Source organism: Mauremys reevesii, linkage group 3, assembly GCF_016161935.1.
Source record: "Mauremys reevesii isolate NIE-2019 linkage group 3, ASM1616193v1, whole genome shotgun sequence".
Classification (NCBI taxonomy): Eukaryota; Metazoa; Chordata; order Testudines; family Geoemydidae; genus Mauremys; species Mauremys reevesii.
In genome coordinates, this window is record NC_052625.1 from 207,175,077 (window position 1) to 207,239,716 (window position 64,640).

Sequence of the window (64,640 nt, forward strand, 5' to 3'; positions counted from 1 at the left end):
GTTAGAGCAGATCTGGTCAAAGAGGAAGATTATTTACCAAATCAGAGTGTGAATGTTGTGATCCTCTGTGAGTTTACTGTCCTTGTGCCTTTAGCCAGAATCCACCTTGAGTGGAATGGGGCTCAGCATGAAGTGATAGCTGGCGTCAGAAAGTTATTGCCTAAAGATCTTTTAATTGGGGAAAATGTTAAAGATTTGTTCAGTCCAGGTAGCCAGTCACAGGAGAGGAATGATCTTAAACCTGTGTCTATTGTGGGCAATGATTTGCCTGAGGTGGGTTGCTCCAAAGGTTTGTCTGTGCCAAGAAGCAGTGTGTCTGTAAATGAAGTTTCTGAATGTCTGTCTAATGTCTCAGAAGTGAATCTGGAGTTAAATCAAGAGCAGAAAGATCTCATTGGGGAGGAAAATGTTTCTCAGGTTAAATCCCTAACTAAGGAAGGAGAGGGTAAATTTGTAATGGGTAATGGATTGGTGGCTAGTGCAGCTTGTAGAAGTAAACCTGAAATGGGTAACTGTGATTTGCTAAAAGTAGCTCAGTGTAGTGAAAAGAGCAGCAGCTTATCTGTTGGGAGAGGCAATGTGCCTGGTAGGGAAAGTTTGAAGGAGCCTAGGCAGCCTTGTGAGCTAATGGCTTTGTCTAATCAGCAGTTTGGGAAGGGAGGGATAGTGGAAGATGAGTGTCCCTGTCCCTTACCTGTTTCCTGTGTGGAGAAATGTGACAGTGAAGGGAATGTGCCTGTCTCTGTCAGGGGTATTGACTTGCCTATGAAGGGAGCTACCTCGGTCTCCAAGCAGTTGTCTGTGAACAGCCCTGTGTGCTGGGACAAGGGAAATGAGGTCCCAAGCTGTGTGTCTGGTGAAGGAGAATGTGTCTCCGGCTCTTCTGTGTCTGTGGAGCAGACAGAAGGGGCCTGTCAGCCTGTAATGGTTGAGGGTGATTCAGTTGTCTCGAAGTTGGTTATAAATACAGCTAAAGCCCAGGAAGGGAATGGTCCTGAGTTTGTGTCTGCTGGGGGGAATGGCACTGTGACTAGGTTGCATCCAGTTAGTGTCATAGCAAAATCCCAGAGAACAGACAATTCTGGTGCTTGTAGTTTGCCAGTTGCTAATGTGTGGTTGGAAAAGGGTGCAGCAACTCTGTCTAATCAGGGTGATACCCCAGCCAGGGCACAAGGAGAGCATAAAGGTGATTTAATTGTGTTACCGACTGACAGTTTGACAACTTGTAGCAAGAAGGAAAAGATTCCTGAACTTGTTCATGGCCAAGGGAAGGAGAGTGCTTCTGACCTGTTATCTAGAAAGTCTGTAGCATCTGTGGTTGCTCAGGGAAGTGTTCCTTTAGAGCAAGCCCTAGGTGAAGAGGGGAAGGGCAGAATTCCTGAGAGGGGTGAATTGCTGCTTAGAGAAGCTCCTAGGGAAAGGAATCCTCATGGTAGCCTGTGCAAGCAGTTTACTGCAACTGAAGGGTGTAAAAGTGATTTAATCAAGAAAGTTTCAGTTCCTAACAGCCAGAAATTTTCTGTTGTGAATGGATCCACTGACTTTCCTTTTGAGAGATCCAGTGTGGGCAGCTTTGAAAAGGTCTCAGGTGGAGTAGAAGCTGTTAAGGAAGTTGAGCAGCCCTATAACCACCTGGCTGTGTGTGGCCAGCTTGTTGGTGGGGAGACAATGCTGTTGGGACAGGAATGTCTCCATGCTGAATCTGTAAGTGAGCAGTCTGTGCTTCAGGATCTGAGGACAGATTCAGTTACTGGTGTTTCAGGGCAGAACAGTTGTATGGCTAAATGCTTGAGGAGGCAGGGGAGAGCAAGCCAGCTCTCACCCTCAGACTCTTTGGATTTGTGTGGTATCTCTGTAAGACAAAGTCCAGCCGTGGAATCCATAGCAGCTAAGAAGTTAAAAGCGAGTGTCTGTGTTGATGCGAATTACTTGGCTGGCAGGGAGAAGAAAGACTTGCTAATAGCTGTTAGCACAGAGGGCCCACCCCATCAGCCAGTGATCTCTGTTAAGCAAGAGAAATCAGGGTTTAGTCCCGAAGAACAAGAAGGAAAGAGAAGACTGAATTTTGCAAAGGGAACCCACAGGTTAACCCTAAAATGCCCAAATTCCAATGGTATTGAGCCAAGGGTGTGGCATGACAAACATGATTGTAAATGGACACTTGCAATGAATTTGTTGTTATTGCTAATGCTAATTTTTGTAACTAATGTGTTGCTATGGCCAAGAACTGTAACAATGTACAATGTGCCTAATCTTTTGGAAAATCCCTTAAACATGTTGAAAGGAATACATGAAAACACACTTTATGTTAAAGGGCCTTGCTATACTGATGTTTCACAGTTAATGCATGTAAACAGTGTTGGAACTTTTCACAGGGGAAAATACATTCCAGACCTGATGTGCTGTATGAGAGGGGAAACTGAGGCACACTACCATATTGCTTTCATGGCTAAATGCCAAGATTCCGGTACTATGAACAACCTCAATATCTACATTGGTTTAATGTTATTTGGGTTCAAAACATTGGCCAGAACTGGTATGGATAAAGTAGCTATTTTCTTTAGCTCTTGGCAAGATCACATGAAACATACAGGAACCATGCTGCAAAAGCTAACCAAGTTATACCTTGAGTTTGTAAAGAGATCCATTCATGTTATTGAACATGACTTTGATAAACCATTTCGGTTATACCCTGGTACGGCCTCTAGCCCAACACTAGCTGTAGTGAGACAGACCCAAGGAAAGGGGGCTCTTGGGATGCAGTCAGCGATGTTTTGTCATCCCTTCCTGCATCAATTTTGCGTTGGGGGTGTGACGTTATTGATATAAATGGGGACCATATAGAACATGGGTTGCAACCAAGGTCCTGTAGTGGCACCAAATCCTAAGTAAAGGGGGTCATATAAGGTGTCTAAGACCAGGTTATGGGTTGCTGGTTATAATTATGCTGTCTGTATGTCTGTATCATTTTTAGTTGAAGTTATGAATGTTGGCTCCATGCTGTCAGTATTTCAAGTTTGTGCTGTGCTTCTGGGGGAAGCCTCCCAGACAAGCTGGTGTTAGCTCTGCCTAGCCTGTTTGATGGCCCATTAAGGACCATTAAGGACACAATGGACCCATGGAGAGAAGGCAGACACGCCTTGTGACTCAGCAAAGTATGCAGGGACTGGCCCATGTGACTCCAGACTCCATATTTTGCTGTAAAATTCCACAGTGAAGACAAAGGGATTCTTACACCTGGAAAAGTCTATATAAGCCTAATGCCTCATTTCCATCTGGTCTTCAATCCTGCTTCTGACCTCTGGAGGGACTTTGCTACAAACTGAAGCTCTGCACAAAGGACTGAAGGACCCATCCCAGTGGGGGATGTTTTCCAGAGACTCAATTTGAACCTGCAGTTTATGCCATCACTGCTGCAAGCCTGAACTAAGAACTTTGCCATTACTGTATGTAGTTGATTGCATTTAACCAATTCTACCTCTCATCTCTACCTTTTTCCCTTTGTAAATAAACCTTTAGATTTTAGATTCTAAAGGATTGGCAACAGCGTGATTTGTGGGTAAGATCTGATGTGTATATTGACCTGGGTCTGGGGCTTGGTCCTTTGGGATCGAGGGAACCTTTTTCTTTTATTGGGGTGTTGGTTTTCATAACCATTTATCCCCAGGACGAGTGCACTGGTGGTGATGCTGGGAGACTGGAGTGTCTAAGGAAATTGCTTGTGTGACTTGTGGTTAGCCAGTGGGGTGAGACCAAAGTCCTTTTTGTCTGGCTGGTTTGGTTTGCCTTAGAGGCGGAAAAACCCCAGCCTAGGGCTGTAACTGCCCTGTTTGAGCAATTGGTCCTGATTTGGCACTCTCAGTTGGGTCCCGCCAGAATCGCTCCGTCACAGCTACTGACCGGTAGCTGTCTGGCGTGGCAAGTTTCCAGAGGGCTATGGCCACTCGCTTCTGCACACTCAGGGCTGCTCGCATCCGTGTGTCCTGGCGCTTCAGGGCAGGGGACAGCAAGTCACACAGTTCAAGGAAAGTGCCCTTACGCATCCTGAAGTTTCGCAGCCACTCTGTGTCATCCCAGACCTGCAGCACTATGCGGTCCCACCAGTCTGTGCTTGTTTCCCGGGCCCAGAATCGCCGTTCCACACCATGAACTTGACCCATTGCCACCATGATCTCCACTGCCCGGCGTACCCTGCTTTCTGAGAGGTCTGCGCCACTCTCCTCACCGTGCTGCCGGAGCCTCCTCGCCCGGTTTCTCAGCATCTGACTGTGGAAGAGGTGGACGATAACGTGCAAGGAGTTGACAACGGCCATAAGTGCAGCGATGATCGCAGCGGGCTCCATGCTCGCAGTGCTGTGGCGTCCGCGCTGTAACCGACCAGAGAAGGGCGCGAACAGATTTCCCGCCGGCGCTTTCAAGGAAGAGAGGGAGGGCGGGATTGACGGTTCAATGACGACACATTTTTCCCCAGCATGCATTGGGAAATCCACAATTCCAATGGGCAGCGGGGAGTGCGGGAACTGTGGGATAGCTTCCCACAGTGCACCGCTTCCAAAGTCGAAGCTGGCCCCGTGAATGTGGACTCAGAAGTTCGAATTTGTGTATTTAGTATGGATACACAAATTCGACTTATTAAGGTCGAATCCACAAATTCGACTTAAGTAGATTCGAAATAGTCCTGTAGTGTAGACAAGCCCCCAGAACCTGGTCTTAGATACCTTATATGACCCCCTTTACTTAGGATTTGGTGCCACTACAGGACCTTGGTTGCAACCCATGTTCTATATGGTCCCCATTTATATCAATAACGTCACACCCCCAACGCAAAATTGATGCAGGAAGGGATGACAAAACATCGCTGACTGCATCCCAAGAGCCCCCTTTCCTTGGGTCTGTCTCACTACAGCTAGTGTTGGGCTAGAGGCCGTACCAGTGTATAACCGAAATGGTTTATCAAAGTCATGTTCAATAACATGAATGGATCTCTTTACAAACTTAAGGTATAACTTGGTTAGCTTTTGCAGCATGGTTCCTGTATGTTTCATGTGATCTTGCCAAGAGCTAAAGAAAATAGCTACTTTATCCATACCAGCTTTGGCCAATGTTTTGAACCCAATTAACATTAAACCAATGTCAATATTGATGTTGTTCATAGTACAGGACTTTTGGCATTTAGCCATGAAAGCAATATGGTAGTGTGCCTCAGTTTCCCCTTTCATACAGCACATCAGGTCTGGAATGTATTTTCCCCTGTGAAAAGTTCCAACACTGTTTACAGGCATTAACTGTGAAACATCAGTATAGCAAGGCCCTTTCACATAAAGTGTGTTTTCATGTATTCCTTTCAACATGTTCCAGGGATTTTCCAAAAGATTAGGCACATTGTACATTGTTACAGTTCTTGGCCATAGCAACACATTAGTTACAAAATTTAGCATTAGCAATAACAACAAATTGATTGCAAGTGTCCATCTACAAACATGTTTGTCATGCCACACCCTTGGCTCAATACCATTGGAGTTTGGGCCTTTTAGGGTTAACCTGTGGGTTCCCTTTGCAAAATTCAGTCTTCTCTTTCCTTCTTGTTCTTCAGGATTAAACCCTGATTTCTCTTGCTTAACAGAGATCACCGGCTGATGGGGTGGGCCCTCTGTGCTAACAGCTATTAGCAATTCTTTCTTCTCCCTGCCAGCCAAGTAATTCGCATCAACACAGACACTAGCTTTTAACTTCTTAGCTGCTATGGATTCCACGGCTGGACTTTGTCTTACAGAGATACCACACAAATCCAAAGAGTCTGAGGGTGAGAGCTGGCTTGCTCTCCCCTGCCTCCTCAAGCATTCAGCCATAAAACTGTTCTGCTTTGAAACACCAGTAACTGAATCTGTCCTTAGATCCTGAAGCACAGACTGCTCACTTACCGATTCAGCATGGAGACATTCCTGTCCCAACAGCATTGTCTCCCCAGCAAGCTGGCCACACACAGCCAGGTGGTTATAGGGCTGCTCCACTTCCTTAACAGCTTCTACTCCACCTGAGACCTTTTCAAAGCTGCCCACACTGGATCTCTCAAAAGGAAAGTCAGTGGATCCATTCACAACAGAAAATTTCTGGCTGTTAGGAACTGAAACTTTCTTGATTAAATCACTTTTACACCCTTCAGTTGCAGTAAACTGCTTGCACAGGCTACCATGAGGATTCCTTTCCCTAGGAGCTTCTCTAAGCAGCAATTCACCCCTCACAGAAATTCTGCCCTTCCCCTCTCCACCTAGGGCTTGCTCTACAGGAACACTTCCCTGAGCAACCACAAACGCTTTCTGGGTCTCACTTACATTTAGAATCACCTCAGGCCCAACAGGCGGATTTCTACACAATCCCCTTTTAGGCACACCTACAGACTTTCTAGATAACAGGTCAGAAGCAGTCTCCTTCCCTTGGCCATGAACAAGTTCAGGAATCTTTTCCTTCTTGCTACAAGTTGTCAAACTGTCAGTAGGTAACACCATTAAATCACCTTCATGCTCTCCTTGTGCCCTGGCTAGGGTATCACCCTGATCAGACAGAGTTGCTGCACCCTTTTCCAACCACACATTAGCAACTGGCAAACTACAAGCACCAGAACTCTCTGGTCTCTGGGATTTTGCTAAGACACTAACTGGATGCAACCTAGTCACAGAGCCATTCCCCCCAGCAGACACAAACTCAGGACTATTCCCTTCCTGGGCTTTAGCTGTATTTACAACCAACTTCGAGACAACTGAATCACCCTCAACCATCACAGGCTGAAAGGCCCCTTCTGTCTGCTCCACAGACACAGAAGAGCCGGAGACACATTCTCCTTCACCAGACACACAGCTTGGGATTTCACTTCCCTTGTCCCAGCACACAGGGCTGTTCACAGACAACTGCTTGGAGACCGAGATAGCTTCCTTCATAGGCAAGTCAATACCCCTGACCGACACAGGCACATTCCCTTCACTGTCACATTTCTCCACACAGGAAACAGGTAAGGGATATGGACACTCATCTTCCACTATCCCTCCCTTCCCAAACTGCTGATTAGACAAAGCCATCAGCTCACAAGGCTGCCTAGGCTCCTCCAAACTTTCCCTACCAGGCACATTGCCTCTCCCAACAGATAAGCTGCTGCTCTTTTCACTACACTGAGCTACTTTTAGCAAATCACAGTTACCCATTTCAGGTTTACTTCTACAAGCTGCACTAGCCAACAATCCATTACCCATTACAAATTTACCCTCTCCTTCCTTAGTTAGGGATTTAACCTGAGAAACATTTTCCTCCCCAATGAGATCTTTCTGCTCTTGATTTAACTCCAGATTCACTTCTGAGACATTAGACAGACATTCAGAAACTTCATTCCCAGACACACTGCTTCTTGGCACAGACAAACCTTTGGAGCAACCCACCTCAGGCAAATCATTGCCCACACTAGACACAGGTTTAAGATCATTCCTCTCCTGTGACTGGCTACCTGGACTGAACAAAGCTTTAACATTTTCCCCAATTAAAAGATCTTTAGGCAATAATTTCCTGACGCCAGCTATCACTTCATGCTGAGCCCCATTCCACTCAAGGTGGATTCTGGCTAAAGGCACACGGACAGTAAACTCACAGAGGATCACAACATTCACACTTTGATCTGGTAAATAATCTTCCTCTTTGACCAGATCTGCTTTAACAAGAGTGATGTTAGAAGCCATAATTTGCCCTAAACAGCTTTTACCATTGACTTTTACACACTCTATGAATTTTCCATTACCATTCCCATCCATAGCACTGGCACAATTTATGGGGCCACCCCCTACTGAACACACAGTAACAGCATTGACATAAAAGGTGGCATTGTTGGGGTACATTTGGTTACCCCCAGACAACTGCTCAGAGTTATACAACATACCAACATTGTTACAAACTGGACTTTCAAGAGGATACAGTCTCTGCTTTTCTTCCATTGCTTTTTTGACTTGGAGTTGGAGTCTAGCTGTCTCCTGTTGCATCTGTCGAGTTTTCTCCTCAGCAGCCAGCAGCTCCAGACGCCTCTTACGAGCTTTTTCTTCTCTCTTAGCAACTTCTTTCTTTCTCTCATCAGCCTCTTTCTCCATTCGAATTTCTGCCAGTTCTTGCTCATAATCAAACTGCAGGCTGTCTCTCAAGGCTTGCAGTTTCCTTGCTGTTCCTGATGCTCTCTGTCTCATGGTCACTGATCTTTAACCAACCAAACTCTCAATCCCAAAGTTAAAATTTGGATAGCGTGGGGTTCTGACCCAAAGCTTAATTGACCTGGTTCTGTGGATCCTAGCACGACTACGCCACTGTGACGGAGCGATTCTGGCGGGACCCAACTGAGAGTGCCAAATCAGGACCAATTGCTCAAACAGGGCAGTTACAGCCCTAGGCTGGGGTTTTTCCACCTCTAAGGCAAACCAAACCAGCCAGACAAAAGGGACTTTGGTCTCACCCCACTGGCTAACCATGAGTCACACAAGCAATTTCCTTAGACACTCCAGTCTCCCAGTATCACCACCAGTGCACTCGTCCTGGGGATAAATGGTTATGAAAACCAACACCCCAATAAAAGAAAAAGGTTCTCTCAATCCCAAAGGACCAAGCCCCAGACCCAGGTCAATATACACATCAGATCTTACCCACAAATCACGCTGTTGCCAATCCTTTAGAATCTAAAATCTAAAGGTTTATTTACAAAGGGAAAAAGGTAGAGATGAGAGGTAGAATTGGTTAAATGGAATCAATTACATACAGTAATGGCAAAGTTCTTAGTTCAGGCTTGCAGCAGTGCTGGAGTAAACTGCAGGTTTAGATTAAGTCTCTGGAACATCCCCCGCTGGGATGGGTCCTCAGTCCCTGGTGTAGAGCTTCAGTTTGTGGCAAAGTCCCTCCAGAGGTCAGAAGCAGGATTGAAGACCAGATGGAGATGAGGCTGTGACGTTATTGATATAAATTGGGACCATATAGAACATGGGTTGCAACCAAGGTCCTGCAGTGGCACCAAATCTTAGATAAAGGGGGTCATCTAAGGTGTCTAAGACCAGATTATGGGTTGCTGGTTATGATTATGCTGTCTGTATGTCTGTGTATCATTTTGTAGTTGAAGTTATAAGTATTGGCTCTGTAATGTCTATAGTTTGTATTCTGCTCTGCCTCTGGGAAGTGTCCCAGACAAGCTGATGTTAGCCCGGCATAGCTGGCTTGATGGCCCATTTAAAGAGCCATCAGCTACACAATTGACCCATGGAGAGAAGGCAGACACGCCTTGTGACTCAGCAGAGTATGCAGGGACTGGCTCATGTGACTCAAGGCACCATTTTGCTGTAAATTTCCACAGTGAAGACAAAGGGATTCTTACACATGGAAAAGTCTATATAAGCCTAATGCCTCATCTCCATCTTGTCTTCAATCCTGCTTCTGACCTCTGGAGGGACTTTGCTACAAACTGAAGCTTTACACAGGGGACTGAACGACCCATCCCGGTGGGGGATGTATTCCAGAGACTTAATCTAAAACCTGCAGTTTACTCCAGCACTGCTGCAAGCCTGAACTAAGAACTTTGCCATTACTGTATGTAATTGATTGCATTTAACCAATTCTACCTCTCTTCTCTACCTTTTTCCCTTTGTAAATAAACCTTTAGATTTTAGATTCTAAAGGATTGGCAACAGCGTGATTTGTGGGTAAGATCTGATGTGTATATTGACCTGGGTCTGGGGCTTGGTCCTTTGGGATCGAGGGAACCTTTTTCTTTTATTGGGGTGTTGGTTTTCATAACCATTCATCCCCAGGACGAGTGCACTGGTGGTGATACTGGGAGACTGGAGTGTCTAAGGAAATTGCTTGTGTGACTTGTGGTTAGCCAGTGGGGTGAGACCAAAGTCCTTTTTGTCTGGCTGGTTTGGTTTGCCTTAGAGGTGGAAAAACCCCAGCCTAGGGCTGTGACTGCCCTGTTTAAGCAATTGGTCCTGATTTGGCACTCTCAGTTGGGTCCCGCCAGAATCGCTCCGTCACAGAGGCATTAGCCTTATATAGACTTTTCCAGGTGTAAGAATCCCTTTGTCTCCACTGTGGAAATTTACAGCAAAATGGAGCCTGGAGTCACATGGGCCAGTCCCTGCACTTTGCTGAGTCACAAGGCGTGTCTGCCTTCGCTCCATGGGTCAATTGTGTAGCCGATGGCCCTTTAATGGGCCATCAAGCCAGCTAGGCAGGGCTAACATCAGCTTTGTCTGGGACACTTCCCAGAGGCAGAGCATAATACAGAATACAGACATTACAGAGCCAATACTTATAACTTCAACTACAAAATGATACACAGACATACAGACAGCATAATCATAACCAGCAACCCAGAACCTGGTCTTAGACACCTTAGATGACCCCCTTTACCCAAGGTTTGGTGCCACTACAGGACCTTGGTTGCAACCCATGTTCTATATGGTCCCCATTTATATCAATAACGTCACAGGATCGAGAGAACCTTTTTCTTTTATTGGGGTGTTGGTTTTCATAACCATTCATCCCCAGGACGAGTGGGACTGGTGGGGATACTGGGAGACTGGAGTGTCTAAGGAAATTACTTGTGTGACTTGTGGTTAGCCAGTGGGGTGAGACCAAAGTCCCTTTTGTCTGGCTGGTTTGGTTTGCCTTAGAGGTGGAAAAACCCCAGCCTAGGGCTGTAACTGCCCTGTTTGAGCAATTGGTCCTGATTTGGCACTCTCAGTTGGGTCCCGCCAGAATCGCTCCGTCACACCCCCCCAGGACCCTCTCCTCACAGGACATCTCCTAGGGCCCCCCCCCCGTCGCAGGACACCCCTTGGGGCCCCCCACCATCCCCCGAAGGCCTTTCCCCCGCAGCGACGTGCACCAGCAGGAGCCCAGTGTCGCCGCAGAGGACTCTTGCCCTGGCCCTGGCTTTGCCCGGACAGGCCTGTGCAGACCTGGCACGCGCTGCCCCCGGTCCCAGCCCAGCCCTAGGAGCCCCAGGAGCCGCCCGGCTGCAGGGCAGGCGCCTTCGATCCAGCGCCACCTCTGCCCCCCGACCCCCGTCACTGCCATTGTCAGCAGCTCTGCCCCCCTGGGGCCCTGCTCACAGCCCCGGCTGGGCTCTCCCCAGCCCAGCCAAGGGTCCAGGACACTGCCCCCCCCCGTACCCTGGATTCATTTGTTGGTGCCCAGCGGAGCCGCTCAGCCACTGGCCCCCTCCTCCAGCTGCTCCCTCCTCCAGCTCCAGGCGCCCTGGACCACACGGAGCTCTGGGGTGCTTGGCTCCATCACGGCCTCGCCCCCTTGGCCACCCAGCTCCGCCGGCAGCCCCTGTCTCCATCTGCCTCAAGGCCTGGGGGCTCCAGACCCCTCCGCTGGGCTGTGCTGGGGTGGGAGTTTGCCCGTCTCCTGCTCCCAGGGATGGTTTTCCCCAGCTCTGTGCTGGAGGGAAGCATCTCGAGCAGAGCCGGGGACGCCAGGCCCCCCAGGAGGAGCGAGCCCCACGCTGAGCTCCGGGGAGCACAGGAGGCAAGGAAGGGGCACGGTGGGGAGTCCCCGGGGGGAGGACGTTGCACCTCGAGATGGGGCTGCTCTCAGCTGGTTCCTGTCTCGTCGCCCAGCAGGCGGGTCAGTGGCGAACAGACGTGGCTGCGGGTGACCCTGGAGCACACAGCCCGGCTCCATCATCCTCACTGCTGAGCTCCAGGCAGGCACCGAGAGGGAGAGGGGCTGAGCCGGGCGCGTGCAGCGTGGGAGCGGGAGGCCAGGCTCCCACATGGCAGTGCCAAGCACTAGACCCTGAGCCCACCTGCCGCCCCCATGCAGCAGGGCACTGGCATGGGCCCTGCTTCTCCCCGGCACGCCCAGGCACAGGCAGGGCGCGTGGCACTGGGCGGTGCCCCTGCCCTGGGGAGAGCCGAGCTGCCCAGCCCAGGCCCTGGGAGAACTGGAGGGAGGCTCCGGCTGGGACCGCTCGGTCTCCTCCCATGCACAGTGCCAAGGAGGGGGCGGCCGGGGAGCGTGGGATGCTCGCCCGGATACTGCTCCGAGCAGGAGCGAGCCGCGGCGTCTCTCCTTACACGTCCCGGGAGGCAGATAAGGAGCGAGCGCTGTGGGGTACTCCCAGCAGCTCCCCGCAGGCAGGGCACCCGGCACGCAGCACCTCCCAGTTAGCCCCAGGACCCTCCCGCCTTGGCCGAGGGAGACGCCCGGGCAGCGCAGCCTCCCAGACCTGCCGATGGGAGCAGACTGCCCGGGCTGGCCCGGGACTAGCAGCACCGCTGTGCTGGGCATGGCCGAAAGCACCTTTGCAGGGGCGGAAGGGAAGCGAATGGAGACGTGCAGCCCCAGGCCAGCCTCTGCCCCGGCTGGCGGGAAGATGAGAGGCAGCCCAGGCACCCCAAGGCTCCCCCCGGGCGGGAGGAGAGCAAGCCAGCGAGAGGTGGGCAGCAGCCAGGGAGCCAGCAACGCGCCCAGCCACAGCCACAGCGCGACGGGGCCCCTCCCAGCTGCAGGCAGGGTAAGGACCAGAGGGAGCGTGCGAGCTGGGAGAAGCACCCGGCACGCCCAGCAGGGGGCGCTGTGGGGAGCGGGGCAGGGCGCTGGTTGTGGGGGGCTCCCGGCTCCTGCAGCCCCAGCCCCGCCCAGCAGGGGGCGCTGCGGGGAGCGGGGCAGGGCGCTGGTTGTGGGGGGGCTCCCGGCTCCTGCAGCTCCAGCCCCGCCCAGCAGGGGGCGCTGTGGGGAGCGGGGCAGGGCGCTGGTTGTGGGGGGCTCCCGGCTCCTGCAGCTCCAGCCCCGCCCAGCAGGGGGCGCTGTGGGGAGCGGGGCAGGGCGCGGGTTGTGGGGGGGGCGCCCGGCTGCGGCAGCACCAGCCCCGCCCAGCAGCCGGCGCGGGGGGGAGCGGGGCAGGCGGCTGGTTGTGGGGGCTCGGCTCCTGCAGCCCCAGCCCCGCCCAGCAGGGGGCGCTGTGGGGAGCGGGGCAGGGCGCTGGTTGTGGGGGGGCTCCCGGCTGCTGCAGCCCCAGCCCCTCCCAGCAGGGGGCGCTGTGGGGAGCGGGGCAGGGCGCTGGTTGTGGGGGGGCTCCCGGCTCCTGCAGCTCCAGGCCCGCCCAGCAGGGGGCGCTGTGGGGAGCAGGGCAGGGCGCTGGTTGTGGGGGGGCTCCCGGCTCCTGCAGCCCCAGCCCCGCCCAGCAGGGGGCGCTGTGGGGAGCGGGGCAGGGCGCTGGTTGTGGGGGGGCTCCCGGCTCCTCTCACCAGCAGTGGCGGGGGGGAAACGGGGTCATTATAGGTTTAGACGTTCTAAAGCCTGGGGCACGGCCCTTGCTGGAGGCTGCTGGTGGAAGGCAGCCGGCCTGGCTGGGGCAAAGGGCTGGAACCCGAGTGCAGGGAGGACCCGTTCCCGGCGGGGTGGGGGCTCTGTGTGCAGGCTGGGGCCGTTACTCAAGATGTTAACGACCTGGCGGGGGGAACTGGGCAGAGAGGGGGGCAGCGTTTGCAGGTCCCACGATCACAGACTGGAGGAGCCTGGGGCTGCCAGTGTGGTGGGACTGGACACTGACAAGCAGAGTACAGATGTGCCCGCGGTGCACCCCTGGCTGGGCACCACATGCGCGCCAGTCGCTGGGGCTTGGCACGCTGCGGCACAACCAGCCAGCCTGGCTGCACAGCGGGGAGTGGAACAGGCTGGGAGCTGGTCTGAGAACCGAGGGGCCCCTCGCTGGGGCACGGTGCCAGGGCTGGGCACTCACTTCACTGGAGCAAGCAGATGTCTCTGGGCCCCAGGAGGGACCATGGGGTTTTGGGAGGGGTCTCCAGGCCCCAGGAGTGACTGTGGGGCATCCAGAGGGGTATCTGGGCCCCAGGAGGGACCATGGGGCATCAGGCAGGATATCCAGACCCAAAAGAGGGACTGTGGGGTGTCCAGAGGGGTCTCCGGGCCCCAGGAGTGACTGTGGGGCATCAGGCAGGATATCCGGGCCCCAGGAGGGACCGGTGGGTGTCCAGAGGGGTAACCAGGCCCCAGGAGTGACAGTGGGGTGTCCAGAGGGGTATCCGGGCCCCAGGAGGGACTGTGGGGTGTCCAGAGGGGTAACCAGGCCCCAGGAGGGACTGTGGGGTGTCCAGAGGGGTAACCAGGCCCCAGGAGTGACAGTGGGGTGTCCAGAGGGGTATCCGGGCCCCAGGAGTGACTGTGGGGCATCAGGCAGGATATCCGGGCCCCAGGAGAGACCGTGGGGTGTCCAGAGGGGTGTCCGGGCCCCAGGAGGGACCGTGGGGCATCAGGCAGGATATCCGGGCCCCAGGAGGGACCGTGGGGCATCAGGCAGGATATCCAGGCCCCAGGAGGGACCGGTGGGTGTCCAGAGGGGTATCCGGGCCCCAGGAGGGACCGTGGGGTGTCCAGAGGGGTGTCCAGGCCCCAGGAGGGACCGGTGGGTGTCCAGAGGGGTATCCGGGCCCCAGGAGGGACCGTGGGGTGTCCGGAGGGGTATCCGGGCCCCAGGAGGGACCGGTGGGTGTCCAGAGGGGTAACCAGGCCCCAGGAGGGACCAGTGGGTGTCCAGAGGGGTCTCCAGGCCCCAGGAGGGACCGTGGGGTGTCCAGAGGGGTGTCCGGACCCCAGGAGGGACCGGTGGGTGTCCAGAGGGGTATCCGGGCCCCAGGAGGGACCGTGGGGTGTCCGGAGGGGTATCCGGGCCCCAGGAGGGACCGTGGGGTGTCCGGAGGGGTATCCGGGCCCCAGGAGGGACCCTGGGGCGTCCAGAGGGGTATCCGGGCCCCAGGAGGGACCGTGGGGTGTCTGGAGGGGTATCCGGGCCCCAGGAGGGACCCTGGGGCGTCCAGAGGGGTATCCGGGCCCCAGGAGGGACCGTGGGGTGTCCAGAGGGGTCTCCGGGCCCCAGGAGTGACTGTGGGGCATCAGGCAGGATATCCGGGCCCCAGGAGGGACCGGTGGGTGTCCAGAGGGGTAACCAGGCCCCAGGAGTGACAGTGGGGTGTCCAGAGGGGTATCCGGGCCCCAGGAGGGACTGTGGGGTGTCCAGAGGGGTAACCAGGCCCCAGGAGTGACAGTGGGGTGTCCAGAGGGGTATCTGGGCCCCAGGAGGGACCGGTGGGTGTCCAGAGGGGTATCCGGGCCCCAGGAGTGACTGTGGGGCATCAGGCAGGATATCCGGGCCCCAGGAGAGACCGTGGGGTGTCCAGAGGGGTGTCCGGGCCCCAGGAGGGACCGTGGGGCATCAGGCAGGATATCCGGGCCCCAGGAGGGACCGTGGGGCATCAGGCAGGATATCCAGGCCCCAGGAGGGACCGGTGGGTGTCCAGAGGGGTAACCAGGCCCCAGGAGGGACCGTGGGATGTCCAGAGGGGTATCCGGGCCCCAGGAGGGACCGGTGGGTGTCCAGAGGGGTATCCGGGCCCCAGGAGGGACCGGTGGGTGTCCAGAGGGGTAACCAGGCCCCAGGAGGGACCAGTGGGTGTCCAGAGGGGTCTCCAGGCCCCAGGAGGGACCGTGGGATGTCCAGAGGGGTATCCGGGCCCCAGGAGGGACCGGTGGGTGTCCAGAGGGGTATTCGGACCCCAGGAGGGACCATGGGGTGTCCAGAGGGGTATCCGGGCCCCAGGAGGGACCGTGGGGTGTCGGAGGGTATCCGGGCCCCAGGAGGGACCCTGGGGCGTCCAGAGGGGTATCCGGGCCCCAGGAGGGACCGTGGGGTGTCCGGAGGGGTATCCGGGCCCCAGGGGCGTCCAGAGGGGTATCCGGGCCCCAGGAGGGACCGTGGGGTGTCCGGAGGGGTATCCGGGCCCCAGGAGGGACCGTGGGGTGTCCAGAGGGGTATCCGGGCCCCAGGAGGGACCGTGGGGTGTCCGGAGGGGTCTCCAGGCTCTGTGGGCAGACGTGGTCCCCGCACTCCTTGGGCTGGGGACTGGGCAGGTCACGCCGGGGCTGTTTCGGCCGCGTCCGGGCTCAGCGCTGTCTCTCCCCAGGGCCAGGCCAGCTGTGCTCTGCCCAGAGGGAGCGCGGGGAAGCTGTGTCCCGAGAACGCCGCCCGGGAGCGGAGCCGCGTGCGGACCCTGCGCCAGGCCTTCCTGGCGCTCCAGGCTGCGCTGCCCTCGGTCCCGCCGGACACCAAGCTCTCCAAGCTGGACGTGCTCGTCCTGGCCACCAGCTACATCGCCCACCTGACCCACACCTTGCACCAGGGCCAGCCGCCCCCCGAGGCAGCCCCACTGGCGAGGGCGCCCAGCTTCCTGCACCCCATGAAGGTAACAGGCTCCAGCATGCCCTGGGCTGCCCAGGGTCCCTGCTCGCCCCAGCACAGGGCCATGCCTGCTGTGCCCCTTGGCGGCGGGGGGCCCAGGGCACCGCCTCGGTTCGAGTGGTACCGTGAGGCCGAGGGGGGCAGGCAGCTCCGGCTCTGCTCACGGCAGATCTGTCCCACCCCCAGGCCCCGCGGGGACGTCCCCCACCCAGAGATGCACCAGGGAGCTGCAGGAAAAGCCCTTTCTGGGCGCGGCTCTGCAGGAGGCAGTGGGGTATTTGGGGCTGGAGGGGTGCTGGGAGCTGGTCTGAGGGAAGTGCCCGGGGTGGGGGCAGGGTCTGGCCAGGGCCTGTGAGGCAGTTGGGGGCATGAATGCCCCCCCCCCGGTATGCAGAGCCAGGAGGCCCCATGGATTTGGCCAGGAGTAGCTGCCCTCCCCCACCCCTGCTTGTCTGTCTCTCTCCTGGGGCCACCAGGCAGCTGCGGCCCCTGGCTCTGCCTCCAGCCGGGCGCGTGGCCCCAGTGCTGAGCCCCCCGCTCTCCCGTGTCTTGCAGAAATGGCCCATGCGGTCCCGTCTCTACGCTGGAGCCTGGGGCGCGGACGTTGCTGACATGCCGGCAGCTGCCCCCGCAGTCCCCAGCAGCAGGATGAGGAGGGCCTGTGAGGGGGGCAACCCGGGGGCCGGCGGGGCAGCCCTGTGACCCCTCCCAGCCTGCAGCCCCCTGCATGGAGCCGAGCCCTGGACTGGCCCAGCCGGCTGCCTGCGCCCCACGGGACTCGCCTCGCCCCTGGCACCAGCAGCCATGTGCACCGGGCCTGGCTGCCCCGGCTGGCACCGCCTCCTGCCACTGGCTCCAGCTCTCCTAGGGGTCTCTGCCGTCCCCGGGACAGCCCTGCCCGTGCCACGCCGCAGCGCCCCATTGCCCGGCCTGGCCAGCGAGGGACCGCAGGCGATGGACTCATCCCCGCCCTGCAGGGCCAAGCCAGGCTCCAGGCCGAGAGGAAGAGGAGGGAAGAGAGGGGGGAGGAGGAAGCCTGGCTGGGCACAGGCCAGAGGGCAGGTGGGAGCCACATCACAGCGTGCCCTGTCCAGCCCTTGCCGTGGTCCCTGACCCCACGCTGTGCGATCTGGGTTTGATGGGCAGCGCGGTCCAGTCCTGGCCATCAGGACTCCTGGGTTCTGTTCTTGCTGACGCAGTCGGTAGCCTTGGCCAGGTCGCCAGAGCATATGGACATGGGATCCGAGCCGGGAGCCACCTCGCCCGCAGTCCCGGCTCTCATGGTGGCCAGTGCCAGGCGCTGCAGGGGGGTCCCAGAACCCCGCAGTGGCAGCTGCAGCTAATCCGCCCCGTGAAGGCCTCCCCGGTCTCTGAGCAGGAGCCGCTGGAGGCCTGAAGCTGGGGTTTCATTCGCTGCCCCGAAGTGCCCTTAAGGCAGAGTTCAGGCTGAGCACTGACCCTGCCATGTGCCCACCCCAGCCTGGGACCCGTCTCGGTGCCCTTGGGAGCCCGACCTTCGCCTGCCGTGCAGACGGGCGTCCGGGACACTCCCTGTGCCCGTGGCTTGGAGAGCCCTGGGGGGGCCCAATGCTGCCCAGCGCCACGTGCCGGTCTCAAGCCAGTGCCCCGGGCACGGGGACCTTCGAGCCGTTTGGCTATTAAAGTGAGTGCTGTATGGGGGAGCCCCTTGGGCACCCCCCCCCCCGCGCCACTGACCCTGCTCCTGCCCGTGCTCAGTGATTGCGGGGGGCCAAGCAGGACTGACATCTGTCCCATGCGGCCTGGGCTGCCGCTGTTAATGCTGCCTAGTGTCTCTCAGCCCCTGCAGCGCCCCATGAGCACAGCAATTCTCCGGCCAAGCTGACTACACGGGGATTTCCCAGCACTCGGACGAATCGGCTCTTAAACCGTCACCATCGTGCAGCACCCCTGCCTTCCAGCCAGTGACTGTTACTGAGACCGGCGCTGGGAGCCACGGGCAGCCCCTCTCTGAACTCCCCAGATACTTGCCTCAACAACTTCCAGTGGCAGCGAGTTCCACAGGCTGATTACGCAGCATGGAACCAATCTTTCCTTGTATCAGCTCTGAATTTCCCCCTTTGAACGTCCTTGACGGTCCCTTAGGCTTGGCCTCTGGGGCCGGGGGAGCAGAATCTGCCTTCTCTGAGCGTCCTGGTTTTAGAGCCTTGTAGCACATCCCTGCTCTGTCCCCCTGGAAGGCAACCAGCCCAGTTGTCTGTGCACAGCAGAGGTTTTCCAGCCCGTGTTGCCTTCTGCTGACCCCCCCAGTCTGCGCTCTCCTTGGCAGGGGAGGGCCCCGCACTGCACACGGGGGCTCTGGATTATTCACCGCCTCCTTCCTTGTGTGACCCAGTGCTTGGGCTCTGTGCCCCGGGCACTCCCTGCCCCTGGGGGGCTGGGACAATGCTGGGGGGGGGGAGCTGGGCCAGGCAGCCGGCGCCTGGTGCCGCGGGTGGGAGGCTCTGGAGGGGCTGCCGGGGCCGTGAGAGGAACCAGCGACCCAGCTCCATGGGAAGGAGGCCAGGGCCAAGGCCAGGGCTGTAAATCCGTCCGGCACCTGGACAGCGTCCCGCTCACTAACGAGGCCTCCTTCTCCTCCGCTCAGCAGCTCTGCCGGGGAGGAGGGTCCTTCCCCGCACAGCTGGGCCTGGCAGCTGGCCCTGCGGGCCCCTGGCTCTCAGCAAGGAGCCACAGGGAGCAGGGCCCCTCACTGGGGATGTCTGGATGCAGCTGCCCCAGGCAGCCGGTCTCCCTGTCCCTGGGCTGGGCGAACGGATGGACGGACGGACGGAGAGACAGGGCCAAGGGGGGAGCTCGGTGCTGCAGGGTGTTGGGGGGCAGAGGTTGGAGCTTCAGCAGGGTTCTCAACGGGGCTCGTGCGCCCCCCCCCCGCCAGGCGCGGGGCAGCGAGGTTTGGGTATTTGATGTCTAGGGGGGTTAAGTGCACTCAGAGCCCTCCTGTGTCAATACAAAACAGCTGAAACCCACCGGGCTGCAGCGTGGTGTCTCCCCGTGCGCTGGGCTGGCCAGTGTGCAGCGGCTGGGGCCGGCGATGTCAGCGCCGAGTGTGGGACAGACAGCGCCTGGCTGCCTCCCCCCCCACGAGTCACACGTGTGAGGTGCCGTGTGACGTGCTCAGGCGTGTCGCACTGGGTCACCTCGCTAGGTGCCGGGCGTGGCTGCTGCGCGAGGGGCAGGGGTCCTGCTGGGGCTGGGGTTTTTGCAGCTCAAAGGTGGTAACCCTACCTGCCCCCCCCAGCTGTGCCCATGTGCTGCCCCAGGGCGGGGGGGTGTTCCCTGGCTCATCCCCAGGGCCCATCACCCCCAGCCACGGGCACCCCCAGCTCCTGCCCTGCAAGGGCTCTGCTCCCCACTGCACACGTGAGCCCCCGACTGGAACCCAGCAAGCCGGGTGTGTGGGGGGGAGAACAGCTGGAGTGGGGGGAGGGGCCCTCTTCCTGCCCAACAGATAAGAGCCCCCAGTGTCTTTGCAGCCTGGCTGTTCCGGGGCAGCGAGGGGGGGCTGGAGCACGGCTGCGGTCGCTGCTGCTGGGGGGAACAGAACAGCTCCAAGGCAAGGCAGAGAGAAAGGCTGGCGGGGGGGGGACGCCCAGCTGCCCCTCAGAGAGGGCCTGGCACCAGCTGGGGCAGCCGCCCCACAGGGAGAGCCTTAGGAGGGCTCAGCATGGGCCTGCTAGAAGGGGGGGGTCTTGCAGGCTGGGGAGTGGGGTTGGCTTGGCCCTGTTGTGCTGGCTCTGCACACATGGGGGGGGGGTGCTGACACCGACCCACAGGAGAGCTGGGGGGCAAATTCCCGTTGTGTGCCTTGCCCAGCAGGCGGGGCGGGGCAGAGCCTGGCACTCACTCACCCCACCCCGGGGCAGCACCAGCAGCAGGCGCGGCCCTTCCACGTCACAGACTCACCAGGCTGGAGGGACCTCGAGAGCCCCCGAGTCCCCTGCGCTCAGCGCTGGGCTCAGGATTAGCTCAGGGGGTCTCACTACAAATGTTTTGGTGGCCTCAGAGTGCGGCCACCAACCCTTGCTGCTGCCGCTCTGGCAATTGCTCCTAAAGGAAACAAACCAACGTGCAGCCACTTGTCCAAATCCCGGTCATTTCTTTAGCTGGGGCTTTTTCGCTGACTCGGTAATAAAAACAACGTCCACATGTCTCTGCTCTTCACTGGGGAACAGACACAAAGAAGGTGCTTCGCACACGCCCCAGCTAGCTCCTAAGCCTGCTGTGAAAAGTGATATTAACAAACATACAAATCTCCCTTTCCCCAGCAGATTTACCCAGCCCTGGTAAGCTGGGGACAAATGAAGCCCGCGATGGGGAGGCAGGTAGGGAGGCCAATGGGGAGGTAATGAGACTGGGGGATGGAGCCCGATGCCCCATGCCCAGGTGATGGAGCGCGATGCCCTGCGCTTGGGGGGGGAGGAGAGTCTGCCCCCCAACACCTCCAGGAAGGTGGGGGACTCAGTGGCAGCCTGCTCCCCCAGTGTTTGTCAGGGTCCAACCCCTACTGCAGGCTCTTGGGGAGGGGCCACTGCTCCCCCCCATCACCACCCAGGAGGCTGTGACCACAAGAAAAGCCCCTTACGTAGCCACGGTGGCCACATTTGAGAAACTAGCCCATCCCTGACAGGTGTTTCTCCAACTTGTTATTAAAAATCTTCAATGATGGAGATTTCACAACCTCCCTTGGCAATTTATCCCAGGGCTTAACCACCCTGACAGTTGGAATTTTTGTCCAACCTGAACCTCCCTTGCTGCAATTTAAGCCCATTGCTTCTTGTCCTGTCCTCAGAGGCGCAGAACAATTCTTCTCCCTCCTCCTTGTAACAACCTTTTATGTATTTGAAAACTGTTCTCATGTCCCCTCTCGGTCTTCTCTTCTCCAGACTGAACAAACCCCATTTTTTCAACCTTCCCTCACAGCTCATGTTTTCTAGACCTTTAATCATTTTTAAAAGCAGCAAAGAGTCCTGTGGCACCTTATAGACTAACAGACGTTTGGGAGCATGAGCTTTCGTGGGTGAATACCCACTTCTTCGGGTGCATAATCATTTCTGTTGCTCTTCTCTGGAGTGTCTTCAATTTCTCCACGTCTTTCCTGAAATGTGGCACCCAGCACTGGACACAATGCTCCAGCTGAGGCCGTATCAGCGTAGAGCAGAGCGGAAGAATCACTGCTTGTGTCTTGCTTACAGCACTCCTGCTAATACAGCCCAGACTGATGTTCGCTTTTTTTGCAACAGCATCACACTGTTGACTCATATTTAGCTTGTGATCCACTATGACCCCCAGATCCCTTTCCGCAGTATCCTTCCTAGGCAGCCATTGCCCAGTTTGCATGTGTGCAACTGACTGTTCCTTCCTGAGTGGAGCACTTTGCATTTGTCCTGATTTCATTTCATCCTAGTTACTTCAGACCATTTCTCCAGATCCCAGCTTGGTATCATCTGCAAACTTTGTAAGTGTACCCTCTATGCCATTCTCTAAATCATCGATGAAGATATTGAACAGAACCAGACTCAGAACTGATCCCTGCAGGACCCCACTCGTTATGTCCTTCCAGCCTGACGGTGACCCACTGATAACTACTCTCTGGGAACGATTTTCCAACCAGTTTTGCACCCACCTTATAGTAGCTCCATCTAGGTTGCTACTATAGTTCCCTAGTTTGTTTATGAGAAGGTCATGAGAGACAGTATCAAAAGCTTTACTAAAGTCAAGACCATGTCTACTGCTTCCTCCATCCACAAGGCTTGTTACTCTCTTCAGGAAGGGGGTGGAGTAGCTCAGTAGTTTGAGCATTGACCTGCTAAACCCAGGGTTGTGAGCTCAATCCTTGAGGGGGCAATTTGGGGCAAAAATCTGTCTGGGGATTGGTCCTGCTTTGAGCAGGGGGTTGGACTAGATACCTCCTGAGGTCCCTTCCAACCCTGATAATCTCTATTCTAAAGCTGGCAGGTTGGTTTGACAAATCCATGCTGACTGTCACTTATCACCTCATTATCTTCTAGGTGTTTGCAAACTGATTGCTTCATTATTTGCTCCATTATCTTTCCGGGTACAGAAGTTAAGCTGACTGGGCTGTAATTCCCTGGGTTGTCCTTATTTCCCTTTTCATAGATGGGCACTACATTTGCCCTTTTCCAGTCTTATGGAATCTCTCCTGTCTTCCAGGACTTCTCAGAGATAATCACTAATGGCTCAGACATCTCCTCAGTCAGCGCCTTGAGTATTCTAGGATGCATTTCATCAGGCCCTGGTGACTTGCAAGCATCGAAGAGCACTAGCAGCATTAAAGTCGCAGCAGAGCGGAGGGAGCGAGCTCTCCCAGCGCTGTAAAAACCCACCTCCACAAGGGGCGCGGCTCCCAGCGCTGGGGCACCGGCTACACTGGCACTGAAACTCGCCGTGCTCAGGGGGTGTTTTATCACCCCCGAGCGAGAAACTTGCAGCGCTGCAAAGTGCCAGTGTAGACAAGGCCAAACTTGTCTAAGTAATGTTTGACTTGTTCTTTCCCTATTTTAGCTTCTGATCCTACCTCATTTTCACAGGCGTTCGCTGCGTGAGACGTCCAGTCACCACCAACCTTCTGGGTGAAGCCGAAACAAAGACGTCACTAACACGGCACCATTTCCCCACGGTCGCTCATTGCTCTTCTCGCATTGTAACAGGCCTGCCCTGTCCTTGGGCTTCCTCTCGCTTCGAGCGGATGTGGAGAATGTTCCTTGTTCCCTTGTGGCTCGAGCTGCTTTAATCTCGCTTTCTGCCTGGGCGCTACCTGCTTGTGTTGCAACATTTTCTCCTGGCCATTTAGGTCCTGTCTTCCCCCCCAGCCCCGGGGCCTGGCTCATCCCCCTCGCAGCCCCACACCTGGGTGCTGCCCAGGCTCCCCCCACCCAGCCCCCCCGCTCCCTGCCAGGCAGGCTCTCGGAGCCAGCCCCCTGGGCTCTCTGCCATGCCTGGCGCTGCAGCCCTGGTCCAGGAACAGGGCAGGAACTGGAGCGAGCTGAGGCCCCCATCAGAGCCGCCACTGGCTCCTCCGGCCGCTTGGGGCATCCCGCTCAGCCCGGGCCAGCCGGAGGCTGGGGAGCAGCCTGCCCCTGCCCGAGAGGCAAAGCCACAGAGCCAGCCCCATCCCACAAGGCTGGGCTTGCCTGGCTCCGGGCACACGAGCCGAGTCTCTGCCCGTGCTGAGCAGCAGCAGTGGGCCCTGCTGCACAGGCCCCAGGGCGACCAGGCTGGCGCTGACTGCAGAGCCGGAGGGGTCAGCCAGGGTCCTGCCCTGGCAGCCCCGTGCCAGGAACACCCACTAGTGGCTGCAGCTGCCTTCCTGGCCCGCAGGCTGGTGCGTGGACAGCAATCCTGGCAGATGCCCGTGGCTCGGGGGTGCCCCAGGCCTGAGCTCCCACGCTGGGAGCCAGAACTGCCCCATCCTGCCCCTGCCAGCACAGCCCCGACGGGTCTCGGGCCGGGGTCCCTTTCCCTGCAGTCGGGTGGGGAGGGGGCTCCGCAGAACAGGGCCCAGACGCGACACGGCAGCGTAATCACAGAGAATCACTTTACTGAGACAACAGCCCCAGGTGCTGGGGGCAAGAGACAATTAACGAACAATTAGAACAACTCTTTGAACAGAATCAGGGAAGGGCCCCAGGGGGCAGGGATGGGGGGCACTGGGAGCAGGGGTCAGGGAGGGGGTGGGGGGTCTGAGAACAGGGCTGTGGGGCACTGGGAGCAGGGGTCAGGGATGGGGTGGGGGGTCTGAGAACAGGGGGACTGGCTGTGGGGCACTGAGCAGGAGGCTGCAAGTGGGGGACATTGGCTATGGGAGGGCTGGCAGCAGGGGGCATCATTGCAAATTGTAGCTGTGGCCTATGTCCCCCCACTAGCTCCCGCAGGAGCAGCCCGAGCCCCCCCGCTGGGAGAGCCATGCCCGGGGCCCCTGGGAGCAGGCAGCCGCCCATGCTGGCCCCGCCCCGTGGCTGCATGCGTCACCCCCAATCTACCCCACAGCACCGTCACGGTAACATGGGGGGCACAGGCTGGGCTCTGCGCCAGGGCAAAAGGGAGCCTAAGGTGGTGCAGTGCCAGGCGCCAGGGCACAGCAGGGGGTGGGCCCAGGTGCCAAGGGCAGAGCCGCAGCCCCCATAGCCCCCAGGAATGCAGCTGGTCCATCATCTCCACCTGCAACTGGAGCCGGGACCTGAGCAAACTCCAGCTCCCAGAACACCGTGCAGCTTGGGGCAAACGGGCTCGAGGGCTGCAGTGCAGAATCCCAGCGCCCCACAGCCAGAGCGGGAGGTGCTGCCCCGGGCTGGGCCCACTCAGCCTCCTGCCAGAGCCCCAAGGGGCCAGCTCCCAGCCTCGCCCCCCCCCCCCGTCATGAGCTGACCTGAGCCCAGGGGCTGGGGCCCGATGGCAGGGAAAGGCACGTGGCCCCCGCCGGGTGGGGCCAGGGCAGAGTCTGGTAGGAGGCACCAAAGACTTAGAGCAGGGCCCATCTCAGCGTCGGGGCACAGAGCAGGCCAGGGGGAGGCTGAGGGACAGGGCCCTTGGCTCCAGGGGCAGACAGCCCAGACCTCAGGAAATGGGGGGGGGGTCCAGGGGTCCTGCAGACACCCCCTCCGCCCCCCATGGGCAGGGGAGGCCTGTGCAGGGATGGACGGACAGACTGCAGGGATTAGCGCACGTAGAAACGAGGGCCTGGCCCCACGCAGCGGGAGGCCGGCTGGTCCCCTCACAGCATCGCCCGGTGCATCAGTGCACGGCCCAGCTCCAGGCCTGGGAACCAGTGCGGTCTCACCCGCCCCCCGGGCTTGGCACAGCACAGCAGTTAACCCCTGTGCCCCGCAGGGCATGTGGGCAAGTGGCCAGCAAGGCAGGGCTACGCCAGCCCCAGGCTGGGGCCTGACTCCAGCAGCCGGGCTCCGGCAGCGCAGGGTGGGCGCCAGCCACCCTGGGGCATTTGGTGCTTTGCGGCCTGAGTGTGCGTGGAGCCCTGAGCCGCACGCAGGGGCCAGGGAGCGCCTGGGGGGGCAGGAACCCGCCCCAGGAGGGGAGCGGCCCCTTCATGCTGTGCGCGCTCAGCGGGACCGTTCCTGGGGCCAGACCAGTGCTCCCAGCGGGGCCTTTGCGTTCCACCCGCTCTGCCGCCTGGGGCCGCCCGCTCAGAGCGACGTCTCCTGCAGGATGTAGGTGTGAGTGCCCTCCGGCCTGGCAAAGCCCTCGCCCTCCGCCTCCTCCGCACGGGCCAGGCCCCCCAGGGGGCCATTCAGCATCCCGTTGCTGGTCTTCTCCGGGGCATGGGGCGCCGGCTCCACGCAGCCCCCGTCCTGCACAGGGAAAGACGAGGGTCAGAGGGGGACTGGGGTCTTTCCCCCCTGGCAGGCGCTGGCTCCTAGCTGGACCAGGGGCAGTGGACCAGCGGGCTCAGGGGGCAGGAAATGGGCCATGGGGCTGGCCCCATGGACCTGCTCCCTCTCCCCCTGCCAGCCACCAGCTGCCTGTGTTCCCAGCACTCAGGACAGGCCCTGCTCGAGGTCTGAACTCGGGACGAGTCCTGGGGCCGCTCCTGCCTGGAACAGCCAGCGGCTCCCTTCCTCCTCCCACCCTGCAGGGCCGGCTCCAGTCCAGCGCTTAAAGCTCCCAGGCCCGAGCCAGCTCAGAGAACAGCAAGCCCCCGCCGGCTACCTGGAGCCAACGTCCCGGCCCCGGCCCGAGCTGCATTGGGGCCAGGCCCTGGGATGGACCCCGCCCTCGCGGTGCTGCCGGCTGGCTCCCGCCTGTCGGCGGGCAGAGGCCAGACCCCCATTCTCGTCCCGCGTCCCCTCGGCAGCGCTCGACCTGCTGCCCAGGGCATGCTTGGCTGGCCTGAGAGAGGTGGACGGGTCCAAGGGAACGTGGTGATGTGGGCTGAGTCCTTGCTGGAGGGACGCACCCAACGAGCAGCCCTGGGAACGGCCCCTCCCCCCAACCCCTCCTTGGCTGCGCCCCACAAGGACCAGGTCTCCCTCGGGCCCTTCTCAAAGCCACCTGCAGCTGCTAGGTGAGCCGGTCAGCCACCAGGGCTCCAGCGCCACCTCCCCGTCTGCCCTTCGCCACGTTCCAGCCCCCACGACCATCGAGCTGGCCCCAGGTCTGGAGAACAGCTGGCTCCAGCGCCCCCGAGCCAGGCTGAGGCCATCTGGCCCCAGGGCCATCTCCATGGGCAAGGGTCAGGTCAGTCCCCGGCCTGGGAGATGGCTGGATTCCTCGCTGAGCTCTCACAGAGCAGCACCCAGCAGCGCCACCACCGCCGCCCACCTCCGGCCGGCTCGGAGCCCGGCCCCGTCCCGGCAGCACCGCCGTCGCTGCCCACCTCCGGCCGGCTCGGAGCCCGGCCCCGTCCCGGCAGCGCCGCCACCGCCGCCCACCTCCGGCGGCTCGAGCCCGGCCCGTCCGGCAGCGCCGCCGCCGCCACCACCTCCGGCGGCTCGGAGCCCGGCCCCATCCGGCAGCGCCGCCGCCGCCGCGCCCACCTCCGGCCGGCTCGAGCCCGGCCCGTCCGGCAGCGCCGCCGCGCCACCACCTCCGGCGGCTCGGGCCCGGCCCGTCCGGCAGCGCCGCCGCCCACCTCCGGCCGGCTCAGAGCCCGGCCCGTCCGGCAGCGCCACGCCGCCGCCACCTCCGGCTCGAGCCCGCCGTCCCGTCGGCAGCGCCGCCGCCCACCTCCGGCCGGCTCAGAGCCCGGCCCGTCCCGCAGCGCCACCGCCCACCTCCGGCCGGCTCGAGCCCGTCCCGTCCCGGCAGCACCGCCGCCGCCCACCTCCGGCCGGCTCGGAGCCTGTCCCCGTCCCGGCAGCGCCGCCGCCCACCTCCGGCCGGCTCAGAGCCTGACCCTGTCCCAGCAGTAACACTGGGGCCCTAAGCAATCCCAGTGCCGGCGGCCAGGGGCTCCCCCAGCTCAGCTGAGGAGACCAGCTCCATGCACCCCAGCTCACCGTGGCGCTAACCTGTATCTACCAGGTGTCATGTCATATGTCACTGGGAAGCTAATGCCTCGCTGGTCATTCATGTTCTTGCATGATGTCCGTGCAGTGTGTAGTAAGAGTTATGGATACACACTGGAATTACACTAATGGGTGTTTAAACCAGGCATGTCAGGGGAGTTGGTAAACAGGTCTGCCCTAGACAAAGGAAGGCGTCTTTGCTTCTATGCCCAGCCCAGGGTCAAGCAGAGACAATGCAGGTCCACTTATGTGCCAGGCAAACGAAGCCCCATGCTACCAAGTGAGGCAGGAGAAAGCTTCCAGTAGGGAAGAGAAACTTTATCTGGGCTATAAAGACAGGGGGTCTGAACCTCACCTGCTAAGCAACTGGATCATCGGATTGTGTCCAGCATTTCTGGGTTATAACCGTGTAGGGAGTGAGGTGTTTCGTGAGGCCTGACACACGCTGGTGATTAACAGCACCACCAAATGTCTGCACGGCAGTGACACTCCATCAGGAACTATGGGACACTGCACGTCAGAGTGTCCTAGCAAAGGAGAAACAGGTCCTTCCCCACCAGCAGGGAACGTCACCGCTGTCCCCGTCTCCTACGGCCGTTACGCGTGGCAAAGCCCCATTTCCAACAGGGGATGGGAAGCCCACAGGGCAGGCACAAGGGAGCAGGGCTCTGGCAAGCCCAGAAAGGGGTGGGGGAGGGGGAGGTCTCTGCAAACTGAACGTCGGTGAGAAACCTGTGTGGGCAAAGAGCTTTCACCAAAAGAAACCAGCCCCTAGCGCGTGGGTGGCGAGCCAGCCAGCCATGGCTGGGAAGGAGAAATCCACCTTGAACAAAGCCCAGGTCACCGGAAAGAGTATTGGGCTGGGAGCTCCCTTCCTTACGTACCCTGATGGCTGCTGTGTGACTCGTTTGTCTGTGTACAATAACCCAGCTCCGGGCAGCGTGTGAAGGGCAGGGTGGATTCGCCCCAGTTAGGGTAACAAGATGTGATCTGCTTTGGTCTCTCTAAAGGAGCAAGGAGCCGTATTATTGCTCTGAGTGTGCAGGGGAGGGCTGGGCACTGCAGGGGACATGGTTTTAGGGACACTCAGGACTGGGAGTGTGCAGGGGCCTGGGATGAAGTGGGACATTTCTTAGTGTTTTGCATGAACACGGTGCGTGCCTCAGTTTCCCTGGGTGCTGCATGTGTCGCGAGGAGGTGGAAGGGGGGGGGTTGCAGAGGACCAGGTGTGACCTTGCCTAGCAGCCGGGACCCCAGACACAGCCTGGAGCCTGGGGACCCAGTGACTAGTGACCCAGGGCAGCTTGGGAGCCAGGTGGTTCCGGCCAGTGGGAGAACAACGGGCTGCGGAGAGAGGGGCCCGGGGACCTGCCCAGCCGGTTCCAGCCGGGGAGGGGAACCGAGGCCGGAAGAGCGAGGGTGCAGGCAGCCTGTTTACCTGGCACGGAGGACACAGGACAGATGAGGGCTGGTGGGGGAGGGGATATTAGGTGGTTGGCTCGAGGGAGGGGGCTGGGCTGGGGACAAGCAGCAGCCGGGGCCCATGGGGACAGGACAGACCCAGCTGGCCGGGCTGGGACTGGCCAGGCCCGAGGGCCCTGAGAACTGCCTGTCAATAAAGCTCCTGTGTGGCTGGCTGAGTCACTGCAGGCTGGAGATCGGGGGCTCCCCATGGCAGAGCAGGCGGGCGGTGCCGGGAGGGGGTGGGGCAGAGGGCCTAGCCCCAGGGACCGACGGGGGGGCCTGTCACACTGAAGGGTTTCTCCCAGGGGCTGTACGGTGCCCAGAGCCGGGGGCTGGCAGCCGGGGACAGGGCCCCTGGCCCGTGGAAGCGAGTGCGGCTGCAGCCAGGGTGCTGGGGAGCGAGCGGCTGCCCCAGGGCTGTGGGGGGCGCACACACTCGGGGCGTGACCGACAGGCTGGGAGTTACAGGCCACAGGGCGAGCGGTGACAGCCCCCAGTGCTGTGACCTGCCCCTGGGCCGAATGCGCCCGACCCCCTCCACGGCTGGGAGACCCCGCCCCAGTTATACGGGCTCCAGCCCCCAGCCGCATCCCGGCAACCGACACACCTGGGCAGGGAGCCCTGGGCACGGCGGGGAGTCCAGCTAGCACGGCCTGCTGCAGCACCTCTCCCCGGCAACATGGGGGCCTGCCAGCACATCCCAGCTGCCCACAGGCATCAGGTCAGGTTCAAGGTCTCGGCCCTTCCCCTCTGGGGCCCGGGCCCAGCAGATCTCAGAGCCGAAAGCTCCAGGGTGGGGCCGGAGGCCGACAGCTCTGTCCTCAGGCCCCGCACCAGGGCAAGGCTCGCCTGGGTGGGAGACGGAGCTGCCGTGGGGCCTAGTCTGGATGAAGCAAGGACCAGCCGAGACCCCCGGCCGTGCCCAGCTCCAGGCCTGTGCTGCCGACCGGCCTCCTGTGACAGAGCTGCCAAACAGCCCCCTGCTGGTCCCCCCCCCCCCCGAGAGCGGCCCTGCGACAGGGGCTCAGAGCCCGGCGATGACAGGGGCTCGGGCGGGAACCGTACGGAATAACGTGGGGGCACGTCGCCGGGCAGGGCCAGTAACTGGGATCACGGCCTGCCCTGCCCTGCCGCACTCAGAGCCCCCAGCCACTCACCTCAGCGGAGCAGCCCACCCCACAGCTCAGCCGTTCCCGGTACCTCTGGGGCAGGCAGCAGAGCAGCCGGGGCAGCACGGGGTAGATGGTGCGAGGGTTGACGGTCGCTCCCTTGGTGGGGCCTGCCAGGGCGAGGGACAGAGCACGGGGGGTTACATGGGCCCCTGCACCCCTGGGACTGTCCCCATGTCAGCCTGCACGTCCCCAGGCCAGGGGCGCAGAGACCTCCGGTGCCAGGGGAGGCAGGGTTGGGTCTAGTCTCTCCTTCCCTGCCCTCCCCTGGGGCAACTGTGCCTGGCCCGGCCACGGCCAGGAGCCTGCAGCCCCCGGCCTCAGGACAGACGCCCCCTGAGGGGCAGCGCTGCGTGCTGGGCCGTAGCCTCTGCTCTCCGGTCACGGGCCTGCCAGGGGCCTCCGGCCCCCAGCCTAACAGGGAGCTCCTGAGCTCCTGCCCGCAGCCACGAGCCCTTCATTCCCCCGCCTCCCCAGTCCCTTCCTCCCGCCCCCACACAGCCCAGAGTGGGATTTTCTGTCCTGTCCCTGACCTATGGGCCTGGCCGCGACCCGCCGGGCTCAGGCTGCCAGCCCGTGGGGCTGCTCGTGGGTAGGAGGCAGGAGGTGGGGGCGCGGCACCGCCGGAGGCTAGGACCAGCTAGAGCCGCGACCAGGCAGACAGTGGGAGCCCAGGACAGACCCACGGACAGTGGGAAGCTCCAGCAGGCAGGGGTCTGGTTCATGGAGCAGGCTGGCTCCAGCGGCCCTGGCGTCAGCCAGCAGGGACTTAACCCCGAATTCTCTGGGCCAAGCCCAGGGCCCCCCACGCCGTGCCCAGGGGCCCGAGACCGGCTCTGGGGAGAGGCTGCCTGGTGTCGCTGCAGGCACTGGCGGGCGCAGGGGTCCCTGCAGAGCGGCTGAGTCTGGCTCAGTGGGACTCACTGGGCAGAGCGATGGGCCGAGGCAGGAGCCCTCCCCTTGCGGCACACCAGGGCCTGCGTAAAACTGGGGTGTAGCCAGATCCTCTGGATCCATGAGAACCTCTCACCCCCCCGCCCCCAGCCAGGAGCCCCGGCACGTACCCGTGAGCAGGCTCACCAGCAGGCCCACCAGGATGACGGTGGTGGAGTTGTGGGCACTGTACCACATGTACGACAGGCTGTAGAATTTCTGGAGCCCCGAGAGGCTGTGGGGGGAACAGCCGGGTTAGGGGGCAGCTGGGGACCTGGCACCCGCTGAACGTCTCTGCTCCTGGGCGGGCCCAGGACCCCGCACGCCTGCAGCTGCAGCCTGGCAGGATGTTAACACCCCTTCGGGGGATGCTCCTTCGGTCCCCCAGGAGCCTCCAGCCGGGGCCCAGCACCCTGCCCCCACGGAGTCCTGTCCCCAGCACGGCTCCCCCCACTCACCGCTTTGGGGCTGGGGTCGAGGTCAGCAGGGTGGTGGCGAAGGCCGTGCTCAGGCTGCTGGTCTGGGGGAAGTCGGTGATGTTGGACAGCGGCGGGGCCGAGGGGGCCGCCCGTAGGTTGGACACCAGGCTCCCAATGCCGATCCAGAAGGCCATTGTCAGCCCAGCTGCCAGCCCAGCGATCGCACCCTGCACACGGGGACAGCAGTCAGCAGCGGCCCGTGCAGCTCCAGGGCCCTCCCTGACCCCGAGGGGCTGCTCCACCCCGCAGGGGAGGCACCGAAACCCCAGCCCAGCCGGTGGAGCGGCCATGCCCCAGTTGAATCCATCTCCCTGCTGGGCACAGCCTCAGTTTCCCCCGCGCCGCACTGGCTGCAGTGGAGCCCAGTGACTGGGGCCTGGCCAGTACCAGGCCTGCTGCGCCCCCCGCCCCAGCTCGGCAGCCAGACCCGAAGGGGATGGGGGCAGACGCAGGCCCAGCCCAGGGCTGGGGCCCGGAGACCCTAGGGAGGGGCCCAGGCGCGAGGGACACTCACGGTGGGGTTGGCACACGGGAAGAACATCCCCAGGCAGAAGAGTCCCAGCAGCGGGCCGCCCACCATGCCGAAGATGCTGATGGCAGCCTGTGGGGAGAGAGCGTCACCCCTGCCGCCAGGGCACAGCGCCCCGGGACAGAGGGCAGCGGGCTCCCTGCCTCAGGCTGGGGGGGAGAATGTACTAGGAACAAGCCCCTTAGGGCACCTGGCGGGCGTTCAGAGGGACGTGCTGGTACCGTTACACAAGGCACAGTGAGCTGGGGACGTCTCCGTTGGAAGCAATGGAGCAGGAGAGACCTGGGAGTCTGGGTCCATCACGGGGTGACTATGAGCCGCCCGCCAGTGTGATGCGGCCGTGATAAAAGCTAACGCAGTCCTAGGGTGCATCAGGCGAGGGATTTCCCGGAGAGACGGGACGTGTTAGTGCCGTTACACCAGGCACTGGTGAGCCCTCGGCTGGACAAGGCGAGCAGAGCTGCTCTGCCGTGGGTAGGAAAGAGGAATTCAGACTGGAAGAGGTGCAGAGAAGGGCGACGAGGCTGATGGCAGGAACAGAAAACCTGCCTTACGCGAGGAGACGCAACCAGACGCAGGCCGAGGGGAGAGCGAATTGCTCCCTCTAAATCCACCCCAGGGACAAACACCAGGCTGGGAGAGGAGTTATTGAAGCTAAGCGCCCATGTGGACACAAGAACACGTGGCTAGAAACTGGCCATCAACAGGTTTAGACTTGAAATTAGATGGAGGTTTCTCACCACCAGAGGAGTGAAGCTCTGGAGCAGCCGCCCAAGGAGAGCAGTGGGGACAGAACCCTGAACTGGCTTCCAGCCGGAGCGTGATCAGTTTATGGAGGGGATGGTGTGCTGGGGCTGCCTACGATGGCATGGAGCTGATCTGCGACCGCTAGCAGCGAATCTCCCCAGCGGACAGGGATGGGACACTGCAGAGAATTCTTTCCCAGCTGTCTGGCTGGTGGGTCTCACCCACATGCCCAGGGTCTAATTGATCCCCGGATTTAGGGCGGGGAAGGAATTTCCCCCGGGTCAGGCTGGCAGAGACCCTGGGTGGGGGTTTGCCTCCCTCTGCAGCCTGGGGCCTGGGTCACTCGCTGGTTTGAACTAGTGTGAATGGTGGAGTCTGTCACGTGAAGCCTTGATTGAGGACAACAGAGGCTCGGGGCCTATTGCGGGGGTGGGGGGGGGTGTTCGGGGGGCTGCAGTGGGCAGGTCAGACGGGAGGATCAGGATGGGCCCTTCTGGCCTTGAAGCCCAGGAGTTTATGAATCTGAGCACAAAGTCCTTTGGCAAGCGGCCAGAACACCAGCTCCTTCCCCCACCGCCCCAGCACCTCCCTGGGCTGAGCCCGGGGCAGGGCACATCCTACCTGCAGCATGGGGCCCATCATGGAGGAGAGGTAGGCCATCCCCAGGCAGAGCAGCCCATAACTGAGAGCTGGGAGGGGGGGAGAAGGGGGTTAGAAGCTGCAGCATCACTCAATACAACCACCTGCCCCTGGGCAGGGCACAGCCAGGAGCCCAGGGCAGCAGGGGCTGCGGGTCGGGAGTGAGGGGCACCGGCACAGCTGGGGGGGGGGGGGCAGGGCCGGGCTAGCTGGGGGTTGCGGGTTGGGAGTGAGGGGCACCGGCAGAGCTGCGGGGGGCAGGGCTGGGCTAGCAGGGGCTGCGGGTCGGGAGTGAGGGGCACCGACACAGCTGGTGGGGACAGGGCCGGGCTAACAGGGGCTGCGGGTCGGGAGCGAGGGGCACCGGCACAGCTGGGGGTGGGCAGGGCCGGGCTAGCAGGGGCTGCAGGTCAGGAGTGAGGGGCACCGGCAGAGCTGTGGGGGCAGGGCCGGGCTAGCAGGGGCTGCGGGTCGGGAGTGAGGGGCACCGACACAGCTGGGGGGGGCAGGGCCGGGCTAGCAGGGGCTGCGGGTCGGGAGTGAGGGGCACCGGCACAGCTGTGGGGGCAGGGCTGGGCTAGCAGGGGGGTGCGGGTCGGGACTAGAGGGCACTGGCAGAGCTGGGGCTGGGGCAGCAGATCCAGATGGGGACGAGCTCCCACAGACCTGCCTGCCCGGGGCTGGCTCAGGGTCTTTCTTTGCACGGCCACTGGGACCAGGCAGCGATCAGGGGCTGGGAGGACGCCCCGTCCCCCGGGAGTGTGGCTCGGACCCCCAGCAGGGAGCCGCGTGGCCTGCAGGAGCGCGACTCACCCAGCAGCTTGGAGAGCAGCGTGGCACGGGACTCCCGCAGGCCGGGGAAGTAGGGGTGGATCAGGTCCTCCATGGTCACCGTGGCCAGGGAGTTGAAGGCCGAGGAAATTGTGCTGCAAGCAGAGAGAGGAGCTGGGGTCGGCTGGGAGAGCCCTGCTCCCGTCACACCCAGCCCGGACACGGGACTCTCAGCACCCGGGCGCTGGGCACTCACCTCAGGGAGCCGCTGAAGAGGCAGGCGACGAAGAGGCCGGGCAGGCCGGGCAGGTCCTTCAGGACGTCCATGACGAAGTACAGAACCAGCTGCAGAACATAAGAACGGCCGTACCGGGTCAGACCAAAGGTCCATCTAGCCCAGTATCTGTCTACCAACAGTGGCCAATGCCAGGTGCCCCTGAGGGAGTGAACCTAACAGGCAATGATCAAGTGATCTCTCTCCTGCCATCCATCTCCATCCTCTGACGAACAGAGGCTAGGGACACCATTCTTACGCATCCTGGCTAATAGCCATTGATGGACTTAACCTCCTGCAAAGGCAGGAAGCTGGTCAGGGACCGGCTGGCCAGGGGAGGAGAGGGGAGGTCAGGGCACCGGTTTGCCGAGGGGGGTGAGAGGCCAGGCACCCAGGGGAAGGGACAGCACGTGAAAACAAGCAGCAGCACCGTCACTAGCAGAGTCACCATCACTCAGAGCCGCCATTGTTGGGTTTCAGAGTCAACGCCCCGGGGCTGCGTGGTGCCGTTCCCCTGCCCAGAGCCAGCGTTGCAGGCTCTCTGCTGACTCAGGCAGGCACCAGGGAAGGTTCCCCTTCTAGCAGCGAGCCCATGGGGTCCCGATGGGAGCGAGGCCGAGGGGCCGTCTCCGAGCGAGGGAGAAAGCTGCCCAGAGCTCTCGCAGACGGGAATCCCCTGGCTTTAGGGCAAGGCGGTCAATCCCGGGCCCAGCCTGGCACTCACCTGGTCCGAGGAGGCCTGGCTCTGGGCTTCCGTGAGCGGATGCTCCTGGTAATAGGCAAACATGACAAGGCCCGTGAGGCAGCTGAGGCAGAGCACCACCTGCTGGCAGGGGAACACGGCGTAGCAGGAGCTGCGAGGGAGGAGGGGGGTGTTACAGGGGCGCGTGCAGGCAGGAACCCCTGGGACCGGTTCTCCAGAGCCCTCGCCAGCAGGGAGCCGGGCCCAGCGCTCCCCGGGCACGGCCCAGACGGGCACGGCAGGTGTAGGGGCCGGAGGCAGCTCCGAAGGCCTTGGCTGTGGGGTCCCTGCCCCGCTGGAGCCCGTGCAGAGCACCTCCCAGCTGTCCCATTGCGACACAGCGGTGAGCTGCCCAGGGCCCCTGCCCGGCTGCGCCCCACGGCTCCCCCCGCCCCATACTCACAGCACGGCCTCCCGCTCGGTGCGGGAGCTCAGGTAGCGCTGCACCTGGGCCTGGTTCACGCCGTACAGCGACAGCATCATGAAGACGCCCCCGACGGCCAGGGTCCAGAAGGTGTGACGCTCAAAGGGGTCGGGGTTGAGGCTGCAGCAAGACACAGACGGCCAAGTGCTGGAACCTGAGCTTGTGGGGCTGGGAGGGAGGGGTCCCGGCCCCCCCAGAGCACTCGGGGCTGGGTGCATGGTGCGACTGCCCCTAGGGCAGGGCAGCTCTCTCCTGCGTCTGGCCGTGGCTTGTCTAGCGCCCCCCGGGCCTTCCCTGACCCGCAGCGCAGGCAGGCAGGTCCCACGGGAGTGGGCTGGGTTCTCCCCACCACCCCCTTACCCAGGGCTGAGCGGGCACCAGGCAGACGTTACCGGGTGTGAGCGCCGGGGGCCCGCGGGGTCTCCACGGTTCCACTTACTCAATTCCAGAGATCTTCCCCTGATCAGCCGCCAGCTGCCAGACCCGCCCCATGCCGCCCACCTTGACAGTGCCCACCACGATGACGGCCAGCTGCCCTGCGAACATCACCAGCGTCTGGAAGACGTCGGTCCATATGACGGCCTTCAGCCCGCCCTGCGGAAGCAACGGGCCCAGAGCAGAGCCCTGAGCACAGGGCAGGAGCGCAGGGGCCACCCAGCAGAGGCCAGTCCCAAAGCTCTGAGCCCCCAGCACACCTGCCCGGCAGAGAATCCTCGACACAGGGGGGCAGGGACCATCACCAGGTTAGGGGGAGACACGGGGCGTCACCAGAGGGCAGGGAGGAAAGTGAGAAGGAGGGGGTCAGGGTGCCTCTCTGGAGACACTCCAACGCAGGGAGACGGGTCCGGCTGGGGGCAGGGCTGGGGGCAGGGCTGGGGGCTGCTCCCCGGCAGGGAGAGGGGGACAGGGCAGGGGGTTGCTCCCCGCTGGGAGTGGGGGGCAGGGCAGGGGGCTGCTCCCCAGCAGGGAGAGGGGGGCAGGGCAGGGAGACGGGGACAGGGCAGGGGGCTGCTCCCACCAGGGAGACGGGGGCAGGGCAGGGGGCTGCTCCCAGCAGGGAGAGGGGGGCAGGGCTGGGGGACGGGGGCAGGGCTGGGGGCAGGGCTGGGGCTGCTCCCGGCAGGGAGAGGGGCAGGGCTGGGGACGGGGCAGGGCTGGGGCTGCTCCCGGCAGGGAGAGGGGGGCAGGGCGGGGGGCTGCTCCCAGCAGGGAGAGGGGGGCAGGGCTGGGGGCTGCTCCCCGGCAGGGGGACGGGGGCAGGGCTGTGGGCTGCTCCCCGGCAGGGAGAGGGGGGCAGGGCTGGATGCCCCATCACTGGGGTGTTCGGAAGCAGCCCTGCCCCGGCCACACCGGGAGCTGCCTAGCTGGGACGCCAGGGGGTCTCTCCCCTGCCTGCTGGTGCCTCCTGCCCCGGGCCAGGCTGGGCACCGACAGACCCTGGGCCATGGGGAACGCGTGTCTGCCCCGGTCTCGCTCCTCGCCCCGCCCTGCATCTCAGACGGTTCCCAGAGCAGCCCCCGGCCCCTCACCCCGCATGGGCTGGCGCCGGCGCTTACCAGGGTGGTGTACAGGGTGCAGACGAGCCCCATGGTCAGCACCGCCCCCCAGAGGTCAAACTGAGTCACTGCAAGGAAAACACCAGCCATCAGGAAAGGGTGGGGGCCAGGCAGCCAGCGTCCCAGAGACCCCAGTCCTGGGCCTGGCCCCTGGCCTGCTGCCCCCGCTCACACCAGGCATGCTGGGGAGGGAACAGCCCCCGCCAGCCTGGGAACGGGCCTCTCCTCACAGCGAGAGGAGCGTGAGCCGCCCGGCCCGGCCGCACCTCGCTCCTGCTGGGGGTGGGGAGGTGTTGTGCCCCCAGAGCTCCCGGCCAGGCCCCTGAGCAGCAGTAACGCCAACGCAGGAGGTTTCATCTCCCAGCCAGACGGCATCAGACTCACCAGCCTAGCGCTGGATATTCCGTGAGCCAGAGAAACGGCCGATCCCGCTGTGAATCTCGCTAAAATCTTGAGCTCAGTGACACCCAGTGGCAGTGAGTTCCACAGGCTATGGGCACCTTGGGTGAAAACCTCCCAATATCCCTCAGCCACTGCCTTTGGTACGTCTATCCTGCGCCCCTCTCTGTTTATCCCTCCCGCCCCTGGGCTCAGGACCCCACCCTCCCTGCGTTACCTGCATTGAGAGCCAGCGCGGGTGCGTAGAGAACGACCCCCATGTAAATCACCTGCAGGGGAGAGAAGCAGCAGCAGTTACGTGCCCAGGTGGCCTGAGCCAGCCAGAGAGACACGGAACAGAGGCAGCCAGCCCCACAGGCCAGCGCAGGGCCCAGGCTGATGGAGGGTGGGAGGAATTCAACACCCAGGAAGCGGGAGGATTAGCAGCACTCCTCAGAGCCAGGCGTGGGGCAGGCCCCCTCCTGCCCCACCTTCAGAGAGGCCCCTCATGCCCCATGTGCAGCCCCCTGCCAGCCCAGCCCTGGCCAACAGAGGCTCCCTGTGCTGAGGGTTTCTCCTGGAGGGCCCAGGAGGGCCCAGGGCGAGTTCTCTGAGGGTGAAACGCTTGCACCCGTGCTGCCTGCGCCCAGGGACCCCGAGGGGCCGCAGTCCCTCCCACCCCAACGGGAACCGACCCGAGCCCACGGCCGCTGGGGCCCCAGTGCCCGTCCCGTCCCGTCCCGTCCCGGGGGCTCCCGGCGTGCGCACTCAGCCCCGGCAGGCCCCGCGGTGCGGAGCAGGGAGGCAGGTTGTGGGCGTCTGGAAGAGCCGGAGTGACCGGCTGCAGCTCCCAGCATGCCGTGCGCCTGGGATGGGAGATCTCTGACCCCGCTGCGCGCTGGGAGCTGCAGTGCAGCCTGCCCCATACCGGCCCCCTCACCTCCCAGCGGAGCCCAGCCACCCCACCCATGCCGGGGGCCCGGGGGGCCGGAGCCCAGACGCGCTCACCATCTGGAAGATGAAGGTGACGGTGCCACACACACGCACAGCCTTGTTAAAGCGCAGCTCCAGGTACTGCCGGGGGAGAAGGGAGGGGCAGGCGGATGAGCGGGGGGGCAGACAGGCCCATCACCCTGCCCCCCACCAGCCCATCACCCCGCCCAGCCCCCCCGCTCCCCCACCGTCCTGCCCCTCCCGGCCCATGGCCCTGCCCCCCCACCGGCCCATCACCCCGCCCAGCCCCCCCGCTCCGCCACCCTCCTGCCCCTCCCGGCCCATGGCCCTGCCCCCCCACCAGCCCATCACCCCGCCCAGCCCCCCCGCTCCGCCACCGTCCTGCCCCTCCCGGCCCATGGCCCTGCCCCCCCACTGGCCCATCACCCCGCCCAGCCCCCGCTCCGCCACCATCCTGCCCCTCCCGGCCCCCACTCCGCCACCATCCTGCCCCACCAGTCCATCACCCCGCCCAGCCCCGCTCCCCCACCGTCCTGCCCCTCCCCGCCCATGGCCCTGCCCCTCACCAGCCCATCACCCCGCCCAGCCCCCGCCCCGCCACCGGCCGGCCCCTCCCGCCCCACCGCCCTGCCCCCCACCGGCCCCTCACCCCGCCCAGCCCCCCCGCTCCCCCACCGTCCTGCCCCTCCCGGCCCATGGCCCTGCCCCCACCAGCCCATCACCCGCCCAGCCCCCGCTCCGCCACCGTCCTGCCCCTCCCGGCCCATGGCCCGGCCCCCACCAGCCCATCACCGCCCAGCCCCCGCTCCGCCACCGTCCTGCCCCTCCCGGCCCATGGCCCTGCCCCACCAGCCCATCACCCCGCCCAGCCCCGCTCCGCCACCGTCCTGCCCCTCCCGGCCCATGGCCCTGCCCCCACTGGCCCATCACCCCGCCCAGCCCCTGCTCCGCCACCATCCTGCCCCTCCCGGCCCCCACTCCGCCACCATCCTGCCCCCACCAGTCCATCACCCCGCCCAGCCCCCGCTCCGCCCACCGTCCTGCCCCTCCCAGCCCATGGCCCTGCCCCACCAGCCCATCACCCCGCCCAGCCCCGCTCCGCCACCGTCCTGCCCCTCCCGGCCCATGGCCCTGCCCCCCCACCAGCCCATCACCCCGCCCAGCCCCCGCTCCGCCACCGTCCTGCCCCTCCCGGCCCTGCCCCACCAGCCCATCACCGCCCAGCCCCCGCTCCGCCACCGTCCTGCCCTCCCGGCCCCGGCCCATGGCCCTGCCCCACCAGCCCATCACCCCGCCCAGCCCCACTCTCCCCCACCATCCTGCCCCTCCCGGCCCATGGCCCTGCCCCCACCAGCCCATCACCCCGCCCAGCCCCCCCGCTCCACCACCGTCCTGCCCCTCCCGGCCCCCGGCTCCGTCCTGCCCGCCGGGCGGTCACCTCGTAGGTGCTGGTGAGGTGGAGGCGGTAGAAGACAGGGATGAAGACGTGCGCGGGGATGAGGAGGCCCAGGAAGTAGCAGCAGCCCAGGAACCAGTACTCGGTGCCGAAGCGGTAGATCTCGGCCGGCACGCCCAGGATGGCCACGGCCGACTGGAAGGTGGCCAGCAAGGACAGCGCCACGGGCAGGAAGCTCATGCTGCGGTTGGCCAGCAGGAACTCCTGCACCGTGCGCTGCCGGCCGCCGCTCAGCGCGTAGAACAGCCCGATGGCGGAGGAGAGCACCAGCAGCAGCACGAAGACGGTGTAATCCGCCACCGTGAACGCCATGGCAACACTGCCAGCCGGCGGGCCGGCCGCACTACAGCCTCCTGCGCCTGCCGGCTCTGCCCTGGCCGGCCATGCCAGTCGCGCTGGCCTCGCGCTCGGCTCTACCCGCCCCGGGCCATACGGGGGCTGCGCCGGCACCACTCACCGGCCCCCCGCGCCTCCGGCACGCGCCTCGGGCCCCGCCACCATCCCGCACAGCCGCCGAGCTGGAAGAGAAGAGAGGGGTCGGTGAGCAGCTCTTCCCCGGCCCCAGTGCCAGGCGCCGGCACGGCACACGGGGAGGGGTCACATGCCACAGCCCAGCCAGCTGCAGCCAGGGGCCCTCGGCCCAGGGCGGCCCCTTCACCCACTTCCCACGGGCAAGCAGCCAGCGAGGAGATAGCGCAGCAAGGACCTTCGCTCGGCTCCGACTAGCTCAGCCCAGCCCGTCTCAAGGACCCGACTGCTCCGGGCTGGGCTGGGCACCCTGCAGGGATCGGGGGCAGGGGGCAGAGGAACGGCAGATTAACCATTTCACGGCTGCTGAGCCGGGCCGCTCCCTCCCAGCCCCATAGCACACGGCGGGGAGCTGACACCCGCCCAGATTTCACCTCTGTGGCCCCGCCGAGATGGCAGCTCCTTGGGGCATTTCCAGGCAGTGGGCCTGTGCCTAACCTGCCCCTCCTCAAGGGCGGCGCTGCGGGGCCATATCTCACCACGACTCATCAGGCCGCAGCAGCCCCAGCCCTGCGACGCGCCCTGAACCTCGCCGGCTCCACCGGCAACAGGGAAACGCTGCCAAAAAACGCAGGCAGCGCGGCTGCAATAACAGCCCCACCCCGCAGCTACAGCACTTGGCAAATCTGCTAATCCCAGAGCTGGGAAGAGAACCCAGGTGTCCTGGCTCCCAGCCCCCCCTGCTCCAACCACCAGCCCCACTCCCCTCCCAGAGCCAGGGAGAGAACCCAGGAGTCCTGGCCCTCAGCCCCCCTGCTCTAACCACCAGCCCCACTCCCCTCCCAGAGCCAGGGAGAGAACCCAGGAGTCCTGGCCCTCAGCCCCCCTGCTCTAACCCACCAGACCCCACTCCTCTCCCAGAGCCAGGGATGGAACCCAGGAGTCTGGGCCCAGCCCCACTCCCTGACCCACCAGACCCCACTCCTCTCCCAGAAGCCAGGAGTCCTGGCTTCCAGCTCCCCTGCTCTGTGAACCCTCTGCCACCTTGTGAAGCATGCCCCAGAGCAGGGATGGCATGGCCCGGGCCTCGCCCCCAGGTCCTGCTCTGGGCCATTGGCTGGTCCCTCTGCTGCCCCCCCAAGAGCTGCTGCCTGGCCCCTCACTGCAGAGCCCCCAAAGCCGTCACCGCAGCCAGGCTCCAGGGGTGTCAGAGTCTCTGCTCCCTGGGCTCCTGGGTGGAGTCACTGGCTGCCCTAGAACTGCTGGGCTCCGGTGTCCTTGCCAGGCCCTCCTCGGCAGGCGCCTCTCAGCGAGCTCCCTGCCGAGAGGCTGGGCTGGGCTCTGGACACCCGAGAGCCCAGGGGCGAGCGTTTCCCCGGGTCACGGAAAGACTCCAAGCAGCGGCTGCTGGGAGGGCGGCGCCTGGCCCTACCCTGGGAAAAATGTCCTGCTGGATCCAGCTCTTCCTAACAGTACGCCAGGTCCTCACAGCTCTGTCGTCTCTCACACACACAGACAGACAGACAGACAGACAGACACACACACACACACACACACACACACACCAGCTTCTACACGCTCCGGCACTGTGACCAAGGGGAAATGTTCTGTAATATTTTTATGACCCCTATGTGTGCCTCAGTTTCCCTATATTTTGCATGTTTACCCAGAGGGGTAAAAGGCGTGTTTGCTCTCAGGACAGGCTGGGAGACTGTCTGAGCCCAGACGGGTCATTGTAAAGGAGTGGTGGAGGCGATCCCATAACACTGGAAAATCCGAGGAGACAATGAAGAAGTGCATCAGAGCTCCTGGGGTGAAGCAGGGGGCCTGGAGCCCCAGAGGTTCAGACTCGGGAGGAGCTGAGGCCAGGTGGCTGACCCTGAAGGACAAGTGGGACCCCTCAGGGGTCTGGCCCATCGATGGGACAGTCCCCAAGCTGGGGAACAGCACACTAAAGACAATGGATTTCAAGGAGGCGACTTCAGCAAACTCAGGGCGTTGGTAGGTAAAATCCCATCGGAAGCAAGTCTCAGGGGAAAAACAATTGAAGACAGTTGGCAGTTAGAAAATGAGAAAAGCCAAGGCGTAAAACGAGATCAAACTAGCCAGAGACATACAGGGTAACAAGAAACCATTCTACAAATACAGGAGAAGCCAGAGGAGACCAAGGACAGGGCATGCCCATTACTCAATGAGGGGGGAAAACAGTAACAGAAAAGGTGGAGATGGCGGCGGTGTTAGTGACGTCTGTGTTTCGGTTTCACCCAAAAGGTGGGGGGTCTCACGTAGCGAACGCCAGTGAAAATGAGGTAGGATCAGAGTCTAAAACAGGGAAAGAACAAATCAAAAATTACGTAGACAAGTCATGTATCAGAGGGGAGCCGTGTTAGTCTGGATCTGTAAAAAGCAACACACAGTCCTGTGGCACCTGAGAGACTCACAGACGTCCAATCACCACCATCCGACGCAGTGGGGATTCACCCACGAAAGCTCATGCCCCAATGCGTCTGAGAGTCTATCAGGTGCCACAGGACTCTTTGTCGCTTTAGACAAGTTAGGTGTCTTCAAGTCACCAGGGCCTGATGAAATGCATCCTAGAATACTCAAGGCACTGACTGAGGAGATGTCTGAGCCATTAGTGATTATCTCTGAGAAGTCCTGGAGACAGGAGAGATTCCATAAGACTGGAAAAGGGCAAATCTAGTGCCCATCTATGAAAAGGGAAATAAGGACAACCCAGGGAATTACAACCCAATCAGCTTAACTTCTGTACCCGGAAAGATAACGGAGCAAATCATGAAGCAATCAGTTTGCAAACACCTAGAAGATAATGAGGTGATAAGTGACAGTCAGCATGGATTTGTCAAACCAACCTGAGAGCTTTCTTTGACAGGGTAACAAGCCTTGTGGATGGGGGGAAGCAGTAGACTGGAATATCTTGACTTTAGTAAGGCTTTTGATACTGTCTCGCATGACCTGCTCATAAACAAACTGGGGAAATGCAACCTAGATGGAGCTACTATAAGGTGGGTGCAAAACTGGTTGGAAAATCATTCCCAGAGAGTAGTTATCAGTGGGTCACAGTCAGGCTGGAAGGACATAACGAGTGGGGTCCTGCAGGGATCAGTTCTGGGTCCAGTGCTGGTCAATCACTTCATCAGTGGTTTAGATAATGGCACAGAGAGCACACACATGAAGTTTGCGGACGATACCAAGCCGGGAGGGGTCGCGAGTGCTTTGGAGGACAGGATTAAAATTCAAAATGATCTGGACAAACTGGAGAAATGGACTGAAGTAAATAGGATGAACTTCAATAAGGACAAATGCAAAGTGCTCCACTTAGGCAGGAACAGTCACTTAGGCAGTTGCACACGCACAAACTGGGCAATGGCTGCCTAGGAAGAATACTGCGGATACTGAGGGATCTGGGGGTCATAGTGGATCACAAGCTAAATATGAGTCAACAGTGAAACATTTGCAAAAAAAGCAAACATCATTCTGGGCTGTATTAGCAGGAGTGTTGAAAGGGCAAGACACAAGCAGTAATTCTGCTCTGCTCCACGCTGATACGGCCTCAGCTGGAGTCTTGTGTCCAGTTCTGGGCGTCACATTTCAGGAAAGATGTGGACAAATTGGAGAGAGTCCAGAGAAGAGCAACAACAAAGGATTAAAGGTCTAGAGAACATGAGCTGTGAGGGAAGATTGAAAAAATTGGGTTTGTTTAGTCTGGAGAAGAGAAGCCTGAGAGGGGACGTGATCACAGCTTTCAAGGATGTGAAAGGTTGTTACAAGGAGGAAGAAAATTTGTTTTTCTTAACCTCTGAGGACAGGACAAGAAGCAATGGGCTTAAATTGCAGCAAGGGCGGTTTAGGTTGGACGTTAGAAAAACGTCCTAGCTGTCAGGGTGGTTAAGCACTGGAATAAATTGCTGAGGGAGGTTGTGGACTCTCCATCCTTGGGGATTTTTCAGAGCAGGTTGGACAAACCCCTCTCAGGGATGGTCTAGATAGTCTTTAAGTCCTGCCAGGAGTGCAGGGGACGGGGCTAGGTGACCTCTCGAGGTCCCTGCCAGGTCTATGATTCTATGATCCTGTGTCTGTGCCAAGCCCCATTCCCCAAAGCCAGGCCCTGCACCCGGCCAATCGAATACACATTAGCCAGCCAGGGAAGAGGCAGGAGACTGGCTCGGCACCTGCCACAGCTCGGGCCCAGCGTCCCGGAGCAGGGGAAGTGACTGGGACGGAGAGGACTATGGGGGGTCACTGCAGGAGCTGGGGCAGCAGAGGAGTGAAAGGTGTCCAGAGTGGGTTCCCCACCCTCCCTGGGGCTCAGGAGACCCCAGGGTGTCGTTCCTGTGGCCAGCACCACACTGGCCCCAGGCTGGCCAGAGCCCCACTTTTTCCACCAGGCTGGAGCAGGTGGTGGCTCAGCCAGACGCTGCCATCACAGGACTCACAGGGCAGCCCCTGGCCTGGCCTGCAGGGCACAGCAATGGGTCATGGAGATGGCTAGAGGGGAGCACAGATGGGGCTCCTGGCCCCTGCACAGGGCGAACCCCACATCACCATCCCCACACCACAGTGGGGAGGCAGCTTCCTCTCTGGAGGGGGAGCCCGGGCGGAGCAGGGCCGGAGCCAGGGGGGAGGGGCTGGCCGGATTCGGGGCTGGCCAGGGGCTGCATTGCTCAGCAGCTTTGTGGCAGGAGGAATTTTGTGGGGCATATTTGCTGGGATTACGGCTCAGCCCGTGATCGCCTGGCACCTGCGTGCACGCGACAGCTTGTCTGGGCTCGCCTGCGTTGGGGTGAGCTGGAGGGGGGGGGCTATGGGGACTGGCGGGGCAGTGCCAGGACAGACCCCCTGGGGTGGGCATAAGCAGCTCCCCATGTCACTGAGCCAGGCCCGTGAGTGGGGACGGGAGGTGGTGCCCTGCGGCTCACAGCGGAGCCACAGGAAGGGCGACACCTCGGGCTGCAGCAACAGTGAGCTGGGTGAACAGCCACCCCAGTCCCTGCTGCCAGGGGCTGCTCCCCACAGCAGGGCCGGGAGCCTTGAGAGCCCCCCAGTGTGTTACCCTCCACCCCAAATCCCTCATCCCTGGCCCCACCCTAGAGCCTGCACCCCTAACCCCTCCCGCATCCCAACCTCTTGCCCCAGCCCCAAGCCCCTTCCACACCCCAAACCCCACATCCCCAGCTCCACTGGGTCACAGGCATCAACAATGTTCTTCAACTGGGTCACCAGAAAAATGTTTGAAAACCACTGGTCTAAGCAGCTCTTAAAAACCTCCAAGGATGGAGATTCCACCACCTCCCTGGGCAATTTATTCCAGTGTTTAACCACCCTGACAGCTAGGAACTTTTTCCTAATAAGAACATAAGAAAGGCCGTACCGGGTCAGACCAAAGGTCCATCTAGCCCAGTATCTGTCTACCGACAGTGGCCAATGCCAGGTGCCCCTGAGGGAGTGAACCTAACAGGCAATGATCAAGTGATCTCTCTCCTGCCATCCATCTCCATCCTCTGACAAACAGAGGCTAGGGACACCATTCTTACCCATCCTGGCTAATAGCCATTTATGGACTTAGCCACCATGAATTTATCCAGTCCCCTTTTAAACATTGTTATAGTCCTAGCCTTCACAACCTCCTCAGGTAAGGAGTTCCACAAGTTGACTGTGCGCTGCGTGAAGAAGAACTTCCTTTTATTTGTTTTAAACCTGCTGCCTATTAATTTCATTTGGTGACCCCTAGTTCTTGTATTATGGGAATAAGTAAATAACTTTTCCTTATCCACTTTCTCAACATCACTCATGATTTTATATACCTCTATCATGTCCCCCCTTAGTCTTCTCTTTTCCAAACTGAAGAGTCCTAGCCTCTTTAATCTTTCCTCATATGGGACCCTCTCTAAACCCCTAATCATTTTAGTTGCTCTTTTCTGAACCTTTTCTAGTGCTAGAATATCTTTTTTGAGGTCAGGAGACCACATCTGTACACAGTATTCGAGATGTGGGCGTACCATGGATTTATATAAGGGCAATAATATATTCTCAGTCTTATTCTCTATCCCCTTTTTAATGATTCCTAACATCCTGTTTGCTTTTTTGACCGCCTCTGCACACTGCGTGGACATCTTCAGAGAACTATCCACGATAACTCCAAGATCTTTTTCCTGACTCGTTGCAGCTAAATTAGCCCCCATCATGTTGTATGTATAGTTGGGGTTATTTTTTCCAATGTGCATTACTTTACATTTATCCACATTAAATTTCATTTGCCATTTTGTTGCCCAATCACTTAGTTTTGTGAGATCTTTTTGAAGTTCTTCACAATCTGCTTTGGTCTTAACTATCTTGAGTAGTTTAGTATCATCTGCAAACTTTGCCACCTCACTGTTTACCCCTTTCTCCAGATCATTTATGAATAAATTGAATAGGATTGGTCCTAGGACTGACCCTTGGGGAACACCACTAGTTACCCCTCTCCATTCTGAGAATTTACCATTAATTCCTACCCTTTGTTCCCTGTCCTTTATCCAGTTCTCAATCCATGAAAGGACCTTTCCTTTTATCCCATGACTGCTTAATTTACGTAAGAGCCTTTGGTGAGGACCTTGTCAAAGGCTTTCTGGAAATCTAAGTACACTATGTCCACGGATCCCCCTTGTCCACATGTTTGTTGACCCTTCAAAGAACTCTAATAGATTAGTAAGACACGATTTCCCTTTACAGAAACCATGTTGACTATTGCTCAAGAGTTTATGTTTTTCTATGTGTCTGACAATTTTATTCTTTACTATTGTTTCAACTAATTTGCCCAGTACCGACGTTAGACTTACTGGTCTGTAATTGCCGGGATCACCCCTAGAGCCCTTTTTAAATATTGGCGTTACATTAGCTAACATCCAGTCATTGGGTACAGAACCCGAATTAAAGGACATGTAACAAACCTTAGTTAAAAGTAACGCAACTTCACATTAGAGTTCTTTCATAACTCTTGGGATAATGCCATCTGGTCCCGTGACTTGTTAATGTTGAGTTTATCAATTAATTCCAAAACCTCCTCTAGTGATACTTCAATCTGTGACAGTTCCTCAGATTTGTCACCTACAAAAGCCAGCTCAGGTTTGGGAATCTCCCTAACATCCTCAGCCGTGAAGACTGAAGCAAAGAATCCATTTAGTTTCTCCGCAATGACTTTATCATCTTTAAGCACTCCTTTTGTATTTTCATCGTCAAGGGGCCACACTGGTTGTTTAGCAGGCTTCCTGCTTCTGATGTACTTAAAAAACATTTTGTTATTACCTTTGGAGTTTTTGGCTAGCCGTTCTTCAAACTCCTCTTTGGCTTTTCTTATTACACTCTTGCACTTAAGTTGGCAGTGTTTGTGCTCCTTTCTATTTGCCTCACTAGGATTTGACTTCCACTTTCTAAAGGAAGTCTTTTTATCTCTCACTGCTTCTTTTACATGGCTGTTAAGCCAGGGTGGCTCTTTTTTAGTTCTTTTACTGTTTTTCTTAATTTGGGGTATACATTGAAGTTGGGCCTCTATTATGGTGTCTTTAAAAAGGGCCCACGCAACTTGCAGGGATTTCACTTTAGTCACTGTACCTTTTAACTTTTGTCTAACTAACCCCCTCATTTTTGTATAGTTCCCACTTTTGAAATTAAAGGCCACAGTGTTGGGCAGTTGAGATGTTCTTCCCACCACAGGGATGTTGAATGCTATTGTATTATGGTCACTATTTCCAAGCGGTCCTGCTATCGTTACCTCTTGGACCAGCTCCTGCGCTCCACTCAGGATTAAATCTAGAGTTGCCTCTCCCTTGTGGGTTCCTCGCACCAGCTGCTCCATGAAGCAGTCATTTAAAGTATCGAGAAATTTTATCTCTGCATTTCGTCCTGAAGTGAAATGTTCCCAGTCAATATGGGGATAATTGAAATCCCCCACTATTATTGGGTTCTTAATTTTGATAGCCTCTCTAATTTCCTTAGCATTTCATCATCACTATTACTGTCCTGGTCAGGTGGTCGATAATAGATCCCTACTGTTATATTTTTACTAGAGCATGAAATTTCTATCCATAGAGACTCTATGGAACCTGTGGATTCGCTTAAGATTTTTACTTCATTTGAATCTACACTTTCTTTCACATATAGTGCCACTCCTCCCCCTGCACGGCCTGTTCTGTCCTTCCGATATATTTTGTACCCCGGAATGATTGTGTCCCATTGATTGGTCTCAGTCCACCAGGTTTCTGTGATGCCTATTATATCTATATCCTCCTTTATCACAAGGCACTCTAGTTCACCCATCTTATTATTTAGACTTCTGGCATTTGTGTACAAGCACTTTAAAAACTTGTCCCTGTTTTTTAGCCTGCCTTTTTCTGATGTGCCAGATTCTTTTTTATGTGACTGTTTATCATCTGATCTGGCCCTTACATTATCCTCTTCCATTCTCTGCTCCTGACTATAACCTGGAGATTCTCTATCATCAGACTCTCCCCTAAGAGAAGTCTGTGTCCGATCCACACGCTCCTCTGCAGCAGTCGGCTTTCCCCCATCTCCTAGTTTAAAAACTGCTCTACAACCTTTTTAATGTTTAGTGCCAGCAGTCTGGTTCCACTTTGGTTTAGGTGGAGCCCATCTCTCCTGTATAGGCTCCTCCCATCCCAGAAGTTTCCCCAGTTCCTAATGAACGTGAACCCCTCCTCTCTACACCATCGTCTCATCCACGCATTGAGACTCTGAAGCTCTGCCTGCCTACCTGGCCCTGCGCGTGGAACTGGGAGCATTTCTGAGAATGCCACCATAGAGGTCCTGGATTTCAGTCTCTTCCCTAGCAGCCTAAATTTGGCTTCCAGGACATCTCTCCTACCCTTCCCTATGTCATTGGTACCTACATGTACCACGACCACCGGCTCCTCCCCAGCACTACACGTAAGTCTATCTAGATGCCTCGAGAGATCCGCAACCTTCGCACCAGGCAGGCAAGTCACCATACGGTTCTCCCGGTCATCCAGACCCAGCTATTTCTAATAATCGAATCTCCCATTACTAACACCTGCCTTTTCCTAGAAACTGGAGTTCCCTCCCCCGGAGAAGTAACCTTAGTGCGAGAGGCAACCCCAGCACCATCTGGAAGGAGGGTCCCAACTACGGGAAGGTTTCCCTCTGCTCCCATAGACTGCTCTGCTTCCCTGGGCCGTTCTTCCTCCTCAACAGCACAGGGGCTGTCTGAGCGGAGGTGGGACAATTCTACAGTGTCCCGGAAAGCCTCATCCATATACCTCTCTGCCTCTCTCAGCTCCTCCAGTTCCGCCACCCTGGCCTCCAAAGTCCGTACGTGGTCTCTGAGGGCCAGGAGCTCCTTGCACCGACTGCACACATACGCCACCCGCCCACAGGGCAGGTAATCATACATGCGACAGTCAGCGCAATAAACTGGATAGCCCCCACTCTGCTGCTGGGCTTCAGCCTCCATTGTCTCCTAGTTAATGGAAGGGTGGTTTACAGAATGGAGTTTTGAAATGGGGTTCGGTTTATAGGTTTTAGGGGGGGGCCACGGGGAAGGAGTTACGGCCGGTGAGGGACTCCCGCTCCCTTCCCACTGCCCTTCCAAACTCCCTTGCGAAACTCCCTGTTCGCAAAGCTCCCTGGTTGCTTGTGCGCGGCTTTATAAAGCCCTGGCCTGAGTGAATGCCCCGCCCACTGATTAAGGCTCAGCCAATTACCAGAGGCTTCGAGCTTTCAAACCTTCCTTTGAAGCTCACAGCCTCCAACTGCCAGCCACAGCACACGGTCCTTCAAACACAACCAAACAAACACTGACAAACACAAGCTCAGCACACAGCAAGTAACCCCCAAACACAAACAAACACACACTACAGACAGTCACTTACCCCACAGATGCTGTATTAGCTCCTCCTTCACCTGGAGAACTCCCTTGCGAAACTCCCTGTTCGCAAAGCTCCCTGGTCACTTGTGCGCGGCTTTATAAAGCCCTGGCTTAAGTGAATGCCCCGCCCACTGATTAAGGTTCAGCCAATTACCAGAGGCTTCGAGCTTTGAAACCTGCCTCCAACTGCCAGCCAGAGCACACGGTCCCTCAAACAACCAAACAAACAAACAGACTGACAAACACAAGCTCAGCAACCTAAACCTCCCTTGCTGCAATTTAAGCCCATTGCTTCTTGTCCTGTCCTCAGAGGCTAAGAACAATTCTTCTCCCTCCTCCTTGTAACAAACTTTTATGTATTTGAAAACTGTTCCCATGTCCCCTCTCAGTCGTCTCTTCTCCAGACTGAACAAACCCCATTTTTTCAATCTTCCCTCACAGCTCATGTGTTTTCTAGACCTTTAATCATTTTTGTTGCTCTTCTCTAGACTTTCTCCAGTTTGTCCACATCTTGTCTGAAATGTGTTCTCCGGGGGAATTCTGCACCACTGCGCATGCGCAGAATTTATGTCCCCTGCAGATTTCTTTGCTTCCCTGCAGAAAAAAGACTTTCTGATGGGAGAAGCAAAGGGAAGCCACAAGAGTGGTCCCGTGACCCTCCCCAGCAGCATGTTCTGGGGGCCCAGGGCACTGGGGGGTGGAGGTGGGAGTGGGAAAGACCCGACTGGTGGCTCCCACCCTGCATCAGGCTCAGCTGCTAGTCCCAGCTGGGCTGGGGAGGACAGGACAGGACTTCAGCCCACCCTGCAAACTCCTCCCCTCTCCCCGACGCGCACTTCCTGCGCCCATCACTCCTCAGCTGTGTCAGGGTTGGGTACAGCCTCACCGCTGAGTCCATGTCGAGGGGGGGGGGGGGAGCGCTGCACAGCGATCCACCCCTGTGCAGCCAGTGGCCTGTGCTCCCCAATGTCATGCTGGAGCTGCCACATTTGGCAAATAAATTTGCAGAATTTTGAAGAACTTTCAAATACTGTGCACATAATTTTTAATTTTTTTGGCACAGAATCTCCTCAAGAGTAAATGTGGCACCCAGAACTGGACACAATCATCTAGTTGAGACCTAAACAGCGCAGCATAGAGCGGAAGAGTCACTTCTCATGTCCTGCTTACAACACTCCTGCTAATACAGCCCAGAGTGATGTTCACTTTTTATGCATCACACTCTTGACTCATATTTAGCTTGTGATCCACTGTGACCCCCAGATCCCTTTCCGCAGTATCCTTCCTAGGCAGCCATTGCCCAGTTTGTATGTGTGCAACTGACTGTTCCTTCCTGAGTGGAGCACTTTGCATTTGTCCTTGTTGAATTTCATCCTATTTACTTCAGACCATTTCTCCAGTTTGCCCAGATCATTTTGAATTTTAATCCTGTCCTCCAAAGCACTCGCGACCCCTCCCAGCTCGGTAACATCCGCAAACTTTATAAGTGTGCTCTCTGTGCCATTCTCTAAATCACTGATGAACCACGGCGCTATCCAGCCCCCAGTGGGAGGGGCTGCCCTTGGGAGCTCACTCCAGACTCTGAGGTCAGACTCTGAGGCCTGTGCCAGGAGGGTGAGGAGTCAAAGACAGGCCAGGGCTCTGTTGAGGCCTGTCCAGGCAGAGGCGCTGCTGCCTTTGGGGAAACTAAAGGTGTTCTGCCGACACAGCCCTGCTCTGGGCACTTCCTTGGGGCTGGGAGTCCCCAGGGGCTGTGATAACACTCAGTAACCCTGTGCCGATCTCCAACATCTCTGCCCTGGATCGCACAGCGCCTGACCCCCCACCCCCAGGAGCTTGTGGCCGTGCTGGATACAGACTGATGATGGGGGAGGGGAGAAACAGTGGCCCCTCCCCCAGGGCCTGGTCCCTACCCCCTTCCAGAGTCCTAAACAGTGTAGGAGCAGGCAACCAGTATGAGTTCTCCACCTTACCAGGGGTGGTGGGCTCTAGCCGTGCAGCAGTGGGCGCCATCCCCCAGCCACCGGGCTTTGGGCTCTGGCCTCGCCCTCTCACGCCACCCCGACCCCACTGCCTCCTCCAGCCCCCAGCTGTGCAGTGGGACCCAAGGCTCCAGCCCCAGGCTCACCCTCCACCACTGACTGCCCTGACCCCCGCTTCACTCCACCCCCCAGCCATCTCCCCATCCAGGGCTTAATTTCTCCTCCAGCTTGCTGGGGCTGAGTAAACCTGCTGTGAAAAGTGATATTAACAAATATACAACTACCAGTTTTCACAGTAGCAAGCTTACTAGCTAGCAAGTCTGAAAAAAAATTAACTACAAAATGAAAACATGCAAAGCTCCGTATGTGTCTATTCTGTTTAGGTCCGGTAAGGATTATAGACAACTGCAGATTATTGAGTCTGCAAGAAAAACCCACAGAAATGAATTACAAGGACTGAACATGTCTATGGGCATATTTATTGGTTTTTCCTGGAGTTAATTAAGTGTTTTAGGAGTCGGTGGCCGCACTCTGAGGCCACCAGCAAATTTCTTGTGAGATCCCCGAGCTAGGAGCTCACCAGCCCCCCCACAACTCCCCCTGCAGCCCCCCCCCCAGCCGGTACCGAACCCGGGGGTCCCGCTTCCACCTGCTGAGCTAGCACCGCTGCCCCGCCCCCGACGGGGCCCCTCCCCAGGCTTGTCCCCCGGCTGCTCCTGCCGCCGGCCGCCCGGGTCTGGCAGCGCCGCGGGCCGAACCGTAAGGGAGCCCCCGCCCCGCTCCCCCCCCGCCGCTGCCCGTACCCCACGCGGGCTCCCCGCCCCCCAGCGCGCCCCCGTGGGCTCCCTGCCGCCCACGTGACCTCCCCCACGCGGGCTCCCCCCGCCCCCCCCCGCCGCTGCCCGTACCCCACGCGGGCTCCCGCCCCCAGCGCGCCCCCGTGGGCTCCCTGCCGCCCACGTGACCTCCCCCACGCCGCTGCCCGTACCCCACGCGGGCTCCCGCCCCAGCGCGCCCCCGTGGGCTCCCTGCCGCCCACGCGGGCTCCCCCCGCCCCCCCGCCGCTGTCCGTGCCCCACGCGGGCTCCCCTGCCCCCAGCGCGCCCCACGCGGGGTCCCGCCGCTGTCCCCGCATGTCACTCACCGGGGAGGCTCCGCGCTGCCGGCTCTGCCCCCTGGGATCCCCACACACGTGCTGCGGGCCGGACAGCCCAACGGGCGGGGGCTTCCCCCTCCCGCGGCGCATGCTGATGACGTAAGGCACGGGCACTGACTCCCGTTCCCGCCTCCCGAGCCGCCATCTCCACTCCTGGCAGCGTCGCCTGCCCCGCCCCCGCCAGGCACCTGCCTGCCTCCGGCCCCTCCCCCCAGGGCCAGGGGCCCCTTCCAGCATCCAAAAGCTGGGGCCCAAAGCCTGGCCTGGGAGCCGGGGGGGCTGGGAGCTGCAGGGAGTTGGAGCCAGGGGGGCGTAGGAGCCGTGGGGCTGGGAGCCGTGGGGCAGCAGAGCCATGGGGCCTGGGAGCCGTGGGGCAGCAGAGCCATGGGGTCTGGGAGCTGCAGGGAGTTGGAGCCAGGGGGGGCGTGGGAGCCGGGGGGGCTGGGAGCCGTGGGGCAGCGGAGCCGGGGGGTCTGGGAGCTGCAGGGAGTTGGAGCCAGGGGGGCGTGGGAGTCGTGGGGCCTGGGAGCCGTGGGGCAGCAGAGCCATGGGGCCTGGGAGCTGCAGGGAGTTGGAGCCAGGGGGGCGTGGGAGTCGTGGGGCAGCAGAGCCGTGGGGTCTGGGAGCCATGGGGCAGCAGAGCCATGGGGCGTGGGAGCTGCAGGGAGTTGGAGCCAGGGGGGCGTGGGAGCTGTGGGGCGTGGGAGCCGGGGGGGCTGGGAGTCGTGGGGCAGCGGAGCCATCAGGCCTGGGATTTTTCTGCCCTTTGCACTGAGCCGAGATTCTCCCCTAGTCCCAGGCCGGGGGGTCCCTGCAACGTGCCCTGCTGGGGCGTTAAGGAAAACACCAAATATCACAAGTGCTGGCAGCACTGCCTGGCTGGCCGTCTCCATCGCCAGCTCCTCCATGAACCCCTCCAGCGCCAGTCACAGGCGCCCGCTGAGCTCTGGTTCCCATCCTGCCTCCCCAGGTCGGCTCCGCCAATATGTCAGCCAGACCGATACACACCGAGTGTGAGAACGGCCATGCTGGCTCAGACCCAGGGCCCAGCTAGCCCACGATGCTGTCTGCCCCCCGCGGCCGGCGCCAGGTGCCGCAGGGCAATGCTCGAGCGATCCAGCCCTGTCACCGGTCCCAGACTCTGGCCGGCAGCGGCTCAGGGGCGGCAGTGGGACTGCGCTACGGGGACGTGATGGATTCAGGTCCAGGGCTGTTGGGCTGCCCTAGGGCCATGGCCGCTCAGACAGGGGATTACAGGTGAGTCTCTGGTTCTCTGTAACCGAGTAAGGTTCTAGCCATCCTGGGGCAGGGGCCTGGCTGACTGGCTGACCCTGCAGTGCTGGTCGGGGCCATTGCAGCAGGAGCTGGGGCAGGGGGAGTCCAGGAGTAGGCATGGGGTACCTGTGCAGGGCCCTGCGGGGGAGGACGCGGCTGCAGCTTCACACAGACGCTGAGATCAGCTCTGCATGGGAAGGCTCAGCTAAGGCACCTCCCAGTTCCTAAAACCTGCACCCCCCTTTCGAGTGTAAACCCAAAATGACACCGTCTTGCGCTGCACAGGGGACTGTACCGCGTAAGCTCATGAAATTTGCCCCCTCCCTCAGTGGGGACAGGACTATGGAACAGCCTTTTGCCCCGAGTTATGATTCGCACACACTGGTTTTAGACAAATCAAAAACAAGTTTATTAACTACAAAAGGTAGATTTTAAGTGATAGCAAAAGAGATCAAAGCAGGTTACCTAGCGTAACCCTTCTGACTCTGCTTACACTAGCAAACGAGCAAAACGCAATCTAAGGTTAAGATACTAAAGAGACTGGATATGAGTAGCAAATTCTCCCCCTAATTGCTGGGTTAGGCAGTTTGCAGAGATGCTTGAGGGCCAGCTGCACTTGCAGCTTAAAACCCCAGATGTTCCTTTCACAGGCTAGAAATCCCTCTACCCGGGCTCAGCCCTTCCCCCCAGTCCAGCCCTTGTTCCTCAGGTGTTTCCAGCAGTCGTCCTGGGCGGGGAGCCGGTGAAGAACCACGATGATGTCACTGCCCTGCCTTCAATAGCTTTTGCATGTGGCAGGAACCCTTTGTCTCCAGGCTTAGTTCCAATGCCTTTCAGTGGAAACCCTGGTATTCCAAGATGGAGTCCAGTACCAGGTGACCTAGTCACATGTCCCTGTAGGGCCACTGCAGCCATGACTTGGAGGCTGTTTGCTGCGTCCTCAGGAAGGCTCCCCGGTGGGAGATTAGCATCTTCTAACACCTGTTGTTCTCCCCAATGGCCCTTCCCAGCCAGCCAGCCAGACCGATTGCGTGCTGCCTAGTGGGCGTTCCCCAGGTGTAAACACATTTGTAATAGATGCATAGACAATATTCCTAACTAATGATACATGCATACAAATCAGACAGTCACATTCAGTGAATCAGAACCTCTCCAGTGATATCTCACATGACCCATCTTGCATAAAATACACCATAGTTATGCCATAACATATCATAACAATATTACTATGAGGAATATGGGGCCTAATGCCACACACTTGCACTGCCTGGGTGGTAGGGCAGTGTTGTCAGTAGCAACCGGTGCGGTGCTCTGCTCTTGTTCGATGATGATAACAGTTGGCTGCGTGCGTGTTCCCTCTGCGTGCTGCCCCGGCTCTGCACAGATCGCTGGCACAGCAAACCCCGAGAGAACCCCCAATGACCCAGACTCTAGTAGGGTACGAAGGAACCTGAGCCAGGTTTACTGTCAAACGAAGCACAGTGATAGTTTCCCGTAGACTCTGCAGGACATACTACGAATATGTGCCCCCGGCAATGGACTGGCTCAGTCAGTGGTGGGATTTTCCACTGCCCCCTAGGCTGGCCAAAGACGCGCACTCCGGGACCTACTTTTATACCATTACAGGACAGATCACTCATCCCTCCTGACGTATTGAGGTACAGCCCTTGGCTCATTAGGGGCTGTCTCCCCTTTGATCATGTTGTTCCAGACATACAGATCTGTCCATCGTGCTGTCCTGTCTTTAAGATGCACCTGCCTGTTCCTTGTTATGTCTATGGAGTGTCCTTGTATCGGGCTGTCCAGGTGCCGTCTTGGCACAAGTTCCTCTTGTTAGCCCTTATGTGTGAACACACCTGCTTCTAACAACCCTCTGTGACGTTATTGATATAAACTGGGACCATATAGAACATGGGTTGCAACCAAGGTCCTGTAGTGGCACCAAATCTTAGGTAAAGGGGGTCATATAAGGTGTCTAAGACCAGGTTATAGGTTGCTGGTTATGATTATGCTGTCTGTGTGCATGTATCATTTTTAGTTGAAGTTATGTATATTGGCTCTATACTGTCTGTGTTTCAAGTTGGTGATGTGCTTCTGGGTGATATCCCAGACAAGTTGGTGTTAGCTCTGCTTAGCCTGCGTGATGGCCCATTAAGGACCATCAGCTACACAATTGACCCATGGAGAGAAGGCAGACACGCCTTGTGACTCAGCGAAGTATGCAGAGACTGGCCCATGTGACTCCAGACTCCATTTTGCTGTAATTTTCCACAGTGGGGACAAAGAGGTTCTTACACCTGGAAAAGCCTATATAAGGCTGATGCCTCATCTCCATCTTGCCTTCAGTCCTGCTTCTACCTCTGGAGGGACTTTGCTACAACCTGAAGCTCTGCACAAAGGACTGATGACCCATCCCAGCGGGGGATGTTCCAGAGACTTGATTTGAACCTGCAGCTTATGCCATCGCTGCTGCAAGCCTGAACTAAGAACTTTGCCATTACTGTATGGAATTGATTCCATTTAACCAATTCTAGCTCTCATCTCTACCTTTTTCCCTTTGTAATAAACCTTTAGATTTTAGATTCTAAAGGATTGGCAACAGCGTGATTTGTGGGTAAGATCTGATGTGTATATTGACCTGGGTCTGGGGCTTGGTCCTTTGGGATTGAGAGAACCTTTTTCTTTTATTGGGGCGTTGGTTTTCATAACCATTTATCCCCAGGACGAGTGCACTGGTGGTGATACTGGGAGACTGGAGTGTCTAAGGAAATTGCTTGTGTGACTTGTGGTTAGCCAGTGGGGTGAGACCAAAGTCCTTTTTGTCTGGCTGGTTTGGTTTGCCTTAGAGGTGGAAAAACCCCAGCCTAGGGCTGTGACTGCCCTGTTTGAGCAATTGGTCCTGATTTGGCACTCTCAGTGGGGTCCCGCCAGAACCGCCTCGTCACACCCTCTTCTCTCCAGTTTCTGTGAGTGGGGCCTGCCCCTGGCTCACAGCCCAGCTTTTGCTTAGCAATGCCTGGAAGTACTTTGGTTCAGGCTTCAGGCCTCAGACTGGGCCTCTGACACAAGAGTTTGTTTCAGGGCCTCCTCTTACTACATTCCCCCACTTTTTGTCTTTTTAAGGGGAGGATGTTTAGCCATCGTCCCAGAAAAGCATAATGTACGGACTAAAGAGAACCCAGTGGGCTAAACACTGTTATGTGGTTATCCCATTTTACCATCCATACACGCATTGCAAAATAGACGTGTGTTACTGTTTGCCTCCTGCTCACTGGTATGGTGTTGTGTATCGTTACTCTCCTCTTGCTTGCTGTAAAGCACTCCTACATAGAATTTGTACTTCCTGTTCCCCAGGAAATCCCGCTATACCCCCTCATTAATGACCCCAGCTCCCTAGAGCTTAATCACTTTTTTTCCTCAAAGTATGAGAAAACTCAGCCAAAAGTTTGTTGAGTATTCTCAAAGGGGGGAGTTGTTGGTGTCACTAGGCATAAATCTAGGTAACTCGGGAGGATGAAAGACCACGAGTGTCGATGAAGTCTTCTTGCTCTAGGCCTGAGTGAACCAAAGTTCTTCCATGTTGTGAACTTTAACCAGCCGAAACTGCTAACAGCCAAAAAGCAAAAATGTGTAACTGTCAGCTTTCTTAGCTCGCAGCTGCAGTGCAGCTCGAAACAGCAAAAAGCGGTAGTGATACGGGGGAAAATGGGGGGGAAAGTCTGCATGCGTCTGTGTCGTAAAGGCCAGAGAGAAACATGTGAATGGGAAGGTTTCTAACAAGCTACAATTTATTGCTTAATGTATCTGCTGCAAGGGGAGGGAGGAAGGGGGAGACAGGGAGAAACAAAGGCCAGTACAGACAACTTGGAATATAAAAAGGGGAACTTGCTTTTATCAGTGCGCTTGATTTGAGATATTGCTTCTCCTAGTACCTTTTCAAGATCTTCAATAAACTTAGTTTGCTTCTCCACCCTAGTGTGTTAATTAGTGCGACGCACGCCGGGCAACGAACCCCGCTGTTTCCCCCTCGGGCCCTCTGGGCCAGCAACACACATACTCCATGTGGATGGCACTCCCCTCAGGTCTCTGGCAGATCTCGCCTTCTTTCGCTCTTTGGGTCAAGGGCCTCACTTCCTTCCTGCCCCAGCCCCTTCCTCGGGTCTTGTGTCTGCCAACTTGGAAATGCCAAACTCCATCTTTCCATCACCCCAGGAAAGCCCGGCCCCTTATCTCCTAGGAAGTTTCTCTTCTGAGCCCTGTGCAAACCAAGTGCCCCATGTTGTCCCCTGCTTTCCATCGGCTAGTATAAACATCTCTGGGGCATTTCACCCCACTGCTGCCTCCCTTCGATGTCTAGCACCAGGTCAGCTTCTGAAAACGTAGAGGGTTTGCTGTTCTCCTCCTCCATGGATTGTTGGCTTTTATTCACACATGTGGCCAAAACATCTGTAAGGAAGAGACTTTGGCCATGCATCTGCCAAGGAAGGATTGATTCTTGAACCAGAGGAGGTCAAGTAGCAAATCCAGTGAGCTGTTCACACCCTCAGTCTCGTCCAAGCTCCAGGCCCCGCTTTCATCTTGGAATCCGGGGTTAAACGTCACACCCCAAGGAGAGTCTCTTATACGTCAGTCTCTTTGTCCCAGGACAACACGCCATTGTTCTCAGCCACTTTGGCCCATGCTTACCAGGCCCGCTGGATGGTAGGGAGATGGTGGAATTTGTGGGCCCTTCTATTAGTGGGCCTGCTGGCAGTGTGGGATTCAGCAGCATGGGAACCGGCGGGAGTATAAGGGCCCTTCCATCAATCAAACCCTAACCCTGCCCCTTGGCCCCTAAACCCTGCCCCTTGACCCCTTAAGCCCCGACCATCTGTCACTGGAAGTCCCACCCATGGGGGATATTACTTCTGGGGTCGAGGCGGACACATGACCGGAAGCAAAGTGTGTCATGTGACCCCTCTAAGAACTCTTCCCACTGCCCTCTACCAACCAGGATGGGCTTTGCCCCTGTAGGCTCGCCCTGAGAGGAGATTTGATCAATCAGGGGTGTTCTGGGGCGGGGTGACCTGTCCGGAAGTGGTTCGTGTGACCTCTCTAAGAACTCCTCCCACTGCCCTCTACCAATCGCAATGGGTTTCAGCCACATAGGAGCACCCCGAGAGCAGGTTTGACCAATCGGGGGTGTTCTGGGTTGGGGTGACCCGCCCAGAAGAGGGTCGTGTGACACCTCTAAGAACTCCTCCCAGCGCCCTCTGCCAGTCAGAGTGCAGCACCATCACCCCATAAGTCCCAGCGCCGGGGCAGAAGAGGCCCTCTTTTACCCAGACCGCGTGCTCTGGAGATCATGGAGACATGGACTCCTTCACCACCCCCGTGAGAACTCCAGACTTTGTTTTAGCCCCAAGGCCTTTGGACTTGTGTGGGGAAAGCGCTACATCAGCGAGAGTTGCGACGAGGGCCCTTTGACTCAGCCATTGATGGATACGCTGGAACCCGAAACCCAAACCCTCGTGAGGCACCCCAATGAGTGTGACCACCTCTCATTGTCCGCTCCCCTAGAGGAGGAAGGGGAACGCAGCTCGGGGGAGTCACTGGAGGACAAGGTGAACGGAAAAGATGTCACTCAGGTAAATGAATGATTAAGAAGTGATGGTTGATGATGGGGTGTAATGGGTTAGGAACTGTGGGGTTGCGTAAATCTAAAAACAAGCAGTGGGGGGCTTACACTGCTTCTTTTTCTGAAAATCTCTCAACAGCTCGATGTCTCTCTAGAGGCCTTTGAGAACTTACAGATCAGTAGCCCCGTGGGAGTAAATATATCACGCATCAGCTGGTTTTGCTCATGTCTGAGACACAGATCTCAAGAGGAAAATCCGGAAAGGGACAAAATGGAAGAATGAACCAGCTCAGACTCCCTTATGGCAGGGGTCGTGGTGTCCGTTTTTACAGGCAGGCGGCTGTAAAAGTTCGTGTTAAACCAGGCGATTAATAAAACGTATTTAAATATGTCAATATGAATGTGTCCCCCTTCATATTTGTGTTAGTAAAAGACAGTGCCAGTAACAGTCATGTCTACACCAGCAGCTCTGTTAAAGAAAATATATTACACCCCCAGGGAAGTTGGGAGCTTCGGCGGGTGACCCTTCTTTTTCAAGTGGCCAAAAAGCCTCGTAAAACGCTTACACTTTACACAAACCGGCTCGAATACGTTTTAAAAGAAACAAGACCATTGGGTCAGATGTGGATGCGCAATGGCAGGCAGATTTGGTGAAGATGCATCGGTTCTCCAAATGCAACATCGGTTTTAAGTCCATCTTAACGGTGATAGACATTCTATCCAAATCTGCCTGGGCCTGAGGCCTAAAAGACCAGACGCGTGGTGAGGTATCCAAGGCCTTTACAGCTATTTTCAGCAAAGGTCGCATGCCTCAAAAATTACAAAGCGATCGGGGGAAAGAATTTTTAAACAAACCTTTAAGCAGATTGTTAAAGCGGCATGGAGTTCACCAGTGTGTTACTAATAAGGAAGTCAAAGCAGGGGTTGTAGGAGGATGTGGAGATATTTTACAGCCCATATCACCTTTTGCTACATTGACGTGTTACCTGAGTTTCTAAAGAGTTACAACCAGAGTTTTCACAGAACTCTACGTACCAGACCCGCTGATGTTAGCCCTTCAAATTCTCTGAAGGTACGGAAAACGGTTTACAGAGATGGTTTTAAAATAAAACCGGTTGTTGCCTCTTTTAGAAAAGGCGACCATGTGAGGCTATTTAAAACCAAAGGAGCTTTTCAAAAGGTTATGAACAGACGTTTACCGATGAGCTATTCCTTGGGCATGCCTAGCCTTGCTCAACACGTGCTTCAACAAGCCCAGACGTGTATTTTGCAATGATTTTCATAGCCCTATTACCCAATAAAGCCCCCAGGTGAGGGGATTAAAGACAATTGATGTTTGGGGTTGGTTTTTAAAAAATGACCAATTCAGAAAAAAGGACACAGATTATTATTTTGTTAATAAAAATAATCGCTTGTGAGGTCCCCTAAATAATGCCCCAGAGGGGGATTCCAGTCACCCTCCCTTTTCACAAATATCACGAGTCAGTGTCGTGGTACAGGCACCGCTCTTGCAACCTGTCTAGGAGGTTGTATAGTTCTCAGCGGGCATAAGCGGTGGTGAAACAGGCTATGAAGACGTTGGTATTGCCAGAGACAGAGCACTGGTCTTTTGCGAGCTTCCAAGACACACACGCGGTTTCATCGTCGATAAACTCGCAGGATGAAACCTCGTAACTGGGGGAAAACAGGTACTGAAAGAGTATCAGAGGGGCAGCCGTGTTAGTCTGGATCTGTAAAAGCAGCAGAGAGTCCTGTGGCACCTGATAGACTAACAGACGTATTGGAGCATGAGCTTTCGTGGGTGAATACCCACTTCGTACCCATTTTCAGGTACTGAAAGCGTTCCTCAGGGTCTCTCACCATGCAGCTGTTGGGTAGGTTTGTTCTTTGGCCAAATTTACCCCACAGAGAATTTAAAACCAGTTTAGCCATTTGGCGTTTAGGGTTTGTCAGTTGGACCGTGTGCTTGATTGTTTGTTTGAACAGTGTGAATTGAGAGGGCTTTGTTCCAGGTGGGACTTGAGTGGGCCCGACTGCTATAAAAAGGCAGTCAGCAGCGAAGCAGCTGAGCGGTGAACAGAGGGAGTTTGCCTGGGGAGAGCCCACTGAGGCTTTCATCTTGCCGGCTTCTGTGAGTTGCTGCAACAGCCGAGGAAGCTCTTAGAAGGAAGAAATTATGGAAGGTGAGCGTTCAGGTGTTGTAACCTGCACAGGTTGTGCCATGTTTGTCTTTCTTCCACAGGACAGAAGCCACTTTGTCTGTACAAAGTGCAAGCTGGTCTCCATATTGGAAGAGAAGGTTCAAGGTCTGGAGAAACAAGCATCGACCCCGCGTTTCATAAGAGAAAATGAAGATTTCCTGGACAGACGTCAGGATATGCTTCTACAGGCACAACGTCCTGAAGAATCGGAGCAGGTTGGGCAGAGGGGAGAGAGGGACGGTGAAGAAATTTGGCAGCATGTGACCTCCAGAAGAAGAAAGAGGAGCGTCCATGTACCAGCAATGGAGATGCAGATGAGCAACCGTTTTCATGTTCTTTCCACAGGTACTGTGAAAGTAGAATGAATTATATTGTAAAAATAAGAATGGATTAAAGAAATGCTGTGTGTATCTTTTAGCAAAAGAGCTGAATTGCTGCAATCCAGGTGTCAGGAATGCAGACATTAAGGTAAAACAATTGCTCCACTTAAGGGCGATTGGTGAAGTATTAGCCTTAGGTTTTGGCTACACTTGCATTTCAAAGCGCTGCCGCGGCAGCGCTTTGAAGCGCTAAGTGTAGTCAAAGCGCCAGCGCTGGGAGAAAACTCTCCTAGCGCTGTCCGTACTCCACCTCCCTGTGGGGAATAACGGACAGCGCTGGGAGCCGCGCTCCCAGCGCTGGGGCTTTGACCACACTGGCGCTTTGTAGTGCCGCAATTTGCAGCGCTGCAGAGGGTGTGTTTTCACACCCTGCTGCAGCGCTGCAAATTTGTAAGTGTAGCCAAGCCCTTAGATCGATAAGAGTTAGTAAGGAAGTAGGAGATGCAGGCTGTGCCCCAAGTAAATGTTACCGTTTTGCGCTCTTTGTCCCTTGGTTTAGTTCCCGCCCTTTTATCTGTATAAATAAGATAGTTTGTGTCTTGCATGGTGCTCACATTATCTGGGTGTTGTTAGCAGAGCACTGTGCTAATAAGACAGAGTGGTCTGACAAACTGTGAGTCCTGAGTCTAACTTTGACAGTACTAATGTGGAGAGTGGACTAGATGATTGTGACGTTATGAGTGTGGTATAATATTTCATTGAAAGGTGACAGGGCCAGAAAGAGTTAATCAACTCACAGACTGACCTGACCCCTGGGTGAACCTTAAGGACTGGTTAGGAAGATCTGTAAATTAATAGAGCTTTGAAATGCAAGTCTGCATTGTTAGAGGTAGAAGGGTAGATGTTTGCTCAGGGCTTGTGATGTCAGCAAACAAGTCTTGTCTATTGCTATAGTTTGAATTCAAAGATCAAAAAAGGAATATTAACATTTATGATGATACTTGAGTGAAATAGTGTTATTGTCTATGTGTCTCTTTGAAGGTTGTGGTAACCTGTGTCTGAACTGTTTAATGGATAAATTACTCTGTGCTAATTGCCAGGATGTTTGGGAGAAGGAGAGTTAAGCCCATTGTTTTCTCAGGCTGAAAGGCTGCTGGAAATGTATAAAACCCTGGGACACGATCCTGCTTCATCTCAGATCTGCTTTGGGTTTCAAGAGGGGGAAACCTTAAGGCACAAGGATTGAGATCCCCAGTCACTGACTGGAGTCACCCTGAATACGGACATTGGACTATAACCTATGGACTATTTCTCAAAGGACTTTTGGCAACTACAAGCTCATCTCTGCTGTGTCTGAACCTCAAGAGTTGAATTCAAGTCTGTATGTGTCTTGATCTTTTAACCAACACTCTTTCTCTTTTTTCTTTTTAAATAAATTTTAGCTTAGTTAATAAGAATTGCCTGTAGCGTGTATTTTGGGTAAGATCTAAGTTATAATTGGACCTGGGTGTGTGGCTGATCCTTTGGGATTGGAAGAACCTTTTCTTTTATATGATGAGATAAGATTTTCAGGAATCATCAGCATATCTGACAGGTGTGTCTGGATGGAGGCCTGAGGCTGGGTACTTTAAGGGAACTGTGCGGTTTGGACTTCTGAGTAACCAGTGAGGTACTACAGAAGCTGTTTTGTGCTGGTTGGTAAATCTAAGTATTGGAATAGCCACCAGCATTTGGGGTTTGTCTGCCCGGTTTGGCTTCCAGTTCACCCTGATTGAGTGACCTCAGCTGGCTCCCACGGGCAGCACCGTCACAATGATACATCTGAGAGAAGGGAGCAGAAGGAGACTCCACCAATTGGAAGGCACGAGATGCACCGTCCTAGGGATGGGGGTTCCACAACCACCG

The 64,640-nt window shown here is 58.2% G+C and overlaps 2 protein-coding genes across 5 annotated transcripts; one reads left to right on the plus strand and one right to left on the minus strand.

The window, feature by feature from the left end:
• Nucleotides 1-12,237: 12,237 nt before the first annotated feature.
• Nucleotides 12,238-18,624, plus strand: TCF23 (transcription factor 23). The gene is made up of 3 exons (XM_039531383.1): nucleotides 12,238-12,535; nucleotides 16,002-16,280; nucleotides 16,832-18,624. The coding sequence occupies exons 1-3, from the start codon at nucleotides 12,254-12,256 to the stop codon at nucleotides 16,976-16,978; spliced, it is 708 nt and encodes a 235-aa protein (XP_039387317.1). The 5' UTR covers nucleotides 12,238-12,253; the 3' UTR covers nucleotides 16,979-18,624.
• A 5,235-nt stretch (nucleotides 18,625-23,859) lies between these two features.
• Nucleotides 23,860-53,402, minus strand: SLC5A6 (solute carrier family 5 member 6). 4 transcript variants are annotated; one of them, XM_039531378.1, is made up of 16 exons: nucleotides 53,311-53,402; nucleotides 39,798-40,333; nucleotides 38,414-38,479; nucleotides 37,644-37,695; nucleotides 37,028-37,095; nucleotides 35,911-36,065; nucleotides 35,451-35,591; nucleotides 35,030-35,159; nucleotides 34,288-34,376; nucleotides 34,074-34,186; nucleotides 33,243-33,310; nucleotides 31,860-31,946; nucleotides 31,325-31,512; nucleotides 30,998-31,101; nucleotides 29,922-30,043; nucleotides 23,860-25,644 (listed from the first exon to the last, which is right to left on the minus strand). In XM_039531378.1, the coding sequence occupies exons 2-16, from the start codon at nucleotides 40,125-40,127 to the stop codon at nucleotides 25,480-25,482; spliced, it is 1,878 nt and encodes a 625-aa protein (XP_039387312.1). In that variant the 5' UTR covers nucleotides 40,128-40,333; nucleotides 53,311-53,402; the 3' UTR covers nucleotides 23,860-25,479. The 4 variants fall into 4 exon arrangements, with proteins under 4 accessions (XP_039387312.1, XP_039387313.1, XP_039387314.1 ...); XM_039531379.1 differs by lacking the exon at nucleotides 53,311-53,402 and adding an exon at nucleotides 50,189-50,223; XM_039531380.1 differs by having other exon boundaries at nucleotides 25,508-25,644; nucleotides 31,014-31,101.
• Nucleotides 53,403-64,640: the final 11,238 nt, after the last annotated feature.

Coding starts and splice junctions, on each gene's coding strand:
- TCF23 (XM_039531383.1), top strand. CDS start 12,254: ATGGGAGCAGACTGCCCGGGCTGGCCCGGGACTAGCAGCACCGCTGTG. Junction 12,536..16,001: donor CCCTCCCAGCTGCAGGCAGG/GTAAGGACCAGA, acceptor GTCTCTCCCCAG/GGCCAGGCCAGCTGTGCTCT. Junction 16,281..16,831: donor GCTTCCTGCACCCCATGAAG/GTAACAGGCTCC, acceptor CGTGTCTTGCAG/AAATGGCCCATGCGGTCCCG.
- SLC5A6 (XM_039531378.1), bottom strand. CDS start 40,127: ATGGCGTTCACGGTGGCGGATTACACCGTCTTCGTGCTGCTGCTGGTG. Junction 37,096..37,643: donor CGCGCTGGCTCTCAATGCAG/GTAACGCAGGGA, acceptor TTTTCCTTGCAG/TGACTCAGTTTGACCTCTGG. Junction 34,377..35,029: donor GCCAGGCCTCCTCGGACCAG/GTGAGTGCCAGG, acceptor TATGTTCTGCAG/CTGGTTCTGTACTTCGTCAT.